The sequence below is a fragment of the Coregonus clupeaformis genome, chromosome 20 (assembly GCF_020615455.1).
Source record: "Coregonus clupeaformis isolate EN_2021a chromosome 20, ASM2061545v1, whole genome shotgun sequence".
Lineage (NCBI taxonomy): Eukaryota > Metazoa > Chordata > Actinopteri > Salmoniformes > Salmonidae > Coregonus > Coregonus clupeaformis.
Window position 1 is genome coordinate 23,680,440 of NC_059211.1, and position 66,440 is coordinate 23,746,879.

Here is a 66,440-nt window from a genome sequence, read left to right on the forward strand (position 1 = left end):
AGAGAGAGGCTGTATCTGCAGTCAAGGTAACCACATGGGCCTACCACACTGCATTGGGATGATGGAAAATGATTCAGCAGTATCAGTACACACAGTCACTATGGACTGGACAGAGTTCCTTGCTTCTCATTTACCTTTTCAGGTTCTGGATTACGTTTTCTGAAAGCCCTGATTACTGTAATATAAAAGCTTATTCAGATACTGAATGTGAAGTTGAGCTATCATTCATGTTCTAGTATGCATTAAATCGGATGGGCTGTGACCATCTCAAACTGTGGACTGGCAGAGCGGTCTATCTAAAGAGTAGGAAGTCTCCACGAGGTGTGTCCTTTACTAGGTTAACTATTAACACCCCTATCTATCCCTGTGCCTGCCAGTCTCATGTAGATGACAGTCCTTTGGACTTTTCTATCAAAATATTATAAGACAGTAGACTTGACTTAGGGAGCTCCTTTGCTCTCCACTGAGTGGTGTTACTCTGCCACTGTAGTCTCTCCCTATTGGAGTTTATCCTCAGGGTGATCCAGCTCCTGAGATTCCCCTGATCACCAGCAGAGGGTGATGAATAACTGGTAATAACACAAATCAGACTGCAACACTTGAACACACTGTATATTCATGTTACCTAGCTGTGGTAGATCTGGTAGATAAGAAGTGACTTAACTTTCTACCAAAACAAGAGCATTATGTAGCCTATCAAGAGCATTATGTAGCCTATCAAGAGCATTATGTAGCCTATCAAGAGCATTATGTAGCCTATCAAGAGCATTATGTAGCCTATCAAGAGCATTATGTTGCCTATCAAGAGCATAATGTAGCCGTTAGGACTAACATTTCTGCTTGTTTGTCCAGTTAATTCATAGTGTTCAGAACAGAAGTTTCAGCTGTGTTGAGTGTTAACTGGGAAACACATCTGGAGTACCCCCCACAGCCATGGCATTGTGTAGCCTAGCTCCTTCTGTCCCAGAAGCGACAGGCTGCATCCCCACGAGGTACAGTATCTGGCCCCCCGGAGACCTAACTCATCCAGACATCTGCATACACACACATTACGTAAGCATGGCCGAGGCGAGGGCCATGAGAAACTCCAGCAGAAATTCACCCCAGATCAGATCAGTCCCATTGTGTGTAGAACTTTATCCCAACCAGGTGTCACATGATACATCGGGGTATGTCTCTATGTTCTATCCAATTTTATAATGTTTTCCAAGTGGATGTGGGCATAGCCTACTGTACTGCATACTGTACTGATACCTATAATGTGTATCTCCAGGGAAGGAAAACTAGAGGGTAGTCAGCTTACCACAGAAAAAGAACAGGTACTAGGCCTATAACTTACTGTAATAGGCCATTGTCATCCCAAATATAATCCTGCGTGGTGCTATAGGATCAGGCTATGTAGTATAATAGTGCTGGGAGCACTGCAGGTTACACAGGGGGAAAAGGTTTATTTAAAGTGACATCACCACACTGCGGTGAACACTCGGTCCTGATCACAGGGTTCTGCCTGAATAGAAAACTGCTGACTGGAAAACAGAAGGCCTTTTGACGGTAATCGTTTCACACTTTTTATATAGGCCTGCACAGCAAAGTTTTAGAACAATCTAATATAATGGCAGAGAAAAAAATGAACAGTAGGGGAGGGGCCTGGGGGGGTCTACATTTTCCACATCTTCCCTTGTTTGATCCAACCAGTGGCGAGTGGTAGCGATTTAAAGTCAAGGTTAGCCATCACCACCAATTTCTCCACTGCCCCCCTCCCATACTCCTGACTCTGCTCTCTTCCCGCCCGATCCACGGCAGGGTCACCGACGCTGACACTTCTCAGGCCTCGGCAGTGATTGATCAGCAACGCTCCCTCCAAGGTGCTCCGTATGGACGGCCACTCGTTTATCTCAAATCACGCAGGAGATGAGGAATGAAGCCGTGGACCAAGAAAAACGCTAACAGAACTCACTCAGACAAAGGTAACGCTGACAGGTACGGTTTCTTTAAACATTCACATTAAAAGCATGTGATTGTAAATGTTCATGGAATGTGAATATGTGCTGATCTCCAATAAACCTACTGATGAATGATTTATATCGTAAGGTTTCCTGATAGACTACACTAAACAATTTATACTAGGCCTACTTGATATCTGAAAGCCTAATGCAGCAATATCCCCATCATGTGACCACCAGGTTCACATTATCTTTTCCCCCTCCACAATGCTCCTCACCACAGATGTAGGCACTAAAGTCTGCTATACCTCCTGAGATGTGGGTGAAGACGGTTGGTTTCTTCACCTCGTTGCAGACACTAGAGGACACGGAAGCTGGTCATGCCATGGACGTACCACTTACCATCAGTACCCTTACAGTTCAGAGGACCCCCAGAGTCCCCCTGAAAGAGAGGGAGAAAATGAGGGAGGAGGGGGAGAGAGAGAGACGGGGGAGAGAGAGAGAGAGAGAGAGAGAGAGAGAGAGAGAGAGAGAGAGAGAGAGAGATAACTTGTTTTATGAACATTAGTTATGACATACAGGTTATGGTGAATGTGATACTGTATATTCATAAGAATATGATCTCAAGATATTTTGTTGCCTCACTCACTCATCCTGACAATTCACCCCATCTAGCACAGATCATGGTGTTCTTCACCACCATGCCCCACCAGTCACTCTGGCTACACACACACTGTTCCCCACCAAGAGTAGCAGGCCTGCTGCAGCTTATCAGTCATGGGACCATGGGCTGGAACAGAACACGGAGGGTACAGTTACACACTATACACTGGTACATAAACACTACATAACAGGATTAGCTACTATACAGTATGTCTACATATCATATTCACTAACAGACTTATATTGTGTATGTCTACAGTCCATACATCTTAAAGCTAGAATCCTTAATTGAAATAATAACAAAGTGGACACCCTGCCTCTGTTTTTGTAAAAAGCTGAGGGATGTGCCTGGAGAAATGTAACCACTCTGAAATTCATAGACAGAGCTATGGATGCAAGGACCATCCATGATATCGAAATTAAAGTTTTTAGGATATACGGTGTTTGCATTTACATTGTTTACAAATATTACAAAACAAGCTTTATGAGCCATTGCTAACTAACGTCAGCGCAATGACTGGAAGTCTACAGGTACAGCTAGAATTCTTCAAACTGCACGCAGAGACATACAATTTGAATCCATTAATCTGACTCTGGGTAAGTAGAAAAAGGGCTTAGTTGCTAAAATCTTGCACCATCCCTTTAAAACTGTTGAGTGGCTTAACATCAACAGGGGCAATTAGTGAGCCTGAAATGAAACTTCACATGCCACAAGCCCACAGACTCCACATAGCCACACAAATAATATATGCCATTTAGCAGACACTTTTATCCAAAGTGACTTACAGTAGTGCATACATATTTTTCATATGGGTGGCCCCAGCAGGAATCAAACCCACAATCCTTGCATTGCAAATGCCATCACACTGGGTAATATTTGGTTAAGACATTGATCAATGAGAATGAGATTTCAACCTTTATTCACCCACTCAAAAAGAGAGACAGAAGTTTGTTGAATTCCCAATGTGGTATCACTATGCTTTCAAAAAGCACAACCAAATTCCAACAATGTCTGATTTTTGGTTTAGTTTGGTTTAGATTTTTGGTTTAGTGTTATCACTGCGCTTTCAACCATTTAAAAGCACAACCAAGTTCAAATGGGAATACAATGTCAGATATGTTGTATTTCTACAACAATTTAATGTGTTATCACTGTGCTTCATCTAATAGCACAACCAAATGACCTGGATTGCAGTTGAGATTAGATTAAAAGTACATAGTGTAATGACTGCTGTTCAAGATTCTGCACAGATTATTATAGCAATTATGAAGATCTCCACAGACCTGCGACCTTTTCATGCTATCTTGAACAGGCATGCTTTCTATGATTACATAAGAAGACATTTATAGTGACAGTAGGCTAACCTCAAAATGTTGCCATGGATGTGTTACTCATAATTAACGTTGAATAAATACTGTTACATTAGTTTAGGCTATTTACTGTATTACAAAAGTATTCTTGAATTGTGTTTGGTTGACAATTCAACCAAATATCAACATTGAACGGATATCTAATGCTTGGATAGTTTAATCTGAGTCACTGGCTTAATCCTATTCTTTAACTTTTATTTTTGGTTTAGTTGGAGACGTGAATCCAACATATCAATTATTAATTTGTAGACAAACACTAAGTCAGTGGCACAGATGGAACTATTCCAAGCAGAAGATACTTCTCCTTCAAATGTTGATATTTGGTTGCGTTGGCAACCAAACACAATTCAATATTCAGTTTGTCTACAAATTTATACATTTATATGTTAAATTCACAAAAATCTAAATTATTGAATAGGACTAAATCTAATCTAACTTTAAATGCACTTTAAAGTGCTCCTATTCTTTAACTTTGATTTTTGGTTGAGATGGCCTATATGTATTGTCTATTTTTAGTTGAACCCTGGGTTGAATTTGAAACAATAGCTGTTGATGACTTTGCAAATGCTATAGGCCTAAATAGTACCATTGATGATATATGACTTATAAAGTATGGTTACATTTGATTTGCTCTGTTAAACCACTTGGTAATGACTTCAATAGCAACAGTGAATCTATTTAGTTATTAAAGGGGAAACTTCAACATTTTTGAACTTCGTATTCATCATCTCCAGCAACACCCCAACATCAACATATGTGAAAATGGTGTGTTTCTATGTTTTGTAGTAAAAAATATAGAGGAAGAAAAGTGTTTCCAATGACATCATCGGTGTGCATCATGTGATTTTGACCAATTGTGAGTAGGCATTGCCTACTAATTGCCTACTAATTGGTTGATAATATCAGTGGAAACACTTATCTTTCTCTATCTTTTTTACTATTAAACATAGAAACGTGCCATTTTCACACATGTTGGGGTGGTGCTGGAGATTATGAATATGAAGTAGAAAAATTGTGAAGTTTCCCTTTAAGAGATCTCTCAATAAACATTCTCAAAATAGCACATTGGTAGTAGTCAGTGGCAAATATTAAAGCTGGGCTTGGTTAAAACCCTGGATGGGAGACCAAATGAATAGCTGTAGATAGATACACTTTCCAGTAGGAGACAGCCTTGTTTTTTTTCTGATAGTGGACATATAACTTTGAAGATCTGACGTTGTTTCACAGGTACAAATTCCACATATTTTATACAAGGTTTGTTGCTGTGTCTTTGGCATATTTTAGGTCTATCAGATGGATATTCACCAGCGGTGACCATGTCAATGTCCCAGTCAGGGTGAACCAGGATGCGCAGCACGTCTCTGATCTGCTCAATTCCCTCCTGTACGCTCTGGTCATGTTCTCCCATCACCACACGGTACACATCTCCAGGCATGCATGGGGAGGATATACCAAACATCACAGAGAAACATCAAGTTACCTTGAATGATACTGTATCTGCATACTCAGACTCACAGTACGCTATACTTTCCCAATATTCTGCTTCACATTCGTGACCTCAAGGACCTCTTCCTACTCACATTCTCTAGTAATACCTCACACTCTGGACCCCATACTGGCAGTGGTTCTCACCATATGCAGTGTCTAGCAGTCAGGACCCAGCAAGAGCCAATCAGAGTGCCCCCACAGGTGTGATGCCAACGGCTGCCATGCTTCATTGGCATTGAAATCTGAGGATGCAGATGCACAGACAATAAAAACAGTTCATGACCAACATGAGTGGCGCAGTGGTCTAAGGCACTGCATCTCAGTGCTTGAGGCGTCACTACAGACCCCCTGGTTCGATTCCAGGCTGTATCACAACTGGCCGTGATTGGGAGTCCCATAGGGTGGCGCACAATTGGCCCAGCGTCGTCCGGGTTTGGCCGGTGTAAGCCGTCATTGTAAATAAGAATTTGTTCTTAAATGACTTGCCTAGTTAAATAAAGGAATGGACTTATACAGGGAAGTAATCAGTTATTGCCAGCTATGTGTGCGGGCATCCTCTCCATTCACAATCCTGTTGGTGGTGGGCTCGTAGGTGGGAGTACCACACCCATATGCTGGAAAACATACTGTGCACGCTTAGTAGCATAATAGATTTGCACACAGATGTTTTTGTGACCGTGTGAGCTCATTTGTCCTCCAGTGACACAACCAGTCTTAAATTGCCATGCCAGAAGTCATGATGATATGTTTGTATTAGCATTGTGCTGTCCTTAGTGCTCCGAGGCAGGTGTCTCACCGTATGCTGCCAGCAGCAGTAGGAAGGAGAGTCTGTCCAGTATGGTGGCAGTCTGTCAGTAATGTGGAGCTCTGACCCCAGCACTGTGCTCTAATAGTCCTGTCTGTCTGTCTGTCTGTCTGTCTGTCTGTCATTGTCAGGCCCAGCCCCAAACACTGTGCTCTAATAGTCCTGTCTGTCTGTCTGTCTGTCTGTCTGTCTGTCTGTCTGTCTGTCTGTCTGTCTGTCTGTCTGTCTGTCTGTCTGTCTGTCTGTCTGTCTGTCTGTCTGTCTGTCTGTCTGTCTGTCTGTCTGTCTGTCTGTCTGTCTGCCTGTCTGTCTGCCTGTCTGTCTGCCTGCCTGCCTGCCTGCCTGCCTGCCTGCCTGCCTGCCTGCCTGCCTGCCTGCCTGCCTGCCTGCCTGCCTGCCTGCCTGCCTGCCTGCCTGCCTGCCTGCCTGCCTGCCTGCCTGCCTGCCTGCCTGCCTGCCTGCCTGCCTGCCTGCCTGCCTGCCTGCCTGCCTGCCTGCCTGCCTGCCTGCCTGCCTGCCTGCCTGCCTGCCTGCCTGCCTGCCTGCCTGCCTGCCTGCCTGCCTGCCTGCCTGCCTGCCTGCCTGCCTGCCTGCCTGCCTGCCTGCCTGCCCTGCCTGCCTGCCTGCCTGCCTGCCTGCCTGCCTGCCTGCCTGCCTGCCTGCCTGCCTGCCTGCCTGCCTGCCTGCCTGCCTGCCTGCCTGCCTGCCTGCCTGCCTGCCTGCCTGCCTGCCTGCCTGCCTGCCTGCCTGCCTGCCTGCCTGCCTGCCTGCCTGCCTGCCTGCCTGCCTGCCTGCCTGCCTGCCTGCCTGCCTGCCTGCCTGCCTGCCTGCCTGCCTGCCTGCCTGCCTGCCTGCCTGCCTGCCTGCCTGCCTGCCTGCCCTGCCTGCCTGCCTGCCTGCCTGCCTGCCTGCCTGCCTGCCTGCCTGCCTGCCTGCCTGCCTGCCTGCCTGCCTGCCTGCCTGCCTGCCTGCCTGCCTGCCTGCCTGCCTGCCTGCCTGCCTGCCTGCCTGCCTGCCTGCCTGCCTGCCTGCCTGCCTGCCTGCCTGCCCTGCCTGCCTGCCTGCCTGCCTGCCTGCCTGCCTGCCTGCCTGCCTGCCTGCCTGCCTGCCTGCCTGCCTGCCTGCCTGCCTGCCTGCCTGCCTGCCTGCCTGCCTGCCTGCCTGCCTGCCTGCCTGCCTGCCTGCCTGCCTGCCTGCCTGCCTGCCTGCCTGCCTGCCTGCCTGCCTGCCTGCCTGCCTGCCTGCCTGCCTGCCTGCCTGCCTGCCTGCCCTGCCTGCCTGCCTGCCTGCCTGCCTGCCTGCCTGCCTGCCTGCCTGCCTGCCTGCCTGCCTGCCTGCCTGCCTGCCTGCCTGCCTGCCTGCCTGCCTGCCTGCCTGCCTGCCTGCCTGCCTGCCTGCCTGCCTGCCTGCCTGCCTGCCTGCCTGCCTGCCTGCCCTGCCTGCCTGCCTGCCTGCCTGCCTGCCTCCTGCCTGCCTGCCTGCCTGCCTGCCTGCCTGCCTGCCTGCCTGCCTGCCTGCCTGCCTGCCTGCCTGCCTGCCTGCCTGCCTGCCTGCCTGCCTGCCTGCCTGCCTGCCTGCCTGCCTGCCTGCCTGCCTGCCTGCCTGCCTGCCTGCCTGCCTGCCTGCCTGCCTCGCCTGCCTGCCTGCCTGCCTGCCTGCCTGCCTGCCTGCCTGCCTGCCTGCCTGCCTGCCTGCCTGCCTGCCTGCCTGCCTGCCTGCCTGCCTGCCTGCCTGCCTGCCTGCCTGCCTGCCTGCCTGCCTGCCTGCCTGCCTGCCTGCCTGCCTGTCTGTCTGTCTGTCTGTCTGTCTGTCTGTCTGTCTGTCTGTCTGTCTGTCTGTCTGTCTGTCTGTCTGTCTGTCATTGTCAGGCCCAGCCCCAGACACTGTGCTCTAATAGTCCTGTCTGTCTGTCTGTCTGTGACTAGCCCAGGCCATCTGTTGAGCTCTTACCATATCCTGCTGCCGATATTAGCTGGGAAGAACCTCCTGTTCCCTTAATGCTCACCTTGCACTAACCTGTACTGTACTGGAGGTATTACGTCCCTCTGGAAATGTTGACAGGGAAAAGGGATGTGTGTGTGTGGGAGGGGGGTGGGGGGACAAACTCATATAAAGAAGTTTCCACCATTTACCAAAAACGTTGGTAACCTGCATACTGTGACCTGCATACTGTAACCTGCATACTGTAACCGGCATATACTGTATCTACTGAGTACTGTACAGTACTTGACCATATCCATACCAGCAGCCTGAACAGTACAAACTGTTCCCCACAAAAGAGAGAGGGAGCAGTTGAAAGCCCTTGTAAAAGAGAGACAGAGTGTGTGTGAGGGACAGAGAACAGGAGAGAGAAGTAGAGAGAGAGACGTAAAGAGAGAGGGGAGGGGAGGGAGAGGGAGAAAGAAAGAGTGATTGAGAGGGGGACTTAGTGTTGTCAGCTGTGTTAGTATGCAGTGGACTGAGAAATACATTTTCTTCCTGTGACCGCAGAACTGGATACACTTGGGCTGCGTTCAAGAGAAACAGTCCTGTAACAACTTTTTCTTTCTTTAATAAATAAAGTGGAGTACGTCTAAGTCGGGGCCGTGCTCCCGGTGAATCTGGAGCCAATTCTTTACGCCTCTCCCAGACAGTATATTTTCCTCCTTAGGGGAATTAGCAGCGTTCTCTAGAGGAAACAGCACACATCCGTAAATTTCCCCTTTAAAGAAGCACAGCGAATCCATATTTGCCTGAACAGCTAAAAGGCTCTGTTTGTTTTCTCTCTGTGTTATAATATTTCTCCACATTTTGTGTACTGATTTATGGAGCAGACTTGCAATATGTTTGCATAGCATGGCAATGATATAAGACATTTTTATTTATAATGTATTTGTTTCAGGTATAGCATGTGGGTAAAATGTAACAGACTTATGATTTATGATGTCTGTATTCTGCTTCTCTCTCTCTCTCTGTGTGTGTATATATGCACTTTAATGTACGGTATAGATGTACTGTAGTCTGTGTGTGTGACATGGCTGTCCATCCTTATATGCTCAAGGGTTCCATCTGACTTTCATCAGAAAAGTAGCAATTCCTGCCCGTCCAGTAAATATGTGTGCTGAAACAACTTGAGCGCATCCATAAACTTCAGTAATCATTTTTTATTTTCCATTAGGGTGACCTTCAGAAATACTTTGTAAATCAAGACTTCCAAGGAGAAAAACAGTCAGCCAGGCAGCCACAGTAGCTTGTCGGCTCTCTGTCCACTCGTAGTTTAAGACAAAGATAAATTATCTGCCTTCAACCTTCACAGTGTAAGGCCCACTGGCCAGGTATATCTGCTAAGGTTTTCAGATATGACAGGAATCTGCAGTAGGAGCCCAGGGACTGCAGGGGAAATAGTTTCAAATGGGCAGCTTTGATCCATAAAAAAATATTTAACTGGTCAGTTAAACTGGTGAATGACCTGTTTCCTGTCATTTAAATTAAGGATATCAGTTGTCTTGTTTCCTGTCATTTAAATTAAGGATGTCAGTTGTCCTGTTTCCTGTCATTTAAATGAAGTATATCAGTTGTCCTGTTTCCTGTCATTTAAATGAAGGATATCAGTTGACCTGTTTCCTGTCATTTAAATGAAGGATATCAGGGGTCCTGTTTCCTGTCATGTAAATTAAGGATATCAGGGGTCCTGTTTCCTGTCATGTAAATTAAAGATATCAACTGTCCTGTTTCCTGTCATGTAAATTAAGGATATCAGTTGTGCTGTTTCCTGTCATGTAAATGAAGGATATCAGCTGACCTGTTTCCTGTAATTTACATGAAGGATATCTGTCATTAATGTGAGGCTAGGAAATGGTATAGGGAATAAACCAGCTACTCATGAATTAGTTCGTAAAATAACAGACGTTCGCCCCAGAGAGGAAAGGGGTGATACATCACATTTTTATTTAAGAAGGATTGTGAATTATATTTGGCAACAAGCACAAATACTACCATGGTTATGTGTATAAGGTGAATTCATGTTTTTACAGGATTTGGGCCCATATCTTCTTATCATGAATAATAGACTATATTAGGCATGAATTTATGTTTTTTACTGAATCCTTGATATTAGCATGTCCTGTTTTAGGTATACTGTAGGCTAATGTACATGGAATTGATTTCAAGATGATGGATGACTCAATTAAGATTAACATCACTTTATTGGTCAATTGCACACAAGGTCCAGACAAAATTTTACTTCCGCTTTTAACCCAATCCCGCTGAAAGACACATACATACATATACAGGTATTGGAGAGGTGCGGGGAGCTGCTACACTGGGTGCCCAGGGAGCTATTGTTGTGGGGGGGTTAAGTGCCTTGCTCAAGGTCACAATAGCAGGCAATGGCATCTAGGATTTGTTACCAGCAACCCTCCAGTTGCCAGCTCACTTCCTGCCAGGTTTCTTCCCGTAGGACCCTGGATTCGAACTGGCAACCCTCTACTGGCTTGCCTTTCTAACCGCTAGGCTACCTGCCGCCCTATCAGGTAATGAAGTGGTAGAATTAAACTTTTCCACAAACATCTTCTCCTTACATCCATCCATCGCCACCCATCTTCAGGAATGCCCTAGCTTACTGCAGATATTTCAGATATAAACAAAACCAGCCCCATTTCCCATGCAGCTTTCCATCCTGTCTTTTGAATAGAAAAATATTGATTCATTTGTAGCTTTTTCACCTTCCCGTCTTCCTCCGTCTGTCTGTCTGTATCTGTGCATGTCTACAGTATCTCTGATGAGCACCACCAGGCTGTGGATCTGTGTGGATGGAAAAGCAGGGTAAGGCAGCACCGTCTTGACGGCTCCAGTCAGAGTGTGTTATGTCTGGTTGAGGCTCTGTGAATCACACCCCTCAGGTTTGCCAACAGTTTAGAATCCCATTTTTGACATGTTATCCCCCCTCTTCCCGCTCTCTTTCTCTCCGTCTCTCTCCCCTCTCCTGTTCCTGGCTAATGAGAGGAAAGTCTGATCCCTCAGGTTTGGTTCTGTGCAACCTGGGCCCACCCCAGTCCCTGCTTCTCTTTCCTTAAAGCCCACTACACTACAGTTGCCAAACATTAGACATATTATTTCTAATTACAAGCACAGATGTTGGCTTGAGTTTATCAATGTGTGGATCTGAAATACTTCAGGAAATCCCAACTCAAGTGTGCTCGACTGACCCTAGTAATGAGCTATTTAAAGTGTGTTAAAGAGGGAATGACCAAGAAATGCCACGCGTTGGAACTGTGCTTTGGGAGAAATGTTATACTGTCTGTTTGGCAATCTGCTTAGTTTGTCACAGTGAGTAAAATTATGTGATACAATATTTTCTAATCCTGCTGAGTACCCTAAACTGCCTGTAGAGCTATCAGCAGAGCTAAAACAAACACAGGATAATTGCGTTATAAGATAGCAATTGTCTCTCTCCCTCCTCCCTCCCTCCTTGTGTCTGCAAACATCACCCCTCCACCCTACCCGTTAATGTCCCCCCACTGGGCTGGTCTGCAATGGGTGTTTTCACTTATAATTGGCTCCATTTGGGCACCTTGAGGCTCTAGTGGCAACACTTTTCAGCTTGATTCATTGCTATTCCCCCTTCCCCCCTCTCTCCCCTTCTCTCTCCCTCTCTCCCTCACTTCCCTTTGTCGTCCCCCCGGTCCCCAGCACCTCAGGTCCCTGCTTTGTGGAGTCTTAACTAAAACCTTGCTGGACAAATTAAAAACGGTTTGTTCTGTGTCTCTGGCTTGCATCATGAGCCCATAAACACAAAGTGCTTTGGTCATTTAAGACAGAGGCCCTGTGATTATCTCTGCTCTTTTAACTCGCAAATCAAACCCGGGTTCAGCCCCGGGCCCTGACATGTCAGCTCTACCTACTGGGGGAAGAGAAAGAGAGAGGGAAGGAGTAATGGCCCTCATACACAAACCAATCATACACAATCTAAACAAGCAGACGCAAGTTCGAGACAAACTTGGCTTAGTGGGGATTTTGACAATAAGGGATTTTTGATTCTGCTAAAAGTTGAGTGAGAAGTGTAGTTAACAGCAGGGTTTGTATGTTTCATGAATGCAGTAGGTGACACAGATGTAGGATCTTAATCTGAGCCAGTTTGATACAGCAGGAAAATAATCCTGCAGCAACAGGAAATGTAGGGGTTAATACATTTTTCGTAAGGGAAAATCAAGTTTGAAATTTCAAAGTGGAAATGACAAATTTCAGAAGCCTTTTTAAACTTCAAATACACTACAAGGTTGACATTTCCTGCATTTCAGGAAAGTTCTCCTGCAACAAGGTGATCAAATTAAGATCCTGCATTTGTATGTAAAGACGCTGGGTCTTAGCTAAATATATGAGACTGAATCCGTAGGTTATTTTCAATGTGTTGCCACATTTAATAACATAAATGCCAAGTAACAAACGCATGTGACTGTATGCTACAACTAGACAGTATGAATTAACCTATTCATTTTTAGTCATCATAGTGAGTGCATACATTTTTCATACTGGCCCCCCATGGAAATCGAACCCACAACCCTGGCGTTGCAAGCTCCATGCTCTACCAACTGAGCTACATGGGGCTATATTCATCACAGATTACTTTGAGTTGAAGCTATAAAAACTCTGCACTGACTAAAAGGGAGATTTATTATGGCTATGAATTAACAATAGGAGAAAACCTTACATGGTCATGATGAAATGCCCTCTGTTTTTGACATTAACCTATTCTGCGGGCGCCCAGCCACCTGGTTATCGTGACATTAAATTGGTCTTAGCAGATTTGTGATTCAGGGTATCAGACTTCAATGGGAAATCAATGTAATAAGGTCTAAACGGTAGTAACTTTCTAATGGCTAATGATCGTCCAATCGACTGTCAGGTCACATTATGGAGCTCAATACTTAAGACTAACCTAGCTGAGATTAATGAAGGAGAGGGAAATGCTGCTGAGACTTCTTTGAAGGGAAACTATAATATAGAGGACAGAAGAGAGAGGGAGACAGAAGAGAGAGAGAGACAGAAGAGAGAGAGAGACAGAAGAGAGAGACGGGGTGGGGAGAGAGAGAAAGAGAGATTGAAACGGAGAGGGGAGAGGAAGGGAGAGAGAGAATGAGACGCCAAGTGCAGGAAAATTATAGGGGAAACCAGGCTGAGACAATGAAGAGAAATACATTAGATACATAACATGATACATGTGTTCTATGAATATTTTTGCTGCATTTAACATTTTTTCCCCCCACAAAAATGTCACACTCAGGGGAGAAATATGGGATATTTGGTAGTTAATGTTGGGGATGTTAAGCAGTGTGTCAGTGTGTGGCCTTGCTGGTCCTACATTGTGACACCAGGGCTGGAGAGGTGATGTGTGATCTACCATGATTGATATGATTCACAGACTCTGTGGTCCGGTGGCTGATGACCCGCTGTTAATATTTGACCCTCCTCACACAGATTACAGGACAGCAGAGTGGGATGTTTACCACGAGATACCCAACATGTAGAAGCTGCATACTTTATAGTCTCAGAGCAGCAAGGTTATCTGCTCCATCCATCCTTCCCTTTACTCTGAAACTCCAGCTCTCTCCAGCCTATGGAGGACAAAAGTCATTGACTGTGGATATAACAATAAAGCAGTTCAAAAGCATACCTCTCCTTCCTCTCTGTTTCTCTCCTTACCTTTATCACTCTTCTGCACTCTCTCTCTGTCTGTCTTTGACTGTATAGACATGTACTGGTCAAGAGGAAGAGCAAACGTTTACATAACCTCCGTGTATTCGGTTTTGTTTAGCCAAATCTAGTGTCTTGAAACCTCACTGCACAGTACAGCTCAGCACAGTCCCATTCAATGCTTCCGGCCAAAGCTAACTGTAAATATTTTGGGAATACTGTAAAAGCAACATGGAAGTCTGAGACATGTTTACAGAGTTCCTCCTCAAACAAAATGGTTGATTATCGTTCTTTGCTAAATGACAGCTGACTAAACAATATTAACACTCCAGCTGTAACTTTATTTGCTCCATCTGTTTGTGTGCGTGTGTGTGTGTGTGTGTGTGTGTGTACGAGCGTGCCTGTGTGTGTATATGCCGAACAGTGTACTTGTGGAAAGATTCTCTGTATATACAAGTACATAACGTGTCTTATCCTGTGCTTTAGTAGGTGAGAAGAGCCTTATTTCAGTTTCTCACAGTCTCTTATGCAGCAGTATGCAGCGGTTAGCGTGCCGTGTGAACCTCTGTGTTTGGGTGTTAGTGAACAGAACAGGTGCGTTTGAGTTGTAGAGAGAGAGAGAGTTTTTCAGCAGTATATTTGTGCTTCTCTGCATGTGTTAGGTTCATAATGGGGCCATTGAACTGGTCCAGCTCATCTCACACTCTCCCAGTGACACCTGCAACACCCCTGCAAATTGGCAGGCTGCGCTGCTTTAATATACTGTGCTGTGAAGAGTCTGTAAATCAGTCTCAACTGAGCTAATACCACAGCATTAAGACCAGGAAGGGAGAAGCCAGCCAGGTCAGGCTGAGGAAAACTGCTGCTCCAAGGGTGATTCATTTAAACGTTTTAGCACAGTGTCACCACGACGCTTCAGCAGCAACACTCACTGCAGAGAGAGCAGAGCATCCTGGTAAAACAGGTCCGTTTAGGTGGGAAAGTTGGAGTGCAAATAATTACTAATTACGACCCACTGTGGAATGACAGGGGAGAAAAGTGTGTTCAAGGAGAAATGAAAACAGTTTGTTAACCGCTAAGTAAAAGTCTGAAACGCTAGCTGACCTTGCAGACAGTAACATGGCCAGTGGTTCCAACGTGTCAACCTGAAACCTGAACCTTAAAAAAACATACGAATCACTGCTCCGATGTGTCCAAGACCGTTTTCACAGAGCAAGCTCTCACAGCATACATGGGAAAAGGCTGTTCTCCTGTCTCAGCAGGTAAATACACCTGTATATTTATAGTTTTATGTAAACGTTATGTAAATGTTGTCAGAAACGCGTTGACATAAAGTTGGAGCACGCTGAGTGGTGGTGCCTCCTGAAGTTTAGAGGGATACACAAAGAGCCAACTGTGCAGAATAGGGCCAGGTACACACATGCCCCTACACACACTAGGTTCAAAATCAATCACACATACAATTTCCTTTTAACATTACTGTATAAAGTGTACACACATAGTTCACGCACGCACTGTATTTGTACACTTTGTCTTGCTTCCTGTATGGCTCTTTCCTTTCTCTCCCACTACTCCACAAAAGGTCTGGACCTCTCCTGATACCATCTCATGTTTCCCCCGCGGATTTATTTATATTCTTTAGGAGCAATCCGCTCTGTGCGTCAGGGGTCAGGAGTGTGGAGTATGCCATTTCTCCAAAACACAGCAGTGTGTGTGTGTGTTAGGGCCCATGTGCTAGTGATTTCTCCCCTCACCTCTGTGGGCTGTGCCGGGTGGACATGATCAGATGTTTGGACTTCCCAGTGCCGGCACCGCTCGTGTCAGACAGGGACTCGGAGATGTGATTGGTTGTGATGCAAGAACTGTGTTGATGAAAAGAAGGCACGCTGGTCGCCGATTGGCTGTTGTCCCCTGATATAGTCTTTACACTAAACAGCCTGCCACATTCTCCTCGGACACAGGGAAGGTTATCCAGAGGACAGCCCCATAGGCCCCCAACCAGGGGAGTTGGCCTGGTGGAGTTGACATGTTTTATTATTGCCAGAAAAGACTATGTGCATTTATACACATAGCCTATCATTCTGATAGCTGATGCAATGTCAAGACTCGAAACTGAGCATCTCTTCCTGGGTAAACATAATGGACTCCATGGCTCATCGTTCCAATGGATTTTAAATCACCCATATTTTCCTCCTACTGTTGCATGTTTATTTTATAGGCTACAATTGAGGTAATCACACTATAAGTTGTGGTTGTCAGGCTTGTGACTGGTCAGAGCAGGTGTAGATTCCCAGCAGTGAGGACCCCTGGTTCAGGATGTGTCTGGCCCCTCTCTTCCAGACAGGGATGAAGGTTTCACATAGGACCTTCTGTCCACAGCCATCACTCTTTTAATCTCTATGGAACCAACCTCTCTGGGCAGACAGACATTCCACTGGGGTTTCGTCATGGTAGAGGAGTGAGGGAGGAGAGGGGTAGTTCCGTTAATCTCTTTAAATCCATGTGGATGTTCCTAGAGGTGTTTAATTAGAGATTGTTATGGTGTAGTTCTGTCCTGTTAGGGTGATGTTGTGTATTGTGATGGGAATGATCTGGCTGAAGTGAATCAATGTTCTCCTGGCGAGACGCAGATATTTCGTGTTGGGTTATGAGCTGCATCAATCACTACTCAATGAGCCGAGGAGAATAGGTGTGAACAGCACACTCCACTAGCATGGCTTACGTAGCACTATAACTATTCATCCTCATACCCTACACACCACTATCCACATGGTCAACACACCACAATCCTAAAGCTTACCATATGCTTACATTTTTACATTTACAGTCATTTTTCAGACACTCTTATCCAGAGCGACTTACAGGAGCAATTAGGGTTAAGTGCCTTGCTCAAGGGCACATCGACAGATTTTTCACCTAGTCGGCTCGGGGATTAGAACCAGCAACCTTTCGGTTACTGGCACAACGCTTTTAACCACTAAGCTACCTGCCACTTCCCAGTCTAAACAGTTTGCGCATATACAGTGCATTCGGAAATTATTCAGACCCCTTCCATTTCTCCACCTTTTTTACGTTACAGCCTTATTCTAAAATTGATTAAATAAAACATTTTCCTCATCAATCTACACACAATACCCCATAATGACAAAGCGAAAACAGTTTATTTATTTTTTGCAAATGTATATGTATATATATTGTGATGTCACGAGAGGCTACACAGCTTTCAGCGGGATTGCTCAAGTAGTGCAAGGAGACCAGGTTCAACCAAAACAAGGATTTTATTAAAGGTCTTGGGAAACTAACGAAAGTATAACACAATTCTGTTCTCTGGTGGCTCTTTAAGGGTTAACAGTTCAGGGATGTCTCTTCCACATCCAAAATCATAACTCTCCCTCGCTCAAATAACTTTTCCCCAGTCTTACTGTATTCCACGTTGCAGCTAGTGGCCAACCCAGCAAAACGTCCTTCCAAATGTCCCACACGTATTTCCACAGGTGCATATATCCCAAGGTGAGTATTTCCCAAAGGTAAGTATCTCCAAATCCTTATATTCCTCATGGAAGTGGACGTGCAGCACTCTTGTCCTCCAGAGAGCCCAGCTTGGAGACTGTCTCTTCCCTTCAACAAACCTTCAGCTCATCCGTTCCTGATTGGTTTCAGCTGCGTGGGAAGATTGGCCATAGAGGGTTGGAGTTCCCGACCATACCAGCAGATGGAGCCATAGCTGTCTGGGTTTGCAGCCATCTCAGGGGGATGTAACGTCCCTCCAGGACACAGCCTCTCGTGACATCACACATCCCCCTCCTCGGGACCGACGTCCTCGTCGGGGTAAAGGCAGCGAAGAAGGCATCACGCCGGGAGAGGGCGTCCGCATTGCCGTGGTGCTTGCCAGCCTGCTCTCTCTTCAACTCCTCCACCTCTAGGACCAGGGACTCAGCCTCCTGTTGTCTCTCCTTGAGTTTCTTACTGAACGCATCAGCCTTGGTTTTAGCAGAGTTTAGCTTCTGTTGAGCAGCTTTCAGTTCCTTCTCTCTCTCTGCCTCCGCATTCTTCATCTTGTTCTCCAACACCTTGTACTTCTCCTCTGCCTTCTTCTGGACCTCCTTACTACTGCGCAGGGTCTCCTCACACTCCTCGATGGTCCTGCGCAGCCTCTCCAGCTCCTCCTGTTGCTTATGGAAGGAGCTCTGTTGGAGTTTAGCCTGGAGGATATCTAACTCTTCTGTCTTCATGTCTAACTGTTGCTTTAACAAACGATACCTCTCAGCGGTCCCCTTCAGACCAGACAGTTCTTTGTCCAGATTCTGTAGCTCCGTCTCTGTGTCGGTCTGGGCACCTGCCATCCCTATCAGAGCCCGGGGCGGGAGTGAGTAACTCGGAGGATTGCACCGGAGCCTTCCCAGGATGAGTCTTGCCTCTCCGTTTCCGAGGTACTCGGGTTATCCTCTCCTGAGACACTCTCCAGAGTGGGTAAAAGGCTGGGCAGTCTCGTCCAATTAGGACAGGGACGGGGAGGGAATCAACCACCCCCGCCGTCGTGTGTATGGTTCCCCGTGTGCTGGTCATTGTAAGTTCAGTAATGGGGTATTCTCTGGTGTCCCCATGGACACAGGAAACTGGGAGGACTTTCCCCGGGGTCAGACACGTTGGGCCCACCAAATCCTTACGCACCAGGGTGGCCCGGCTACCAGAATCCAGTAAGGCCTCCACATCACGGTGATTCACAGTTACCGGGCAGGTGGGGGGTCGATCTGGGCCGCCATCTACGACTCCCAAGAGCGAGGCAAAACGGTGTGTGGGTGCTGAGCTGGAGGACTCCGCAGTGGGCATAGGTTCATCGGCTGGTTTCCCACACTGCCAGGAGATATGTCCCATCTCCCCACCCCGGTAACACTGTCGAAGTTTCCCCCTCCTGGTGTACTCTTCTTGGACCCGCCTGGTTTCTGGCTCCCCCTGGAGCCGGGATAAGTCCTGACGTGGCTGGGTTCGAGACCTTGGGGTCCTTTGGACGGGTTCTTCCCATTTGTGGTGGGGCCGCCCTCCTGGGGTCTTTTCGGGAAGCATTCAGCATCTCCGCTGTGGCCTGGTACTTTTCCACAGCTTCCACGGTCAGATCAGCCGTGGTCAAGGCCTGTTGACTGATGAACCGTTTTGCCTCATAAGGCAGGGCGCGTAGGGTAACGATCCACCACAACGGCCTCCACCACCGCCGCTGCTGTATTCCTCTGCGGATCCAGCCATTTCCTTGCGATTCGGACAAGTTCATGCATCTGCGCCCGAGGAGGTTGGTCTGGTTGGAAGGTCCAGCCGTGAAAGCGCTGGGCCATACCAAACTTTGTGAGTCCATATCTGCTGAGGATCTCAGACTTCAGGGCATCATAGTCAGTAACCTGGTCAGGGCCCAGGTCCCGGACAGCATTCAGCGATTCCCCGGTTAGAAAGGGGGCTAACAGACCAACCCACTGTTGCTTGGGCCAGGCTTCCCTAGTGGCCGTGGCCTCAAATGCATGCAGGTATGCCTCAATGTCATCGGTAGCTCCCATCTTAGATATAAAGTCACTTGCCTTTATTGGGCGGGTATTTTGGACAACCCTCTGTCTCTGCAACTGCAATTCCTCTGCCTTCAGAAGGTTGGCTTTCTTTTGCTCCTCCAAGAGAGCCACGTTTGCTTGCATCTGGGCGTGCTGGCCAGCAACAAGGGCTTTCAATATGTCCTCCATTTCAGTCGGGCGGGAGCCTACGGCCAACTTGGAAAACTGGGTGATCAAACCTTCGGTATCCTCCTCTGACATGCACTATTAACGCTTGAGCGTGCCCGTATTCTCCACCATCTGTGATGTCACGAGAGGCTACACAGCTTTCAGCGGGATTGCTCAAGTAGTGCAAGGAGACCAGGTTCAACCAAAACAAGGATTTTATTAAAGGTCTTGGGAAACTAACGAAAGTATAACACAATTCTGTTCTCTGGTGGCTCTTTAAGGGTTAACAGTTCAGGGATGTCTCTTCCACATCCAAAATCATAACTCTCCCTCGCTCAAATAACTTTTCCCCAGTCTTACTGTATTCCACGTTGCAGCTAGTGGCCAACCCAGCAAAACGTCCTTCCAAATGTCCCACACGTATTTCCACAGGTGCATATATCCCAAGGTGAGTATTTCCCAAAGGTAAGTATCTCCAAATCCTTATATTCCTCATGGAAGTGGACGTGCAGCACTCTTGTCCTCCAGAGAGCCCAGCTTGGAGACTGTCTCTTCCCTTCAACAAACCTTCAGCTCATCCGTTCCTGATTGGTTTCAGCTGCGTGGGAAGATTGGCCATAGAGGGTTGGAGTTCCCGACCATACCAGCAGATGGAGCCATAGCTGTCTGGGTTTGCAGCCATCTCAGGGGGATGTAACGTCCCTCCAGGACACAGCCTCTCGTGACATCACACAATATATATATATATATATATATATATAAACAACTGAAATACCTTATTTACATAAGTATTCAGACCCTTTGCTATGAGACTTGAAATTCAGCTCAGGTGCATCCTGTTTCCATTGATCATCATTGAGATGTTTCTACAACTTGATTGGAGTCCACCTATGGTAAATTCAATTGATTGGACATGATTTGGAAAGGCACACACCTGTCTATATAAGGTCCCACAGTTGACAATGCATGTTAGAGCAAAAACCAAGCCATGAGGTTGAAGGAATTGTCTGTAGAGCTCCGAGACAGGATTGCGTCGAGGCACAGATCTGGGGAAGGGTACCAAAAAATGTCTGCAGCAATGAAGGTCCCCAAGAACATTGGTCTCCATCATTCTTAAATGGAAGAAGTTTGGAACCGCCAAGACTCTTCCTAAAGCTGGCCACCAGGCCAAACTGAGCAATCGGTGGGAGAAGGGCCTTGGTCAGGGAGGTGACCAAGAACCTGATAGTTACTCTGAAAGACCTCCGGAGTTCCTCTGTGGAGATGGGAGAACCTTCCAGAAGAACAACCATCTATGCAGCACTCCACCAATCAGGCCTTTATGGTAGATTGGCCAGACGGAAGCCACTCCTCAGTAAAAGGCACATGACAGCCCGCTTGGAGTTTGCCAAAAGGCACCATAAGGACTCTCAGACCATGAGAAACAAGATTCTCTGGTCTGATGAAACCAAGATTGAACTCTTGGCCTGAATGCCAAGCATCACGTCTGGAGGAAAGCTGGCACCATCCCTACAGTAAACATTGTAGTGGCAGCATCATGCTGTGGGGATGTTTTTCAGCGGCATGGAGACTAGTCAGGATCGAGACTTAAACCTGATCGAACATCTCTGGAGAGACCTGAAAATAGCTGTGCAGCGATGCTCCCCATCCAACCTGACAGAGCTTGAGAGGATTTGCAGAGAAGAATGGGAGAAACTCCCCAAATACAGGTGTGCCAAGCTTGTAGCGTCATACCCAAGAAGAATCGAGGCTGTAATCATTGCCAAAGGTGCTTCAACAAAGTACTGAGTAAAGGGTCTGAATACTTATATAAATGTGATATTTCTTTTCTTTTTTTTTATATAAATTTGCAAACATTTCTAAACCTGTTTTTTCTTTGTCATTATGGAGTATTGTGTGTAGATTAATGAGGGAAAAAACCGATTTAATCCATTTTAGAATAATGCTGTAACGTAACAAAATGTGGATAAAGTCAAGGTGTCTGAATACTTTCCGAATGCACTGTATATTATGCAAATTTTTTGGTGTTCATTTTGGTCTTCGGCAAGGTTTTATTCGGCTGTTTGTGCACATTTTTTCTTGAGGCAAGTCGAAGTTTGGTAGCCGAAGTCTACGCCCCTTCGTCTGTGATTGGTCAACAGGGGTGTAATTATTAGTCCAAACGAGAGTTTCTATTGGAAAACTCAGGTAGGTCCATCCCCGTTTCATTCCGTTTAAGAAACGTGTTTGAATACGCCCCAGTACTACTCCTAGTAGGAGTGGGAATATGAATTGTTTGTTGTTAAAAACAAAATTCACTTGAGAAATAATGCACCAAACATCTTAGCTAGATGTAAAATTGTGCGACCAAGACCTCCTTTGCAAAAATAAAATTAATGACAGATTTCTTGATTTATCTTAGATTATTTCTGACTATTTTGAGGAAATGTTTTTGGCTACGTTGCTGTTACGGTGGCTCAAGAGGGACAAACAACAGTAATATTGTTGCTTTTTCCCCCAGTTTTTTCAAGCGAACGTCTTTAGGGAGTATGACGATCGCTTCGCCTAGCCGAGTTCTGCTAGGAGCAAACCGAACCTATGTATGCTGACGCCTTTACTCTCCATATACCACACATCACTATCCTCATGGTCAACACACTACCATCCTTACTCTCCAAACTCCTCACACAACACTAACCTAGCATACTAAGGTATAGTAACCATCCACGCACTCCATACAGTACATCATCATAGGCAATCTATACCCCTGCCTACTACAAGTCTGTGATAGAAGTCAGTGTTGGGTTACTGTATGGTCTAGAACTGGTCCATGTTGTCTATGCCGTTCCAGAAGGTGGCACTGTCTCAAAATGCATTAGTGTTGTTCCATTGTTCCTATAACACTGCTTCACCAACTGCTTTGTTGTAAAAATTGTTAGACCCAAAAAGTGTACCTTATACGGTTTGCAGACAGAACATAAAAGTTTTCAATTACAGTTTAGCCTGAGGTCAAAACAGTAAGCTGTTGAGACTGTATTTCTCTTTATGGGTCTCTGACTGGTCCACAGTATATGGATGAGTGGCTGTAAAACCATCTCTCAATAAGAGAAGTCCCAGAGCAACAGTCTCATTAAATCTCCTTCAGAAAGAAGTCACTTTGAGAGGGTATATATATTTTAAACCTAGCTTACTTGCTAGGGGTCCTAGCATTGAGTCCTGATTTGTCGGCCCGGACATTTCGACGATTAATCATTTAGATATTATTTATGAGACCGGAGCTCAAACAGAGTTTTTTTGTTTTTTGTTTTATGGTACCTGCAACCGGGGAAGGCCCAATGTGCAGCCGTCTGCCCTGACCTCATCAGAGCTAGTGACTCATGTGGCTGTGTTCCTCTGGGTTCATGTTTTTACTGTGTGCTGTTCTGGGTTGGACCAACAGTACCCTGACACTAGTGTTGTGAGCTTATACATGGATGTAAATAACTATTGAACATGTTTTGAATGTAAATGGGTTTGATTTTAACAGCTCTTTGTTAGAACTCTCTATTGTTATCAAGGTCCAAAGCATTGTTTAGAGTTATACAGTATTACATGGTCAGAAAGCAGAAGTAACAGTTTGTAAGACCAGTGAAATGTTCCTGTAACAACCTGCAGATGGCAGTAGTAGGTAACTCATCAGGAGGACACAGAGGTAACGTGCTGCACTTGTAGACTACACAGGATAGTTGGACTTTTCATATTTTTCTAAGGGTTGCGATAATTACAGATGTGCTGTTCTTACCAAGAGGTTACGACGAGTTCAAAAGTGTTAGTCTGACAAGGTGAGCCAAATTAGCAAAAAGGCGTGTTGTTCCACAGTATTTTGCTATAAGAGGTGCTATTAAATAGTGCATTACTTTTGACCAAGGCCCATAGGGCTCTGACAAAAGTAGTGCACTATATAGGGAATAGGGTGCCATTTGGGACTCAGCCCAAGGATGGAGGTCTTCTCCCAAAGGAGAATGTATAAGTGTAACATACCGTAGAGATAAGCATGGTAAAAATGGGAGACATCATCATCATCATCTTCAGACACTAGTAACTGCAGAACAGCAGATTCATAATATTCCAGAACCGTCTGAAGGACGTTATATTGTGGAGATGCATTTCTCTCTCAATAACTCCAGGAAACTAGACAGAATGAATGGAAACCTAGCCCAGTGAAAACTGTTAACCACACAGTATGTGTCTGTGGCTGTGACAGGGGATCAACCCTGACCCAAATACTGGACAAGCAGGATGATAGCAGCTGAGGAAAGGATAATTAGAGGCATTGAGAAAAATATCGTCTAACTGATCCGTACTCACCCAATCTGGTCTCTGTAATTTAGGCTGTAAACACATCACCTGTGTGTCACGATCGCCAATAAAGTAGGACCAAAGCGCAGCGTTGGGAGTGAACATGATGACTTTAATGTTGAAATAACGAAAAACACGATCCGTAACGTCCTCAGTACACCGACTGAACATAGAACAAAACCCACAACCCCCAACGGAAAACAAACAGATTAAATATGGCTCCCAATCAGAGATAACGAGCCGACAGCTGACACTCGTTACCTCCGATTGGGAGTCACTTGACCAAACACATAGAAATACACGCAAAAGAATGAACAACCCTGGCTCAATATTCAGAGTCCCGGAGCCAGGGCGTTACAGTACCCCCCCCCTAAAGGCGCGGACCGCGACCGCGCCTCAACAAGGGCTACACAAGGGAGGGCTGGGTGGGCACACCTCCTCGGCGGCGGCTCCGGCTCCGGCCCTGATCCCCACTCCAACCCCCCAAAGTACCCCCGGTCCTGTCTAGCCCCGCTGGCCGGAGCCGGACTGACGACACGCGCCCCTGGCTTGGTGCGTGGAACAGGAATGGGCCTTACCAGGCTGACGACTCGCCCCCCTGGCTTGGTGCGAGTGGCAGGAACAGGCCGGGCCGGGCTGGCGACGCGCACCGTATCCCTGGTGCGAGTGGCATGAACAGGCCGGGTCGGGCTGGCGACGCGCACCGTATCCCTGGTGCGAGTGGCCGGAACAGGCCGGGCCGGGCTGGCGACGTGCACCGTATCCCTGGTGCGAGTGGCCGGAACAGGCCGGGTCGGGCTGGCGACGCGCACCGTATCCCTGGTGCGAGTGCCCGGAACAGGCCGGGCAGGCTGTCGACGCACACCGTATCCTTGGTGCGTGGAGCAGGAACAGGCCGGGCAGGGCTGTCGACGCACACCGTATCCTTGGTGCGTGGAGCAGGAACAGGCCGGGCAGGGCTGTCGACGCACACCGTATCCTTGGTGCGTGGAGCAGGGACAGGCCGGGCTGGGCTGTCGACGCACACCGTATCCTTGGTGCGTGGAGCAGGGACAGGCCGGGCTGGGCTGGCAAAACGCACCACAGACTTGGTGCGGGGCGCAGGAACAGGCCGAGCTGGGCTGGCGACGCACCCCGTAGGCTTGGTGCGTTGAGCAGGGACAGACAGAACCGCACTGGGGACACACACCCCTGGCCCTACACGGGGATCAGGAACGGGCCGGACCGGACTGGAAACACCCCCCAGTACCTCTCGCCGTGCCTCCACACTTTCCATCCCCTTCGTAACCAGTGGCCCCCTTAAACTGGCGGCCATATCTGCCAACCTCTTGCACTCCTCCGGGCCGTACACCTTCTGCCCCGACGTCGTGAGCCCCCCCCTAAAAAATTTCTGGGGGTCTCTCCTCTCGGTGGACCAGGCCTCCATAGTCCTCTCCCAACCTTCGCTCTTCTGGCTCCACCACTCGTTATCCAACTGCTGCTTGGTCTCGTTGTGGTGGGTTTTTCTGTCACGACCGTCTATGAAATAGGACCAAAGCGCAGCGTTGGGAGTGAACATGATGACTTTAATGTTGAAATAACGACAAAACACGATCCGTAACGTCCTCAGTACACCGACTGAACATAGAACAAAAACCCACAACCCCCAACGGAAAACAAACAGATTAAATATGGCTCCCAATCAGAGATAACGAGCCGACAGCTGACACTCGTTACCTCCGATTGGGAGTCACTTGACCAAACACATAGAAATACACCCAAAAGAATGAACAACCCTGGCTCAATATTCAGAGTCCCGGAGCCAGGGCGTTACACTGTGTCTGTTTAAAGTAAGCAAATCCACAGGGGAGGGTTTTCATAAGCTTGTTTGTGATTACTCCTGTAAAAATAAGGAAACCACTATTCTCGGTTTTTAAACCATGTCAGGCTAAAGGAGTCATGTTCTTTCAATCTTCTTCAAACGCTCAGAAATCCAATTGATACTTTCCCCAAATAAGATAAAAGGGCTGAGCGTTATGGACTGATGTAATCTCCGATGGTAATGAAAGCGCATCAGTGGAGGGATCTGGTAAAAGTTTAACGTAAATAAAGTTTATTGATAATAGCTGCTGCATGCCAACAGATGTTGATGTAGGGATTTATCAAACACATCTAGCTCTTCTGATGGGAAACCAGCCTGTAAAATGTTTTTATAATATCGACATACGAAAGTATGGTCGTACCAGTTACATTCAGATTTCAACGATCGTTTGTTCAGGGTACTCCTCTTTCGTAAGCTGTCTCCCCTTTGCTATATCACTAAACATATCAGTAAATGTAACCATTTGTGTGCTATGTCCATCCAAGTAAACATACTCAACTCAAAGTATCAAACTACCCATTTTGATAACATGATAAATATGGAGTACAGAGGATACAGTATACACTCGTAGTCTAGTCTGTTGGAACAGAAAGAGCATACTCCCCTGTGTGTGTGTGTGTGTGTGTGTGTGTGTGTGTGTGTGTGTGTGTGTATCCATGCGTGCATGCGTCTGTGCATGTGTGTACCCATGTGTGTGTAATCCATACCTAAATGACACAGAGGATTGTTTCCAGGAGGTCGTAATGAAACACAGATCGTTTCATCGCAGCGCAAACTAATAAAGCGGGACAAACAACGGCTCACGAACCTAATCAAACCTGATGACAAGTGACAGGCGAGCATTAGCTGAAGTTCACAAAATTAACATTTTACTCCTAAGCAGGGCTAAAAGTCACATTTGAAAGGCCCGGGAGTCCTTCATGGAAGTGATTATCCGGCGTGGCCATCGCCCTGCAGAACCCTGACAGAGACACAAGGTCAGAGGTCAACCAGACCATTAGCAGCCTCATTACAGGGCTTCACTTCACATTTCCATACCACAGAAAGAACAGCACCGTTACCGCGGTAGCTAGAGCAGAAACAGGTACAGCCATATAGGAGGCTCTATAGCGATACAATAGAAGCACCACTGTCGCTTGATAGAACTGCACTGTGTGTGTGCTTGCCTGTGTGTGTGTGTGTGTGTGTGTGCATGTACATGTTTGCATCAAGTGCATGTGTGTATGTACGTGTGTGTGTTTCCTAAAGTGCATTAGCTGCTAAGAGGTCTTTCTCTCCACTTCATTAAAGACCAGCCCTAGCAGAGAGAGAGAGCTTTAGCTAACAGCTGAACATACTCTTCACTGAAAGTGATCATAATCTACATGATCTCTGAGAGGTTTGCTCTAGCGCTAAAGCACTTGGATTCTTTGATTACCCGAGTTAGGAGTCCTGTGCCACCGCTCTTAGAAGGATATGGAGGCATATGCAAGTGATGATGGACATTCATGAAGTAATCTTTGGACAAATCACAATATAATACTAGAGGTAAACAGTTACGGCTTAAGGTGCAGCTGTTGGCTAAAAATAGAGGTAGCCCTCTACGTGTCTGATCCCTGAGATCCAATGGGCTCAGCTGATAATTCATCCTGAATGAAAGGCAGCATGATCAGCATGATGAACACAGAGGTGTCTGTTGTCTCTGCTGCTGTTTGTGGAGAAAGATAAAACCCCCTGGTTAATATTCATGGCCTGACGGGGGACGGGGGACAGGGGTGGGGGGGACTGAGATGGTAGTAGCATGTCAGTGGTCCACTATTGTTAGGGTTTTATCACCACACTTTAAATCAAAAGCTTTACACACACACGCAAGCACACACACACACACACGATGCACATACAATGGACACACACACATGCACTCGCACATACACACACCCTGGTAGATGGTGGGGGATGTCTTGTGGCTCTAATGGCCCTTCCTTTTGGGGGCTCTTTTAATCGTTGGGTCATCGTCTCCATGGCCAGTGTGTCACAGTCAATAAAGGCACATTAGAGAAGACAGGAGGTGAGAGGTGAGGGGGCCAACACAGGGGGTTAGAACCTCAGTGTGGGGACAATGTAAACCACTCAGCCCACCCCTTCTAGAGAGGCATTCTTCTGCTATCTGGGCTCTGTGGAGGACTGGCTGTCACTGTGGGCCATTGTGTGTCAGGGGAATGACTCATTCTCTTACTCAACCAACAACTTAAAAGGATCCCAGGGAATCAGCAGACTAGGGACAAACTCCTGTCTGCTCCAGCGTGTATGTGTGTGTGTGAGAATATGTGTGTGTGTGTGTGTGTGTGAATGAATGCTCGCGTGCGTGTGTGTTGTGGCAAAAGTAGGCACATAGTAGATTAAGCAGCCTGGCCTCAGAGCCATATCCGCGACAGTCTTGGAATCCAAAGGTTGCGTGTTCGAGTCACGTCGGGGACAACTGTAGCATGTTTCCTAACCCTTATTATAAACTTAACCCAATTCACCTAACCTTCTACGTAAATTCACAGATCCTTTGTCATTATAATTCCGTTAACCACCAACTTCACTTCTCCCGTAATTCTCCTTTGTTGTTATAGGGCAACAAGCAACCTGATCTCAGAGAAAGACGAGCAATACAATACGTCCTCCAAGACATATGATAAAAGATATCATCCAATTCGTATGCTATGGTATGCCCATCATCCAATGGGTTTATCAATGACTCATGGGCGGCGCACAATTGGCCCAGCGTCGTCCAGGGTAGGGGAGGGAATGGCCGGCAGGGATGTAGCTCAGTTGAGAGAGCATGGCGTTTGCAACGCCAGGGTTGTGGGTTCGTTTCCCACGGGGGGCCAGTATAAAAAAAAAATTAAAAAAAATGTATTCACTAACTAACTGTAAGTCGCTCTGGATAAGAGCGTCTGCTAAATGACAAAAAAAATGTAAAAAAAAAATTATTCAATTCGTATGCTATGGTATGCCCGGGAAAGACTAATGATACTATACGTCTTCTAATTCGTATGATATTGTACAACCGCTATTCCATTCATAATGTAACGCAAGGCAACATATCATACTAAATGGCATATCACAGATTTACATACAGAATAATACGAATTGTCCTGAGAAGAAGTGTCAATCCAATGCTGAAATAGCGCATAACCTTAATTTCAATGCAAACACTGGGTAATACATCATCAGATATAATTTACAGTATCTCTACCCAAAGCATCTACCCTAGTGTCTGTAATGTAGGCCCCAAGGAAAGACCTGAAGACGTCACCTCACTGTTACCCTCTCCACCCCGCTGCAATGACCTCCAGTCACCTACCACCACATGGACTGTCCGTCTGGCTGTCATTCCGCCCATCCGTCAAGTCAAGTACATTGTATCTAACAATCTACTGCATAGCTAGCTACAAGGTAACATTTTGATCAAACCTACAGTGGGGAGAACAAGTATTTGATACACTGCCGATTTTGCAGCTTTTCCTACTTACAAAGCATGTAGAGGTCTGTAATTTTTATCATAGGTACACTTCAACTGTGAGAGACATAATCTAAAACAAAAATCCAGAAAATCACATTGTATGATTTTTAAGTAAGTAATTTGAATTTTAATGCATGACATAAGTATTTGATCACCTACGTACCAGTAAGAATTCCGGCTCTCACAGACCTGTTAGTTTTTCTTTAAGAAGCCCTCCTGTTCTCCACTCATTACCTGTATTAACTGCACCTGTTTGAACTCGTTACCTGTATAAAAGATACCTGTCCACACACTCAATCAAACAGACTCCAACCTCTCCACAATGGCCAAGACCAGAGAGCTGTGTAAGGACATCAGGGATAAAATTGTAGACCTGCACAAGGCTGGGATGGGCTACAGGACAATAGGCAAGCAGCTTGGTGAGAAGGCAACAACTGTTGGCGCAATTATTAGAAAATGGAAGAAGTTCAAGATGACGGTCAATCACCCTCGGTCTGGGGCTCCATGCAAGATCTCACCTCGTGGGGCATCAATGATCATGAGGAAGGTGAGGGATCAGCCCAGAACTACACGGCAGGACCTGGTCAATGACCTGAAGAGAGCTGGGACCACAGTCTCAAAGAAAACCATTAGTAACGCACTACGCCGTCATGGATTAAAATCCTGCAGCACACGCAAGGTCCCTCTGCTCAAGCCAGCGCATGTCCAGGCCCGTCTGAAGTTTGCCAATGACCACCTGGATGATCCAGAGGAGGAATGGGAGAAGGTCATGTGGTCTGATGAGACAAAAATAGAGCTTTTTGGTCTAAACTCCACTCGCCGTGTTTGGAGGAAGAAGAAGGATGAGTACAACCCCAAGAACACCATCCCAACCGTGAAGCATGGAGGTGGAAACATCATTCTTTGGGGATGCTTTTCTGCAAAGGGGACAGGACGACTGCACCGTATTGAGGGGAGGATGGATGGGGCCATGTATCGCGAGATCTTGACCAACAACCTCCTTCCCTCAGTAAGAGCATTGAAGATGGGTCGTGACTGGGTCTTCCAGCATGACAACGACCCGAAACACACAGCCAGGGCAACTAAGGAGTGGCTCCGTAAGAAGCATCTCAAGGTCCTGGAGTGGCCTAGCCAGTCTCCAGACCTGATCCCAATAGAAAATCTTTGGAGGGAGCTGAAAGTCCGTATTGCCCAGCGACAGCCCCGAAACCTGAAGGATCTGGAGAAGGTCTGTATGGAGGAGTGGGCCAAAATCCCTGCTGCAGTGTGTGCAAACCTGGTCAAGACCTACAGGAAACGTAAGATCTCTGTAATTGCAAACAAAGGTTTCTGTACCAAATATTAAGTTCTGCTTTTCTGATGTATCAAATACTTATGTCATGCAATAAAATGCAAATTAATTACTTAAAAATCATACAATGTGATTTTCTGGATTTTTGTTTTAGATTCCATCTCTCACAGTTGAAGTGTACCTATGATAAAAATTACAGACCTCTACATACTTTGTAAGTAGGAAAACCTGCAAAATCAGCAGTGTATCAAATACTTGTTCTCCCCACTGTAAATACTGATCCATGTAGTAGTCTGTGCTGAGATGCTCCTTCCTCTGTATGTGAAGACTGGTCCCTGTTGAACACATAACTCAGATGTGAGCTTGGACCTGATCTTCTTTTCAAATAAATCATGTTGGTTTTATGGGCCTCTGGCTGAGTACAGCTCCCCCATTCGCCAAGACGGACCAATCACATCTCTCCCTGGGGTTCAACCTGGATCTTGTCTTTCCCCAGGTCTACGCATTCTAATTTGGATGTAAAAACTCAAAACATTACAAAAAAGACACGTTTTCCACAAAAGTTTCTCCCTCTTAGGTTTACTTTCTAAATATAGTGTTCCCATTCCAGTATATAATGACTCCAGCTCCAGGTTTATCAACATGTCTGACTAGGTCTGACCGTGCAGCTAGAGAACCACCAAGTGTAGCCAGCAGGGGTTGGAACCTAAATTATTTTCCAATCGTTTCCTTCTGAACAGAACCATCATTTTTTTTGTTCCGTTCCACTGTTCTGACCGGCAAAATAATGTTCTGAACCAGTTCGAACCCCAAAAAAGTACAGTTTATGTCGTTCCTTTCTGTTCCTTTTTTAACCTGTGAAATCAACAGTTTTGTACATTTAGCTCATTCAATTACTTAATCAATCATTGCGGATAGAGCAGCTTGCTATGGAGCAGGCAAGCTGGTTGGGTCACACTTTATTTGAATAGTCCGGATTTTGTCATATTTTGTTGATAAGCAACTGCTTGCTAGGGTTAGATTAGGGTTAGGTTTAGAATAAGGGTTAGGGTAAGGGTTAAGGTTAGGGTTAGGGTTAGGGTAAGGGCTAAGTTTAGGGTTAGGATAAGGGTTAAGGGTTAGAGCTAGGATTAGGGTTAGTAGATAGTTGAAATGTTACTGATAGTCTGTAGAGCACCTACAGTGTTACGGCTAGTTGTTTACATGCGTGATGAAGAGTGTAGGGCGCGAGATGGTGGAGGCTTGGCTTGAAGTGCTGGGTATCTTGAATGATCTGAGTTAGGCCCACATAATTATATCTACGGAGGAGCAGCTTCTACGGAGGAACTTTGAATGTCCTTTGAACTTCCGAGAGTTGGCTTAAAGCTGGACCAGAGCTAGCTAACAGGCTAACATGCTTGTGTGTGCAGAGTGGCACCAGAATTAAAAACACGTCTTACCTTTTTGTAGTTAATAAATCCAACATGAAACGTGATAATAGTATCCTTAACTAGCATTGAAAAAGTTAATCCATTCTTCTCTAATAAAAAATCTCTCCCCATCTTCGTAATCACGCTTGTAAGTATGTACAGCGTATGGGGCAGGTAGCCCACACACTCACACGCACACACTCACACACTCACACACACACAAAGATTTTCAGCTGGCAGGCAAACACTGGAAGAAGTTTCTGAGTGACAGAGTGAGGGCTTTGCATAGGCGTTTGTTGCGTTTTTTTTTTGTGGGACTGTAAAAAAGGGAAAAAATGCCCAGAACATAAAATAACGTTATTAACCGGTTCTCATGCTTTTAAAATAACAGTATAGATCACTTCGCTCCTGGTTCTGGTTCTGTTCCTTGAAAAATTTCCTTTTCCGGTTTTCAATTATTTTCTGGCTTTTGGTTCTGTTCCCTGAACCGGTTCCAACCCCTGGTAGCCAGTATATCACCAGCTTGGGCCTCCCGGAGCAGCTCACACATCTTAACCTTGGGCCTCACCGTAAAGCTGGTCTCAGCAGACTGGGCCTCATGGTGCAGCTAGTCTCAGCAGACTGGGCCTCACGGTGCAGCTATTTAGTTATTGTGGCCAACTTGGCCAATTAGTGCCGAGAGTGAATACTGGGAGCCACAATCTCAGGTTAAGTCCTTACCCTCGCTTGGCCCCCGGTTTTAGAACCAAACTGCCAAACTAATTTATGATCTTGTTAAGAGCAACATTGCCCAGGAGCTCTAAGACCGAGTTCCTGGCCCCAACACCGGTGCAATATTTCACGATCAGGGTATTCCAGGTGGTGTTTTAAAACACCTCATATTACCGTCTGCTCTTTCTTTCTGTCTCTGCCTCTCTCTCTCTTTCTCACTCTGTGGTGGTCACAATGTGACTCATGTTGAATAGACAATATTTTCTTCCAAAACCCTAACTGGCGTGTAAGGTCCAAAAATGCTGAGTGAATGGCCATAAAGATGTAGGATGTAATGCTCCTTAAGTCAGAGAGTTGGCCCAAACTGTAGGAACTGAAGCTCTTAGAGGCACAGTGAAGGGACCTAACCACAGTGCATGGGGCCCCTATACGCACAGCAAGAGGCCTGAGGAGTGAAAAACCACAAAGACACAATGAAGGACGCTATAGGCCCTACCGCCTGTGAGAAAGACCACTCACCATCCTTACTTACCAAGGACTAGGATTTGTGCACTTCCATCTTAGTATATTAATTGAAATATCACATCAACACAGTTCTTTAGATGTCTATAAGTTATTATGTTTATACTTCTCTGCACTCTGAGTAAGATGCATGTGGAGAAGAAAGTGGACAATTTTTCTCCCAAATTGTGTTGGGAGGAAAAAAGTCACAAAGGGAAAACCCAAAACAGCGTTTCTCAGAGACGTGTTTTACTGGCCAGTCTTTCAGTGCAGCGTGTAATTCTGGTGTTGATTTTAGCTGCCTCTAGCCGAGCTGCAGTTAGCCCCAGTCAATGGTACTGTTATGTCCTCTACATCATTCTCTCTCAGGAGAGCTGTGACTACCTCGTAAAGCTGCTCATAAACTGCCTCAAAACAGAGCCAGTTATGCCATTCCCCAATACATACAGCAAACCAATGCACAGAACAATATAGCACCAGCAATGATATTTACCCAATTGCATTATATTTCGCTCTATTGTATAGACAGGATTAGATTTGTATCTTGAGCAGACAGATTTGAGATACGAGTGGATATACAGCACATTCGGAAAGTATTCAGACCCCTTAACTTTTTCCACATTTTGTTACGTTACAGCCTTATTCTAAAATTGATTAAATTGGTTTTTCACCCTCAAATCTACACACAATACCCAATAATGAAAAAGCAAAAATAGGAAATTACACATTTACATAAGTATTCAGCCTTTTAGGTGCCTTCTGGCAAACTCCAAGAGGGCTGTCATGTGCCTTTTACTGACGAGTGGCTTCCGTCTGGCCACACTACCATAAAGGCCTGATTGGTGGAGTGCTGCAGAGATGGTTGTCCTTCTGGAAGGTTCTCCCATCTCCACAGAGGAACTCTGGAGCTCTGTCAGAGTGACCATCTGGTTCTTGGTCACCTCCCTGACCAAGGCCCTTCTCCCTGGATTGCTCAGTTTGGCTGGGCGGTCAGCTCTAGGAAGAGTCTTGGTGGTTCCAAACTTCTTCTATTTAAGTATGATGGGGGCCACTGTATTCTTGGGGACCTTCAATGCTGCATACATTTTTTGGTACCCTTTCCCAGATCTGTGCCTCGACACAATCCTCCATCAGAGCTCTACGGACAATTCCTTCCACCTCATGGCTTGGTTTTTGCTCTGAGATGCACTGTCAACTGTGGGACATTATATAGACAGGTGTGTCCAAATCATGTCCAATCAGGTGGACTCCAATCAAGTTGTAGAAACATCTCAAGGATGATCAATGGAAACAGGATGCACCTGAGCTCAATTTTGAGTCTTATTGCAAAGGGTCTGAATACTTATGTAAATAAAGGTACTTCTGTTTTTTATTTTTAGTAAATGTGCATACATTTCTAAAAACCTGTTTTCGCTTTGTCATTATGGGGTATTGTGTGTAGGTTGATGAGGAAAAAAATAATTTAATCAATTTTAGAATAAGGCTGTAACGTAACAAAATGTGGAAAAAGTAAATGGTTCTGAATACTTTCCGAATGCACTGTATAGCCTACAGTATTGCAAAGCTAGCCCCTAAAGTAATCTTCTGATCAGTTCCCTGGAAAGTGGAAAGTTTAGAAGTTCTTAAGATATAGAGTAGAGCTTTGAAGTAAGTCCTTCTGGCAAGGATTTCTCTGTGAGCAGTGTAGTTCCATCCACACTCAGGAGAGGTGAGGTTCCTGAGGGTTGTGGGCCATAGACTGACTTGTGTGCATCGTAAAAAATGCTCGGTGTTGTTGCTGTCGGCATAAGATTGAATCTCCTCTGCTTTCTGACAGAGCCGAGCATCCTGAACTGGACAGTCCTTCGGATGTTGAGAAATGCAGTTGTCTTGGACTCTGAGCTGCTATCATTCAGGTAGGCTCTGTGCAGGCGGTGTTTCTTATCAAGTAATGCCAAATCTCTGCATCATTCTCGTTGAACCAGTCTTTGTGTTTGCATGTGGCAGCACCAACTGTTTCGAGTGCAGCAGATTTCTGAGAGCTGTCCAATCTGCCTCAGCATCTTCGGAGTCAAGGCTTAAGGACTCCAAACAGTGATGCAGGACTTCAAGAAAGTGCTGCTGGATGTTCTCCTCTTTCACCTGGTGTGCGACTACAGTATAAACTAGTGTTCCCAGCAAAGACTGGTTGGACACCCAGCTGGCCAGACACTAAAGACAAAATCCTTGCCAGATGGGCAGAACTCAGTCCTCAATTTTTTATTTTTTTATTTCACCTTTATTTAACCAGGTAAGCCAGTTGAGAACAAGTTCTCATTTACATCTGCGACCTGGCCAAGATAAAGCAAAGCAGTGCGATAAAAACAACAACACAGAGTTACATATGGTTACATATGGGGTAAACAAAACATAAAGTCAAAAATACAACAGAAAATATATATACAGTGTGTGTGAATGTAGTAAGTTATGGAGGTAAGGCAATACATAGGCCATAGTGCAAAATAGTTACAATTTCGAATTAACACTGGAATGATAGATGTGCAAATAGAGATACTGGGGTGCAAAATGAGCAAAATAAATAACAATATGGGGATGAGGTAGTTGGGTGCGCTAATTACAGAAGGGTTGTGAAGAAGAGATCAACAGGCTGCCGCAAGTTGAAATGAACCTGTCTCTTGCAGACCCACCCACCCTGGAGGAAACAAGAAAAGCCATCAGTCTCCTCTCATCGGGAAAATCTCCAGGAGCTGACACCATACCAGCTGAAATCTAGATGGGAGGGCCTTGTTTGGTTGAGAAGCTAACCGGCCTCTTCCTGCCATTGTGGAGACAAGAAGCTGTCCCTCAGGAGTTTAAGGATGCAATGAAAGGCAATCGCCAAGCCTGTGACAATCACATTTTTACATTTACATTTTAGTCATGTAGCAGACACTCTTATCCAGAGCGACTTTCAGTTAGTGCATTCATTTTAAGATAGCTTGGTGGGACAACCACATATCACAGGCATAGAAAGTACATTTTTCCTCAATAACGTAGCTGTCAGTAGAGTCAGAGCAGGAAGGGGGGTGGGGGTGGGGGCTTCAAGTGCAAGTGCTGGTTAAGTATTATTTATTTTTATTTTTATTTTATTATGGGGGGCGGGGGTCGAGGTGAGGAGGAGGATTATTTAAAATACTGTTTGAAGAGGTAGGGTTTCAGATGTTTTCGGAAGATGGGCAGGGACTCTGTTGTCCTAACTTCACAGATGTATATCCTTGCTGTTAATTGTTGGAAAAATCTTAGCTAGTATCTTCCAGAACTGTCTAACAGAACACAGAGACCAAGACCTGCTGCCCGAAAGCCAGTGTGGCTTCAGAAAAAAACGTGGAACCGCTGACATGGTGTTTGCAGCTCGCCAAATGCGAAGAGCAAAAATCGAACCTGTACCTCTCCTTTGTTCGACCTGATAATGGCTTTTGACACCATCAGCCGTGAGGGCCTCTGGAAGATCATGGCAAAGTTTAGATGCCCAGAAAAATTAATCACAATGGTGCGTTAGTTCCATGATGGCATGATGGCTAGTGTGGAAGATCACCAAGTGTCCTCTGAGCAGTTTCCAGCCACAAACAGATTGAAGCAAGGCTGTGTTCTAGCACCAACCCTGTTCAGCATGATATTCTCCACCATACTGTAAGATGCCTTCGCAAGAGACCACACTGGGATCCGCTTCATCTACCGCTTTGATGGGGGGCTGTTCAACCTGAGGAGGACGCATGCCAAAAAACAAAGGTGGAGGAGGTGACTGTCCGTGACCTCTTGTTTGCAGATGACTGCGCACAACTTTGCATCTGCCTGTGACAACTTCGGCCTCACATTCAGTACAAAAAAGACCAAAGTTATGTACCAACCTGCCACCGGTAATCCTTACGTGGACCCAACCATCTCTGTGAAAGGTCAGAAACTGTCAGCTGAGGACAAATTCTCCTACCTTGGTAGCACAAATTCTCGTGCTGTTCACATAGACCAGGGGTTCCCAAACTTCTTCACTCGAGGCCCCCCTTCCAGCATTGGGGAACATCCCGCTCCCCCCCTGAACGCACGCACCACATCTATTTATATGGGCACAAGCACTGTTCATGACACAAACTGTTCACACCCCTCTTATTGGTGGGTGTTTCTTGCAATTCTATACATTCTGCCATGTTTAATGTGTATTCATGTGATATTTGAGTGACTAAAAAATTACAACAATATCTTTGGGCTAAAAAACCTAAATAAAAAAACGTTAGCTGACATGGGGTAGTTGGTCTGGACATTTCTGACAAGTTATAAATAGCTCTCTAAGGTATGCAATGACTAACATGACTAGAGGGATTGATGAGGCACTACCCAATTTCGAAATGGCACCTTGTGCATTCTACTATTACAACTTTCAAGAGTAAGTTTAAAGCCAGACTGAGTTCCTAAAAAAAAAAGAAAACAATTGTTGTTTTTGTTGTGGTGGGGGTGACCCCCCCTAGGGGGCACGCCCCCAGTTTGGGAACCACTGACATAGACAATGAAACAAACATCAGGATCGCCAAGGCTAGTGCAGCCTTTGGCCGTCTGCGAGATTCGGTGTGGGAAAGAGCAGGCATCAAACTGGCAACAAAACTGAAGGTTTACCAGGCAGTCATATTACCGACACTTACTTATGGCTGCGAAACCTGGACAGTCTACCAACGCCATGCCAGGAAATTGTTTGAGGAAGCTCCTGAGGATCACATGGCAGGACAGAATTCCACTGATGAGCATTCACACACTGCTTAAGCACAGCTCAGCTGGTTGGGGCCATGTTAACAGGATGTGGCTTCACTTGTCATCCCGGGGCAGTCCTGTATTTCAGCACCTTTTCAGGTGTGCCAACTTTTCTTTACATTTATTTGTATTTTTATCAGCAAGACTCATCCGTTAATTCAGGCTAAAAGAGTGTATACCCAATGACAATTGCTGAATGTCTTTACACTTTTTGGTGTTTTTTTCCATTCAACAAATGGTGCGAGTGCACAGTGCACTGTTTGAATGCTGGAATTATTTTGGAGTGGACAAACATGCGTAGGTAGCCTACTTTTTGAAGTGATTTGTTTGACAATAAGATGAAAACATGACTGGTTGTGTTCATGCCAACTGAAAAGGTAATAAAACAAATGTACTGTTAAATGACATGTCTTTACTATTAGGCTCCTGCCACCAGTCAGTAATCTGGTTGGCATAGAATCTGTTTTAGCGTTTTCAAAACAGGTTTTGATTGTAACAATCTGAGTGGGTGTTGATCAGACGGCCTGAGATTTATAATGCAGATGGATTCCCATTTGAACTCTACAGCGACAAGGCTTTCTGGCTTCGATTCCCACCAGAATGCCATAGAAATCCAGCCTCTGAAAGCAAGGGACAAGCTCGGGGGAGAAACATACTTGTTTTCTGTAAAAATGTGTTCAATTAAGAAATGCTGGTGGAAAAAGATCCCAATCAAATGGACTACCAGCCCACTAGACAAAAGGGGTCAAAGGTTTTTGTTTTTGGGTGTGAATGGATGGTGGGTGACGGAGGGACGGAGACAGAGCAGCATTTAAGGGCCCACAAAGCTGGTGCATTTAAATAAACAGGGTTACGTCCTCCTCCTTTGGGCCCAATGAAGTCCATTAAAGAACATGGTAATGCCCAGCTCAATGGACGCAAGGACTCTCAAATTCCCTCCTTTTCACTTTGTGTGAAAGAATGTGACATAAAAAACACAACCTCACCCCATGAAAAACAGACATCAATTGAGCTTTAAATATTTTCTGCCCTTGTTACAGCTTTTAATCATCAAGGGGGTTGCCAAATGGACCGTTTTGCAGTTTGCAGCAGATGTCAATATCTATGTTTTTGTGGGGAGTTAATTAATGTTTTTTTGCCCTAAGGTGACAAAAAATGAGAAAGAAGAAAGAGATCAATATATAAAATGGGGAGGGGGATAAAGTAGGCCAAACAACATGAAAAAACAATCCTGTCTAGGCCCTGAGCATCCACCAAGGTCAGATGTCTACCATGCTTCTCGCTTTATATTGTATTCTGCAACATGCATAGGCATTGATCACTGTAAACCGTTCATCCTTTTGGCTTGCTGTAATCGGTCAAGCAGTTGGACTTCATCACATGGAATAGCATGGGAAAGTAATTCTTAGGTCTCATGTATTGTTTATGTAGTCTTGTCAAAGCTTTTATATGTTTCCTTTGTCTTGGTGGCAGAAGTGAAATGCTACGGTGGTTAGTGTTTGTGTTTAATTGGTAGCCCACTCTAGACCTGAGAGAATAAAGAAAAAAAGAGGTCCAGTGCCCATTATCTCTTTAAGTGGAGGATCCCAGTGGAACTCTAACTGGCACAAGTAGGACACAATGAGCAATAGAAAATGAGAAGTAATGCCTGAGTGAATATCATTGGCACTACTCTTCATTTATGGGTCTTTAGTGGCTCTGTATGAACTGACATCTCTCTGCTGTATGTTTTTGTAACACATCGTAATGTCTATGGAACGCTCGCACATGCGCACACGCACACACACACACACGCACACACAGGAAAGTAGCTCATGTTTTCAGTGGAATCCCAGAGAGTCCTGTTCTGGATAGCCCTCAGCAAGAGGCAGGTGTTACCAGCTAGTCCGGCCCCAGAACCCCACCACACAGATGCAACATAACCTCTCCACAAGCGTCGCCTTTCAAACTGCTTTTAAATTGACAAGAGCCGGGGGGCCACTAGACTGGTTCGTATGAATGCACCACTCTGGTTCTGGAGCTCTGGAGCTGCAGCGTCCAAGCCTGGCCGCTCTTCACGGAACCAGAGCCTCATGCTTGCTTGCCAGGGTAAAGAGTTTTCCCAACCCACGGACGGCTGCGAGGTGAGGTGAAGCCCGGAGCCCCTCGCTGCTCTAATCTCTTTCCAGCTGCGCTAGATGCTAGCGTCTAGCATTGGGGGACCCTTATGCTCAGACACCCACTCAATTACATTTTACATTTTAGTCAATTAGCAGACGCTCTTATCCAGAGCGACTTACAGTTAGCGAGTACATACATTTTTCATACAATTAGCAATTTACAGTCACACTCGCCTCAGCACCGCACAGTGAGGCTAATTTAGCCTGCTGCCGCACCTTTCCACTCTCTGTAAATACAAAGTTATGGACAAGCAAGGGAGTCAGAGGGAATCATATTTTACAACACGGTCTGCAAATTGACTGAAGGGTTGCATTTGGAGGAATGGCTTGGTGTACAGAGTTATGACTTCATATACAGTGTCAGAGGGAGTGTGTAGGGAGAGTGTAACTACTGCTAACTGAATATACACACACACTCATCCCTTTTGCTCTCTTGCTCTCTCTATCTCTCTCGCTCTCTCTCGCTCTGAGAAATGAGGTAGCTTTCTCTTCTTCATCCCTCTCCAGAACATACAGTCTATTATTTATCCAGAGGTGTTTCAATGCATTTCTATGTGGTTGTTTCTAGTAACACTTGCCAGTGAAGTCTATTACAGCTGCCTCAGATAATCAAATCAAGAAATTGATTTCAATCGCACAGTGAAAGTAAATGTTGGAGGTGATGATGAAACATCAACCCTACACTAATGTGCCTCATGTTTCTCACACCACATGGTCTCCAATGCCGGTGTGGAATGTATTTCTCAGAGTTCTGGAAGGTTAGAATCTTCCATCCCCTCTGTTGTCATCTGGAGCAGAGCTCTGGGGGCGTGACCCAGACTCAGAGGACATGACCAAGGCATTTGACATGCATCTATCTATCTCATCACCATCATACATTTCACTTTCTATCCAGGCTCAACCACCCCCATCACAACCACTATGTGTGACTGCAGTATGTTTCATGTGATGGGTTGTGGCCTAGAAATCAGGCCAGTTAAAATCCTCTGTTGAAATCTATAACTACGGACAGCCATGTGCACAACTCTTCCCCTTATAAGCGCCATTCAATGGCCTGTTCCCTATGAACATAGGCAGGTTTGTTCACTAAACAGGGAGGTCTGGCTGGCTGGCTCACAAAGGTAAACCAGGGCTTATTTGCTGCCCTGCCATAAATCTCCTGAACACTTGTCTAAATAGTGGCTGGTAAACTTTGCCTTGTGAGCCGAGGTCTGCAGGTATGCTGCTGCTGTGTGAGTTTTCTGACCATTAGAGCAGGTGTTCACAGGGTAATAAACACAAGTACAACTACTGCAGCGCATTGGCTTCATTTTGATTTATCAGAAACCAATGAACGGGCTTCAGGTGCACTGGCAGAGGTTGATGATTGGCTTGGACCTCCACCTGTTGTCAATGGCACTGTGGTGTGTTTATCTTTGTGCTCTTGGCCTACAAAAACCTAAGCAGGACCCACCCGCCCCTGTTCCCCTGGCCTGAAACACCTGAGCAGGACCCACCCGCCCCTGTTCCCCTGGCCTGAAACACCTGAGCAGGACCCACCCACCCCTGTTCCCCTGGCCTGAAACACCTGAGCAGTAACCACCCGCCCCTGTTCCCCTGGCCTGAAACACCTGAGCAGGACCCACCCACCCCTGTTCCCCTGGCCTGAAACACCTGAGCAGTAACCACCCACCCCTGTTCCCCTGGCCTGAAACACCTGAGCAGTAACCACCCGCCCCTGTTCCCCTGGCCTGAAACACCTGAGCAGTAACCACCCGCCCCTGTTCCCCTGGCCTGAAACACCTGAGCAGTAACCACCCGCCCCTGTTCCCCTGGCCTGAAACACCTGAGCAGTAACCACCCGCCCCTGTTCCCCTGGCCTGAAACACCTGAGCAGTAACCACACGCCCCTGTTCCCCTGGCCTGAAACACCTGAGCAGTAACCACCCGCCTCTGTTCCACTCGGGAGATAAGTCTGTGGTAACTGCGGGTCTGCCTCTTCAAAACAAGGTAATATGGAGAATGAACCGCAAAACTGTGGTATTTCTGTTTACACATACAGTAGGCCTATGTGTAACCTAATGTTGGGGCATCACTCACCTTTTGAATCAACAGATTCAAACTCTCTTCAACACCTCACACACACAGCAGCCTAATTAAACCACAACTTTGTCCTGCTCCTGTAATAAATTGTGTTTATCCCTGAAGGACAACGTCACATTAGTCTCCTCATCTTTTCTCCCCCTCTGCAGCGTTCAGCACTCACTTCCTCCTCCTCCTCCTCCTCCTCGTCTAAGCCTTAATAGATTGTGGTATAAATAGCAACACAAATAAAGTGTTGATTGTGATTAGCAGTGGCAATGACTGAGGTCCCATGAAACCAATGACCCATCAGCTGTATCTTATGTAAGTCCAGAGACAGAGACACATCCTCCTGTAGCAGGAACATGCTACAGGAGAGGGCAATCCCATGCCCAGGTCACGCCTCAGGCTCCTCTCCTCCCGCCTCACGGTATGGTAGTTAGCTACTGTACAATTAAGGCATGCAGCAGAGCTCAACATGCCACCTCTTTAAGGGTAGGTGGTGGTAGGGAGGCTCGTTATTGTCTTGGTGCGTTCCCAACATTCTCTGGACTACTTTTTTCCACACTCTATTCGTGACAGGTCTTGATTATTTATAGTTGTTGGTGGGTTACCATATTATTAACGCTTGCTGGTGGTTGGCCCGCCATCTCATGGCCCTAGGGATGCGTTCTCACATTCCTGTTGCTACTGAAAAATAAAAGAATGTTCCAGAAAGTGCCACTGGTGGGCTTTATATGCAGAACATCAGACTGGGACAGAAGGAATGACAGGCAGCAGGTAGACACAGGAGATGCTATCTAGAATGTGCAGAGTGAGCGATTTTCCTTCTATTTGATTTTGACAAAGATAAGCAATTAACCAGCATTGAGGAGGCTAAGACTTCCCATTACAGGCCTTTTGACAGCTGAACAAGTCACCGTACAAAATAAGAAATTAGAGCGGGATATAGGAGCCATGAAGAGGAGATAGTGATCCCAAAACAATATTGTAGCCATATTGTAGCTGTATGTCAATCGAGTATAGTTCACAATATAAAGCCTTACTTGCATTCTTGGCTGGCTCTATACTTTCCAGGTTAGACTGACATGTAAAAATGGGCACTACTTTACTAAGATGACCACTCTGAAGAAAATACCAAATGCCCAATAGCAACTCTGGGCACTACGTAAACTCCAGACCTTCAGTGAGAGTTACTGTCTTAATGCAGAATGTCAATACATGACACTCTCCATTAATCACAGTAACTATCTCTCTGTGGGCAAGATCCTGAAGGTCTGCTATCTCACTGGTCAATTCTGATCAACCGGGACCTTCAACTTCATACAGTTACAAACAACCCAAAACTGCCCACTGGGCACAAACTGGTTGAATCAACATTGTTTCAACGTGATTTGTCAATGTATTGTGTCATGGAATCTAAGTGGAAAATACATTGGATTTGAAAAAAAGTCATCAACTGTTGTTCTGAGGGTGACATTTCAACCACAGGATTATGTTATCATTGTAAACAATTTTCAACATAGACAAACCTTGTTTAAAATATGTTGAATTTGTACCTTTGAAATAATGTCAGATCTTCAACTTTATATCCAATATCAGAAAAAACACAATAGGCTGGGCAGCACCTCCTACTGAAGAGTTGATCTATAGCTATTCATTTGGTCTCCCATCCAGGGTTCTAACCAAACCGTGCTAACGTGAGAGTGATTATTGAGAGATCTCTTAATAACTAAATATATTCACTGTTGCTATCAAATTCAAAGTCATTCCAAAGGGTAGGTTTAACAAGGCAAATGAAATGTAACCATACTTTATAAGTCATTTATCATCAATTATACTATTTAGGCCTATATAGAATTTACAAAGTCATCAACAGCTTTTGTTTCAATTCAACCCAGGGTTCAACAAAAAATAGACAGCACATATAGGCCTAGGGATTCAAGCTTTGCTTGATTTCAAATGTAATCTTCAAGTTAATCATTAATGCTGTATGTTGGATTCATATCTCCATCTCAACCAACAATCTAAGTTAAAGAATAGGATTAAATAAAATCTATTTTGGTTGACATGGAGACATGAATCCAACATATCAATGGTTAATTTGTAAACAAACTGGATATTCAATTGTGTTTGGTTGCTAACCTCTACGGGATCGGTGTCCCGTATACGGGACAGTTGAGCTAACTTGCGCTAATGTGATTAGCATGACTGTTGTAAGTAACAGCAAACTTTCCAGGACATCGACATGTCTTATATGGGCAGAAAGCTTAAATTATTGTTAATCTAACTGCACTGTCCAGTTTACAGTAGCTTTTACAGTGAACAAATACCATGCTATTGTTTGAGGAGAGTGCACAACAACAAAACGTATCACGGCAACTGGTTTCATACATTCACCTCTGAAGGTAGACTTGATACAAAATAGTCCAGTATTGCAATGCTTCACTGGATCAATCTGAAACTTTGCACACACACTGCTAGTGGCCAAACTCTAAATTGCACCTAAACTGCAATATTATATTGTGGCCTTTCTCTTGCATTTCAAAGAAAATAAATAGAAAACACATGTTTTTTTGTTTGTATTATCTTTTACCAGATCTAAGGTGTTATATTCTCCTACATTAATTTCACATTTCCACAAACTTCAAAGTGTTTCCTTTCAAATGGTATCAAGAATATGCATATCCTTGCTTCAGGTCCTGAGCTACAGGCAGTTAGATTTGGGTATGTCATTTTAGGCGAGAATTGAAAAAAAGAGTCCGATCCTTAAGAGTTTAACGCAACCAAATTTCAACATTTGAAGATTTTGTGCTTGGATAGTTCCATCTGTGCCATTGATTTAATTCCAGTTTGTCTACAAATTAATAATTGATAAGTTGGATTTACGTCACCAGTTGCCGTGATACGTTTTGTTGTTGTGCACTCTCCTCAAACAATAGCATGGTATTTGTTCACTGTAAAAGCTACTGTAAACTGGACAGTGCAGTTAGATTAACAATAATTTAAGCTTTCTGCCCATATAAGACATGTCTATGTCCTGGAAAGTTTGCTGTTACTTACAACAGTCATGCTAATCACATTAGCGCACGTTAGCTCAACTGTCCCGTATACGGGACACCGATCCCGTAGAGGTTAGCAACCAAACACAATTGAATATCCAGTTTGTTTACAAATTAACCATTGATATGTTGAGATGGAGATGTGAATGCAACATATCAATTATTAATTTGTAGGCAAACTGGAATTAAAGCCAGACTAAGTCAGTGGCACAAAATATACATCTCCTTCAAATGTTGATTTTTGGTTGCATTGACAACCAAACACAACTCAATTACACTTTTCAACTACAGTGAATAGCCTATTAACTTGTCGACAAGTTAACAAATTATATGTTAGATTCACGTCTCCAACCAAACCAAAAAAGTTAAAGAATAGGATTAAGCCAGTGGCTCAGATGAAACTATCCAAGCATATTCAACTGCAATCCAGGTCATTTGGTTGTGCTATTAGATTAAGCACAGTGATAACACATTAAGTTGTTGTATAAATACAACATAGCTGACATTGTATTACCACTTTAACTTTGTTCTGCTTTTAAAATGGTTGAAAGGGCAGTGATAACACATTTAGATGACAACTAAACCAAAAATCTGACATTGTTTTTCCATTGGAATTTGATTGTTCCTTTAGATGGTTGAAAGCATAGTGATAACACATTGGGAATTCAACAAACTTCTGGCTGTCTTTTTGAGTGGGTGAATAAAGGTTGAAATCTCATTGATCAAAGTCTCAACCAAATATGACCAAAATGTCCTCGTTGAAATTACGTGATGTGCCTAGTGGCTGGCTACCTATAAATTGCAGAGGAACAGCCTGAAAGAATGACACCCATACGCACTAACTCACGAATACACACCCAAAGAATTTGAAGTGTAACAGAAACAATTTGTCACCTCAGCAGTAGGATGGTAAAGTGAAGTTTAAGAGTGTTTTAAAAGTGTGGCTGTGTCCTAAAAATAACCTTTAACGTTACACTGGATTTAAGCACTTCCCCTTTTGAACCGCTGTAAAATGGAGAGAGCTGTTACCATGGCAGCCAGTGTAACTCAAATGTATTTCGATGTGTATCCAGAGTTTCACAACTTTTTGCTGTGATGTGATGGAATCACAATTAGGGTTGCAAACCTACCGGTAATTTATTGATCAATCTTCAGTAATTTTGGTAATTCACAGAAAATCTATGGCAATTTATCGTAATTTTCTTCCAACTATCGACTGTGTTCACAACTGCCACCAGTTTGACGGCAAAACATTGACAACAAATACATATTGACATAGTAAAATAAATAAAAGTGTGTAAAAAATCAAATAAAGGATATTTTATGCTGAAATCCTCATATTAAACACCAATTTTATTCACTAAGTTGATGGTTTATATTTAGGAGAATGTTTTACAGCTTTGTCATTCTATTTTTTATTTTAAAATTATCTTATTTAATTATTTCATATATTTAACATGTGATAAAGCCACACAGAAGGCCAGAGAAGATTACAGATGCCTGTGATAATCTGAAGTACCCAGAAGGGCCACTAGATGACATAAAATCATTGAAAGATACCAAAATTCTGGTATTTTACTGATTACCTTAGAAAGTTTCCAGTAATAAAACCTCCCTTTGCAAATCTGATCACAATAGTCACAAAACAGTCACAAAACTAGCCAGCCCTGTTGCAAGGATTATTGAGCAACTTGTGCATTTATATTTTGCAGACTGTAGTTCATAGTCATTTTGTGCTGAACAGTGGATTTGGAGTTAGTCCCCTCATGGTATAACCCTTAGCCTTGGGTTTCAGTCTACCACCTTCATACCTCTCTCCAGGATGTTTTGGACCCTCGTCATGCTTTATAAAAAGCATTCAAAGCTCTTTCCAGACGTCGTTCCAAGCTTCAGCTCATCCATCACTGTGAGTGAGGTCTATTACAGTGCTCACTCCCCACTGTGGTCAAGAACCGTGATAACAAGGCAGCTCAGAACCAGATGTGCATAAAGGTGCATGTGTGTGTGCTGGATCTGGAAAAGGTGAGTAGAGTCCCTTGTGTGTGTCTTTAGATAGGTTTCCATCCAACTGGTGACATACTTTCATGCAAATATTCTAAAATCTGCATGAAGAAAACATGTGGTGTGTTTCCACCAAATAAAAAAATCACTGATAAAATCACTGATAAAAATCAGTGTACTTTTTTCGCTTACGTTTTCATGGACCGAATACAAATCTAATGTGTTTCCATTACATTTTCAACTCTACCGACAGTTTTGTCACAAACTGTTGAGTTAAATAGCAAATGTGCCTACTCTGGTCTTGGCACGTGCGCTCTAACAAACAGCTAGCAGATACAGTGCGGGTAGGCTAGTCTACATGATGAGATTATTATGGATATTTTTATTTGTCAAACGGCAGTCAAGCATCGATCATCATCTCACCAGAATAAGACCCTCAACATTTATTAGAAAGGAGCATCAAGCTCATGCTGTGCACTTTCACCACCCAGTGAAGTTCATCATAACTTCTTTCATCTGTAGCCAAATAAACTGCATGATTTCCCGAGTCGTAGTGGGAGGACCACACACCATGTCATTGCGTGACTCCAAGTTTACTTCGATATGATTGAAGGGCATCCAGACATAGTGTATATTTGGCAAAGGTCTTCTGACTGATTGTTGATGATAAAACACAGTCACAGCTGACTCTCTGGGACACAGTAAACTCCACCAGGCTGTACAACCCTATTGTCTGCCTGTGGGGTTTTCACTGTTACAATTGTACACACAGTCTAACAGGGTGGTTAGTGACTGGGGGGTGGGGATGGTGTGTGTGTGTGTGTGTGGGGGGGTGATAAAGCAGCCCTTTCTTCCACGGTTTCTCTGATTGTTTCTCTGATTGTCTCTCCCTCCCTCTGGACCTCCCTCTGCTCCCTGGGCCACCCTGGCCTCCTCCTGCTGCAGCCGGGGAGTAGAGACCATTGTTTTACGCCAGGTTATAGGAAGGTCAGATCCAAAATCAATGAGGAAACAGCTTTGCTGCACTCAACTCTATTTTTGCCAATGCAGGGTCCTCAGAGAGGAGCGGGAATATCAGCAGCAACCCAAAAGGATCACTAACATGACAGAGAGGAGGAGAGAGAGTGAGGGCAAGGGGGGAAGGAAAGGGAAGCCAGTGTGCACCACTGCCAGTCTGCAACATACAGATACAATGGAGGTATAGATTTTTATTGAACACATTATCTGTAGCCTACTAAGCCGAATTCTATCCATTTCATCCCTTCCAATTACATCCACTGAACACGAGAGCCACTGCATGCACAGTGTCATGTAGTTTATACAATTTTATTTGATGCAATTGAAAGCTAAATAATGAGTGCGAGGTAGGCTGTCAAATGGATATGTTTTTTTCTGCCCAGGGTGACTGCTTTAATTTGCAAAGTGGCAGTGAAGTAAAAAGTACCCAATTGTCATACTTGAGTAAAGGTAAAGATACCTTAATAGAAAATGACTAAAGTAAAAGTGAAAGTCACCCAGTAAAACACTACTTGAGTAAAAGTCTAAAAGTATTTGGTTTTAAATATACTTAAGTATCAAAAGTAAAAGTAAAGGTATAAATCCTTTCAGATTCCTTATATTAAGCAAACTAGACAGCACGATTTTCTTGTTTAAAAAATGTATGGATAGCCAGGAGCACACTCCAACACTCAGACATAATTTACAAACAAAGCATTTGTGTTTAATCTGTCCGCCAGATCAGACGCAGTAGGAATGAGCAGGGACTTTCTCTTTCAGTAGGTGAATTAGACAATTTTCCTGTCCTGCTAAGCATTCAAAATGTAACGAGTACTTTTGGGTGTCAGGGAAAATGTATGGAGTAGAAAGTACATTCTTTTCATTAGGAATGTAGTGGAGTAAAAGTAAAAGTTGTCAAACAGATAAATAGTAAATACAGATACCCCAAAAAAACTACCTAAGTAGTACTTTCAAGTATTTTCACTTAAGTACTTTACACCACTGCAAAGTGGACATAAATAGGCACCAAAAGTACTTAAGTTACAATATGTGCAAAGTAATAAACAGGACAAAAAGCAACTTAAGTCCGAGAACACTTACCTAAACCAGGCCTTAATAATGCCTGATAGCAATTAGCTTGAGCAGCAGCATAGTCCAACATTCACCTGTCTGGCCGCAAGAGGAAGGAAATTAGGGGTTTAAATAAGTTTTACCCACAATGCATTTCACCATGGAACATTCCATTATACATTTTAATGCTAAAAAAAATTTCACAGGTGATCATCATTCAAAATAACATACAACCATTGCTGCCATTACAAAACGTCTTTCAATAACAGTTTTAATAAACAACTTGTTGTTTTACTTTGTTATTTTTACCCATAATCAAAAGTAGGTTAATTATTTTCATTCCACAATATGATACAGAAAAAACGACATACAATAATATCAACCTATTCTAATCTGTAACCAAAGGCGAAGTAAAAGCATCTATTTTCTGTCCATATCCAATCTCTTTCCTCTGGGAGAGTAGAGGAGAGGACTACACACAATGCAATAAAGCCCAGAGAGTCACCGGTCCTTCTGGAAACCTCAGGGGGGTTCTTTAATGTTTCCTTCTCCTTCTTTCCTCCTCAGGCATAGAGCGGATATTACACATTCGGAGCATGGTGATGTGTTTATGAAATCTCACCCTGGCCATTAGCAACACGAGCCATTGGCTTTTTAAGGTTTATTGTTCTGTAAGATTGGGCTGGACAGTTTCTGTATAAATGGGTTGTCATGGGCAGGTCACAGTGTCTTAGTTACGCTGTTCTCCTAGCTGGATGCTGGCTCCAAAAACATCCCCCAGCTCTCATTGCTGACCCCTGTAGGTTAATCACATAACTCTCTAGTCTACTCACCCATTTCGGGGAGAAATTCACAGCTCTCTGTCTTCCACCTCTACCCCAAAGTGAGGAAATAGAAGTATTGTTTATCGCCTAATGGGAAAAAAGTTTTCACCTACACTCCCTGAGTTGTACTGCGCTCCTCTATGGCTCTCTGGGTGTGATTGAATCCAGATATTTTATTGGTCTATGACGATTATTGGGATTAACACAACTGAGAAGTTACAGGCCTGTTCTGTTGAGGATTAGGGTTAGGTATGGGCAAAGGTGTTCCTACAGGAGGTTCTGACCTGGCCTTCCAGGTGGAGAGATACAGCAAATATGCTCCACCTCAACCTTCATGATCTCTCTCAGTTTAATAGGCCTCAGCCTGTACAGGGCCACCCCATCGACCCTGCCAAAGGTCACCAAAAGCAACAGAAATAGTTTACTTTGAGGCAAAACTGGGCCATGGAGGGTTGTTGGTCCCCAGACACACTGACCTTCTGCTCAGTTTGAGAACTCACCAAGGGACTTTGTTGTTGTCTTGATGCGGAGGTGAATGGGAAACTACAGTATGTCCATTAGAAATGGTTAGAAAAAACACATTGGGGAAATGGAGGGTCACCACTAATGGTGACCTCTGTATCAGGGGAGAACAGATCAAATAAACAGAGGGTTTTAGAGAAAGCCTTCCTAAGGTGGGCAGAGATCAGTGTGACGGTGGAGAGAAAAGGACATGTCTCAGGCTAATCGAGTCAACCCTGAAAGCAAACCGGATGTAGACCACTCAACAAATCCTTAGCAATGATTACAGATTGAGTAGTGGAAAATTTAAACCACTTTTTCAAACATGTTGTTTTTTCTCAGTGTAGCGTTCAGTTAATTCCTTGAAGACAGGGCCAGTTCCAGGCATAAGTGACATAAGCGGTCGCTTAGGGCCCCCGGACACTAGGGGACCCCCGACCCAATGTTTTTTTGGAACTCAGTCGGGGTGTCAACTTAATATTGCGAGTAAGAATAGTAAAATACGCCAGGTTCAATTTCAAAATGTGGTTGTGCATCAGCAGTTTCTCTCTTGTTATGTCAGTCACTGACAGTCCCTCAATTAGCCATGTCAGCTAACCATTTTTAGATTGGCAGTTAGTCTAGCCAGCTATCTAAACGTGTAGTAATCATGGACGAATACCATCTGGGTGCCCAGGAGCCCTGACCTCCAAGGGGCCCCCATTGATTTTCTTAGTAATTCTATATCAGATATCATAGTAACATGGCATAAGTCATTACAAAATGAGTAGAATTGCATGAAATTTATTATTTAAAAAATGCAATGTTTTCTCTCCGTCCCAAGGCAAAATGTGTAGAATTGCAGAAAACGTTCTTTAAAAATGCTACATTTTCTCTGCGTCCCATGGAAAAATGTGTAGAATTGCAGGAAATTAACTTTAAAACTTAAAGAGGCACTATACAGAAATTGCTCTGCCATTTTCTGGTTGCTAAAATTCTAATAGTTTGACAAAACAAGTAAGTATAGTGTAGAGAATCATTTTACCATCTAAACCGAAAGTAAAAGATACAAAAACAAAACTTAAAAACGGGAAGCATAGAAATAGTGCACATAGAACAGATCTACCGCTTCTTAGACTTGCTTTCAATGAGAATGACAGATCTATAACTCGAAATTTGTGGGGTTGCCCAAAAAGTTACAGATTGCAGCATTAGAGGGGTCCACTAAAATGTTTTGCAGCGAGGTGGGGGGCCGCCCAACCAACCAAATCTCGCTTTGTGTTTCTTATTTACAGATAGCCAGGGGCACACTCCAACACTCCAACACTCAGACATAATTTACAAACGAAACATTTGTGTTTAGTGAGCCCGCCAGATCAGAGGCAGTAGGGATGACCAGGGATGTTCTTTTGATAAGTGCGTGAATTGGAACATTTTCCTGTCATGCTAAGCATTCAGGTATCAGGGAAAATATATGGAGTAAAAAGTACATTATTTTCTTTAGGAATGTAATGAAGTAAAAAAATATAAATAGTAAAGTAAAGTACAGATACCCCAAAAAACGACTTAAATAGTACTTTAAAGTATTTTTACTTAAGTACTTTAAACCACTGGTTTTGACACAGTCCAGATCGCTGCTGATCCCTCTGTATTGAATAAGCACATGGCTTTGGGGACAGGAAGATTGATGCCGCTCCCATTGAACTCTGGGATATCCCTGTCCTTGGCTGGTGTTGATTTTGGGGGTTTGTGGGTAATGGGGGGGGACGACACCACTTCCCTTGCTTGTTAAACAAGGCCATTAAAAGGCATTATGAGCTGGCCTCTGGAACGGCTTTTACGTGTCATTGCTTGCATCTGTTGGAGGGTGTTTCTGGTCTCTCTGTCTGTGTTCTTGTTTCTTTACATTATGCCAGAATAATTCAGTGGAAATATTGAGAGTGACATGGAGAGATGCAGTGGAAAGCAGCAGAAACAGAGAAATGGCTGACTGCCATGCTCCAAGACGATCTGTTTCTGATTGAAGCATCATCATCACCACCATCACCGATCAATGAGCTTAATCTAAAGCAGATGATTTAGGGACTATGTGACGGCAGAGAGATTCTATTCCCACTTGAATTAGAAAGATGATAAACCATTTCCACTGGAAATGATGGCAAGGAGAGACAGAACAGACAGAACAAAGGTTGGCAGTTACATATAGTGACAGACAGCTGATACAAAACTACAAAACTTCTTCATTTCTTCTCAGAATGAACTTCAAAGCCTTTACTCTTAAGACACTGCAGCACATCCCATGATCTGGATGAACCACATAGTTAAGACCCTCCTGTCAAACCGGCCTCATCATGTGCCTAACTATTTAAACTGGGAGAGTAGGTGAATGGCCAAATTGACGTGGTGACAGCACGGTCAAGGTAAAGTCTGAGGCTGGTTGCTACCCCATTAAACCTCAGAGGGAAGAGAATGATATCTGTCATATGTTTAAGACCCCTGACTGTGGTTGTGCACACTCCAGTGCTCTGGAGGAATCTGCCAGGCCAACTGTTGTGCTGTTTGGGAAGTTCTGCGGACAGAGAAATATAAGGGCAACGTTGGATGGGGGGGAAGAGATGACTGGCTCCATTCCCAGAAATAATGCACTTATGGAAATAACTGGAATGTTCGTGTAAGACAGGAATGAAAAACCGAACAGGGAAATAGAGGAGTGATCGACAGTACGCATGTAAAGTAAGAGAAGCATGACAGTAGACAATCTCTCCCTCTCCCTCTCCCTCTCCCTCTCCCTCTCTCTCTCCCTCTCCCTCTCCCTCTCCCTCTCCCTCTCCCTCTCCTCTCCCTCTCTCTCTCCCTCTCTCTCTCTCTCTCTCTCTCCCTCTCCCTCTCCCTCTCCCTCTCCCTCTCCCTCTCCCTCTCCCTCTCTCTCTCTCTCTCTCTCTCTCTCTCTCTCTCTCTCTCTCTCTCTCTCTCTCTCTCTCTCTCTCTCTCTCTCTCTCTCTCTCTCTCTCTCTCTCTCTCTCTCTCTCTCTCTCTCTCTCTCTCTCTCTCTCTCTCTCTCTCTCTCTCTCTCTCTCCCGCTGTCCTGTATCATCCCAGTTTCAGGGACTGGCCCTCTTACTGGGTCAGCTGGAAGTGGAACATTAGCACAAATCCCCCAGGCTGGGATTTATCCGACATCTCTTCCAATTAGCTTCCTGAGCTTCTGGAGATAATTGCAGCGTACAGTGGAGAGACAGGAGCTTCGACAGCCTCGCTGCCACATTCCCACTTAATTTCCACAGACAGTCATGCACTCTCACACAAAAAGAGACCAGAGAGAGGGAAAGGGAGAAAGAGAGTGGAAGAAAGAGCAAGGAAGAGAGAGAGAGGGGGAGAGAGAGTGAGGGAGAGAGGGTGTGTGTGTGTGTGAGAGAGAGAGAGACAGAGAGAGAGAGAGAGAGGAGAGAGAGAGAGAGAGAGAGAATTTTGGGATCAACATCCTTACATCTCTACTGGTTAATCCTGCTCGGAGGCGGCCTCGTCCCTAGAGCCTGGTTTCGTTAAGTACTTACATACGCCACCAGAAGTCTCGTTGGAGTTAGGAGTTGGTAGAAGTTTTGCATGTGTTGTCATTTATAGCGCTATCATCGTTAATAACAGGGAGGGATTAGTGCAGTTGCCTTTTGATCCTATAATCCTCGCTTTTCGAAATCCCCAAACTTTATCGGCTTGCCTTTCTAACCGGACCCACTGATCTTCTGGGAAAAAAATAAATTGACCTCAAATATGAGGCGATGACTGTGCTGTGAAATATCAGACAGGTGACAGGGGTAATTCATGGGGGAGAACAGTTGGTCTAATGTGGTACAGGGAGATGAGTGTCTCAGGCTCTTATGAGGCTGTAGTCAGGGGAGATTAAAGGACTCCATTTTGTGCTGCTGTATATCACTGGGCTGTTAATCAGTACAGCCCATCCGTAACACTGGAATTGCATCTGAAGATCCTCAAGCATCTAGGAACTTCATCTAGCTACCTATACCGTACATCTCCATCATAGATTTGTCTTAAATTGATTCACATTAAATATGAATGAATGCAACACATCCTGTAACCTGCAACTCTCAACATTCCTAATATGCTTGCAACTTAACTGAGCACAAGCAATGTTTAGGGCAGACCTGCAGTTTGGAGACACACGTGTTACCAACACCTACAATATGGTTGATCATCTTCACCATAACGTTAGTGAATCCCCAAAATCACTATCCATAAAAAATATTTGATGAATGGCTTTTAAAGGAGGGAACTACTCAACATTTCTTTAAGCTGGAATCGGCACGAGAGTGTTCTGCATGGCTTGGCCAGCTCTATTCATTAATCTGACACAGTCGACCTCCCCCATCGCCTCCTCACGGTTGATGCTCTACTTTCATTTACGACCGGCCTTCCTTTTCACTACCTCACTTAAAGCAGGACCAGGGAGCGGGTTGGTCTCAGCCATGCAGAAACTGAGCGAGAGAAGCGAGTCGTGATCACGCACTGGAACTAATGAATGAGCCAGGGTTCCGTTTATGTTAAGCGATGTTTGAGAGAAGAGAACGGCAGGAACTTAATTACATGGAGCTGGAGATGAGAATAGCAGCTAACGGTTTCAGTGCAAAGGGGGCTAGGCTGTTTGAAGGGGCTTGTGGTTTAGTAGAGGCTCGGGCTAGCTCACGCTCATAGTCCTGCCTGCCAATCTGTCACTGTGTGGACCCTGTGTCACATTGTTTCTATGATTTGGGAGCATTGTATTTCTTATGGGTGATGTGTCCAAGTGGCTGTAGCATGTTAGAGATTCCTCTTCTTTATTCTCCTGTCTGTGAGGAGAGGGCTGGGCTACTACAGGGTTGTGCTGAATAACCCAGCATCATGGCTCAGACCCTTCTTAAGTCCGGAGAATTGGGGCCCATAGCTACTTTGGTGTTCACCTGAATGGAATGGAACCAAGACAAATTGGTATCACATGCCACGCTGTGCCACATGTTGACCAATCAATCAGTCGTGATGTGTGATGTTATTGCTAGATAAATGTGATCGTTGAGTATCCAGAGCGTGTGTGTGTATTTGGTGTTCCCTGTGAGAGTGTTGGATCCCGTTGGGTTATTTGGAAAGGCTCCTAACCTTGGGAGAGGGTGCTGGAGGGGGGTTGGTGAGGGTGTCAGGAAGTGAGCCTGAGGTTAGCTCGGGGAGCCCGCAAGAACATTTTGCTGCCATAAAACAAAGCTGGGTTTCCAAATACCTCACTGATAGATTTATGCACTTCAGACTGGAGAAAAGAGAGCACTGTTTATTTACGATGTTTAGATGTGATCCTTTTTTAAGGCTGACTGCAATTTAGAGATGAAAAAAAGAAGAATAGGTTAACTACAGGAAGCCACAGTGTAGGAGTAAAGAGAGAAAGGGAGAGAACGAGAGAATGAGAGAACGAGAGAGAGAGAGAGCCTTTCCATGCATCTTGGGGTCAGTGCGTTGGGGTTTTTAAAGCTGAGGCGGAAGTTATTAACTCAGGGTCATGGAGCGAACTATGAGCCTGAGCTATGGTCGTCCCTAACCCTTGACTCTCTCCCTCCCACACATGTGCTGTGAGGCCCTGGTCCTCCACCCAGACCTCAGGGGACCCGCCGGGTGTAAAGGACACTGGGAATTTAACAGGGCTCTCCACACCTCTCTGAAACAAGACACATGGGTCCGTGGCCTGCATGTGCCCAGCATCTGAGAACAATGTTATGGACACCTATAGAGTTCTCAATAGTAAAAAAGAGCATCTACAGCAGTAGAATCTCCAGCCTGGCCTCAGAGCCATACTAAACATCTGGAATTGACGTATTTCTTAGCGCCTCCAAAACATATGGTCTAGTTACTTTAGACAGAAACAAAAGTAGGGCAGTTGGTCAGGGAAGATGGGTGGGGGGCTTAATCCGAGAGAGTCTAGCAAGCCAAAGGTTGCGTGTTCGAGTCACGTCAGGGACAACTGTAGCATATTACCTAACCCTTATTCTAAATGTAATCCGGAACCGTCTAACAATCCAAAGGTTGCGCATTCAAGTCACGTCGGGGACAACTGTAGCATTTTAGCTAACCCTTATTCTAAGCTTAACCCAATTCACCTAACCTGCTGCGTAAATTCACCTAACCTTTGCCTAACCTTTTAGTTCTCCTAACCTTTTATGTAAATGATCCTAACCTTTGTCGTTAGTTCCCCTAAATGCCAATGTAAATGCTCCCCATACTTCTCCTTTGTTGTTATGGCACAACAAGCAACCTGATCTCAGAGACAGACTTACAATAATACGCTCTTGGAAAAAAAGGTGCTATCTAGAACCTAAAATGGTTCTTCGGCTGTCTCCATAGGAGAACCTTTTGAAGAATCCAGGTAGAATCCTTTTGGTTCCAGGTAGAACCCTTTTGGGTTTCATGTAGGACCCTTTCCACAGAGGGTTCTCCCTGAAACCAAAAAGGGTTCTCCTATGGGGACAGCCGAAGAACCCTTTTGTAACAATTTTTTCTAAGAGTGTATATGTCCTCCAAGATGTATGATAAGTTATGTAATCTAATTCATATGCTATTTAATGACTGGGTAAGAAGTATGATACTATGCATCCTATAATTTGTATGATATTGTACGACCGCTATTCCATTCATAATGTAACCTAGCGTAATGTAATATACAGTATCCTACTAAATGGAGTGTCACAGATTTACGTACAGCATAATACGAATTGCCACATTGGAATCTCAGAAGTTTTTGTTTATTCGGTCTGTATCAAGCAGATGTGTCTAGTGTAAGTCAGAAGTCTTCAGAAGTTTTATTAGCGTGATATACTGTAGAAAGAAAATATGTTTTTGAACATGCAGTATATCTATCATAATCATGTAATTAAAGTACATGACATCAATTGCCTGATGTATTTTATGTTTAGTAATAAAACCCAAGTCTCTAAATATAACAAATATGGATTCAGTTTACAGAGTGGAATGTAGAAAACTCCAGGCGGTCACAAAGTCTTGTTACGCCAACACATTTAAACAGTTTGTTATTTATTATGTTGGATTCCAGGGTTTCAGCGCTCACCAGGCCCTCACCTGCTCTGCTGTCTGGAGCAGCAGCAAGCCTCAGACCAGATTGGCTAACCTCAATACGCCTCTGGGACAGACGCAAAGGAAAGAATGGTCACACTGCTGACGACAGCTTGGTTTTGTGTGTGTAGAGGGAGAGGGGGCTGGGTGGGTATGAGTGGGGAAAGAAAGAGCTGATTTAGTAAGAAAAGATCACTGTGCATATGCTTGGGCTGGGCAGGGTGGTCAGCCAACCCTCCTCCTCAGACCCTGCCAAAGCCACAGCTCTTATAGGGGAAACCTTGACCATGTGTGACGCAGCTCAACCCAAACATCCACAGTGACACCAATGAGCCATCAAAACACAACCTAACCTCCCTAGTAAACTGTGACTTTTCCATTCTCAAAATACACATCTTAATGTAGCTCAGTTGGTAGAGCATGGCTGTTGCAGCGCCAGGGTTGTGGGTTTGATTCCCACTGGGGACCAGTATGAAAAAAGTATTAAAATGTATGCACTCACTACTGTAAGTTGCTCTGGATAAAAGCTAAAAAAGTCTGCTAAATTACTTAAATGTAATCTTGATGCCTAACTTACATTCAGAGAAATCCCCTAAACTGCATTATGACACTCACCCACTTATCTCTGTCACTGTGGAACCACATAGAAATCCCCTAATGGGAAAAGCCATGTCTATAAGGAGAACATTACTGTACACTCAGTGGCATACTGTATTCTCTGAAGGAGATCACCCTTATCTCCGGTGCAACTATATTTTCTCTGGACAGGAGTTCTTTCTGGTCTAGTTGGTTGTAGACAGGAGCTCTCTCTCTGGTCTAGCTGATCACCATTGTGACTCGTGTCCAGAGTATCCAACGTCTCATTCCTCCCCAGAGAAAAGCATGAAAGAGAGGCGTACAGTATTTTTATAACCCAGTGATCACTGACTAACCTAATTACACACTAATCAATCAAGCGTGCTGAATCTGTGCCAGGCCGGGTGTGGCCTCACTCCCTCTGCTCCGTCTATCCCAGTGCATCTGTTTAAGGGCTCTACCATTGCCCACTTATTTTAAATTCACACGCCGCACACTTCTTTTTATACTGTCTGTTTGGTTCCCACCCCAGGGTCACCTTCCAGAGAATGGACTGAGCCGAGTGCAGGGCGCACTGCAACCTCTTGGCCTGTATCAGTGCAGGCCCTGGCTTGATGATTGGTGAATGGGCAGGAAGTAGAATAGGGTTTTGGTCAGCTATCTGATGACCTGGCTGCCTGAGAGGAACAATGAAGGATGACCTGAATACTACAGTGTAACAAGAATGTTTCAGCTCCTGTGAATACTCTGTACAGGAAAAGGTACATATGGACAGTATTAGTGTAATATACTGCTGGTAGATGTCTGGAATGTTATTTTATGCATTACAGTTAGTGATAAAAGGGATAGCATGCATTGGCTATAGATGGGAGGGATGCCTTCACAAATCAAACAAAGTTTTAGTTCAGTCATTGGTCCTGAACTACAAAGCCCCAAAGCCAAAGGGTTCTCCCCCAAGGTGTTACAGTATTGATATGTTTCTTTCCTGTAAACCAGTTTTTCATCACTCCACAAGGTGATTAATGGGAAGAGGGGTGGTGTGTGGGGGCAGAGAGACAAGGCAGTAAATATATGGCATCAGTAATTTACGGTTAGTGAGAAATATCTCAATTCAGCCCGATGGTACTCATAAAGAAAGACAGACTAGCCTACAGAGGAGAGAATAAACATTGTCGTCTCTCCCTCCCTCATTTTCTGAATCAGTCACACCCATTGATCGTTGCTGCATTCTACAAATCTCCATGGTGTCTTTCTCTTTCACACGTAAGAAAATGAGAAAGAAAACCTATTTTATTATGTAGCTCTTTTATTCCCCCTTTCTTTCTTTCAACTAAACTTCAGCCACTCTCTCTGTGGTTCTCTCATGACATTTCTGTAATTAAAGCCAAATGGCATCCCTCGATTAGGCTTCCAGCTGCATGCATTTAATTCCAAACAATCAAAGTGTCCTGTTTAACTACTCGCTGTCACGGCTACCAAAGCTATTTGTCACAACAGAGACAAAAGGAACATTTATGAGCAATAAAGAATATCACTTATACAGTTTTACCTAGTTAAGACTCCTTCAAAGAGAAAACAAAATAAAACGTATACTATTTCACAAACAATGGTAATTGTAGAGAAACTATTTTCAGACCGGCAGACACAGAAACCACCTTATGCAGTGTAGACTTCAGTGTGTTCGGTGTTAAAGTCAAAGGCATGCCTATTGGGAACCGCATAGAAATGAACCATGTCAACTTCATACACATTAAAGCTTAACGTTTCTGAGGTTGACACTTGTGGAGAAAATACAACCGCGGTGTTACCTGATATGTGGTACCTCTGTGTCATAGGTTCCTCCAGATGGCTGTTTTCCCCCAACATAGTGACCTTTAGATAGCAGGGTGACTGTGGGATCCCATGAACTCTCCACAACTATGAACACAGCACAGGGATGTTTTTGTTTTTGGACTCATTTCCCCGTGTTTTGACTCGGTTACACACGTGGGCCAACACTGAGCCTAAATCACACACACACATGAACTCGTCCAGTGACCCTTTGGTGTTCCCATCAATTCTACAATTTCCTTTTCTCCATAGGCTTACCGGTATTTCTTTCCATAGTGAAACATGTACCAACCACATCAAGCCCTGTGATTGGGAATGGAGTTGGCAGCTTCCTCGGCTCCCCTGGGAGATCTCACTGTAAATCCCACAAAGATGGCTGCCCCTCAGTTAGTCTGGACGCTGCTGTCAGAGATAATGAGCTGTATGTTGATCATGGTGGAGGATGGTACAGACTGGCCCTAAACTTATTCTATAGCATCTACTAGGCATTTCCCGTGATGCTGGGTTGGGTTGGGTTCCATATCGTGCTGGGTTCTAGGGTTCCATGTCATGTTGGGTTCTAGGGTTCCTGTGCAGGATCTCAGACAAGAAGGAGAGGGATGCATCTCTTTGTCTTATTGTTCATGGGTAATCTATCATTCCTCCTGGTCTTGGTTATATCAAGCATGTCGATGAACACAGAGAATACTAAATGAACATCATAGAGTCGTCGTCCCCCCCCTCTCTGCTCCTGTTCACGACACACTTTCAATGATAGCTGTAATGTCATCAAGTCTATTGTCAATAAGCACTGGCACATACTATCATCAGACTCCTCTTTAAATTCTGCCTTCCAGAATCCACCTTTATTTACCTATAAACATATTGGTCAAATCAGATGTGGTCAGAGAGAGAAAATAGGTATTCATAAAGGATGTTTCCCCTGTAGATCATGTACCTCATGTAGCACCATAAGGAAATGTACTATCTTTGTATGCCCTCAGACTTCTAGGACCTATGAGATAAAGTCATGTATAACTTGCACTACTAAAAGAGTTATTTATATTTTACAGTGTTCTTGCAGAACATAAATCCACTATCAGACGTCAAGATATCACCTCACCAGTTGCGAGACTTAATGAATTAATGAATTGCGTTCTGTCGGGATCAAAAAAGTTCATCCACCACACAGAGGAGGTGATATATACAAGAACACTGTCCATATCAGATTTTGCATATAATCTATGAGTTAGCCCCACATATTTATGAACGGCAGAGCCTGATGTCCTTTGTGGTAAGCTATCTCATTAATTTATATAATATTTCCATGTGAGCGGACACCTAAGGCAATTTTTACATTTACATTTTAGTCATTTAGCAGACGCTCTTATCCAGAGCGACTTACATCAGCAATTAGGGTTAAGTGCCTTGCTTAAGGGCACATCGACAGATTTTTCACCTAGTCGGCTCGGGGATTAGAACCAGCGACCTTTCGGTTACTGGCACAACGCTCTTACCCACTAAGCTACCTGCCGCCCTATGTTGCCTGATGCCCTCAATTGCCCTTCGTGCCCGCTACCATACCCTATAATTCTGTATTTTTTTGTGAGTGTAACTTGTATGCAGGTAGACCAGAGAAGCCACATCACTGAATGGTCAGATGAGTGACCACCCTGATTAGAAGCACCTGCTGCTCATCGGTTGCTCACCTGCGTTCCCTACAAATGCTGTTTTGAATGAAAAAGATTGGTACTATATCAGTTATCCTGTTAGAGCGTTTGTGGCGAATCCACTGCGCTGTTTCATGGTTATGTCGCAGCAGTGTGTAGGAGGGAGTTTCCAAGATGTGGGAAGTGTGCAGGAGGGCATGGGATAGAGGATTGTGTAGTTTCGGTGGATAAAGTTGTGTGTGTCAACTGTAGGGGTGCACATGTTGCTGGGGATCGGAAGTGTCCGTTGCGAGAGAGACAGGTTGAGGTTGCCAGAGTAGTGCAGAAGGTGTCGTATGCTGAGACAGTGAAGAAAGTAGAGGAGGATGGGTCAAGGGTGAGGGATTCTGAGTGTAGTAGATCTGTGCCAGCACAGAGGGATAGGCCAATGTGTGATATATGCTTCAGTAAGGCTGGCTTCTTAGCGTTCATAGCAATGGTTATCAGCACGACAGGCCCTTAAATGTACACGGAGAGCTAACATTAATGATATGCATGGCTCAAAGTGGAAGAGAGATTGACTTCATCACTACTTGTTTTTGTAAGAAGTGTTGACAAGCTGAATGTACCGAGCTGTCTGTTTAAACTACTAGCACACAGCTCGGACACCCATGCATACCCCACAAGACATTCCACAAGAGGTCTCTTCACAATCCTGAAGTCCAGAACAGACTATGGGAGGCGCACAGTACTACATAGAGCCATGACTACATGGAACTCTATTCCACATCAGGTAACTGATGCAAGCAGTAGAATCAGATAAAAGAAAACAGGTAAAAATACAACTTATGGAATAGCGGGGACTGTGAAGAGACACACACAAAGGTACAGACACACGCATACGCACACAAGCACTAGCACACGCACTCTACACATGCACATTATAATATTGTTGTATGGTGGTATTATACATTTTGTATTGTAGATATGTAGTGGTGGAATAATGTTATATGATGTACTGTTTTATATTTTGTTTTATATGTAATGTAAGTGCCTTAATGTGTTTGGACCCCTGGCTTGGCAGCAGCTAATGGGGATCCCTAATAAATACAAATACAAACTGTACCGCAGAAATGGATGTTGTGGCGGCAGCTGCAGAGAAGTACTTGGGGGTACGAGATTTGACTTCAGAAGAGTGGTGGTGTCCCGTCCTCTCAGGCCGTTGGTCTGGGGTAGGATCAGATAGGGTTAAAGTAGTGGAATAAGGTGATGGGTTTTAATGAGTATAGGGTTAGTTGGAAGGGTAATTAAAATATATGTGTATTTCTATTTTTTTTTCTTTTTCTTTTTTAAGTTCCCCTTTCCCATTTTGTATCACAAAGTGTAATGGGTCTATACTATAGTTTAGTTGGGGGCAGTAATGCAACATATTGGATGCCATCCGCTGTTAAACCTCACGAAGAAGAAGAAGAAAGATTTGTACCTACACACTGAAAAAGGCTACAAAGCCTAAATGTCTGTGAACACTATCCCTGATGCAGTGAAAAAATACAACTATTCTAAAAATGAAGTAAGCTTTAAGCGACATCTTTTTGAGTGCGGACCCATCACACCTTTTTATTTATCTGAATTCACAGATTTTACGCAACAACCAAACTTCTGCGAGAGTGCGATGGTTCCCTTTTAATTATCTGTTCACAACACAAATGTTCTCACTCACATAGATCTGATTACCATAATAACAAGGATGTCATGTCTCTAAAGGATGAAAGACGTTTATTTTCAGAATCACAAAATGGCCAAAGAACGTGTGTACAGCATGATGACGTAAATCTAGCCTTTTCTTAATTATGCAGAACTAATAGTTGGCCTGAGATTATCACATGCTAGCCAAAGAGATTTATGGATTATAGGAAAGCCTATCATATCTGTTTGTTCTGGAGGGGACGCGAAGGAGTTAAATCATTTGCTGGGCAAAATTACCCCATTTGAAACAGTCTTCCATTCTTTATGTTGGCCTTTTAACTGTTGAAAATAGGCTATGAAATTGATATAATTTTTTGACTCTGTTGTGTTTTTTGGAATTCTTTCCATCAGTTAGTCAGGACATGGGATGGTTGTGGGGGCGTTGGATGTAGGAGGGGAATTCTCTCCCAGTCTGACGCCAGCACAACCCCGTATCCCGGAGACGGGTGGCCAAAACACTTCAGCTTGGATTTAGCGCCATCGTTAAACTATTGTCAAGTAATTATGAGGCACTAAATGAAGAGTGGGATTGCCCTGTTGCCAGTGGAGCAGAAAGTCACTCCACATGAAGGTGATTTTCTCTTTTCCTCTGTGCCATGACTACAGGGCTGAGTAAGGGGTCTCCAAGTGGACCTCACACACACATGCACACACACACACTCACACAATAGGGGTAATGGTCTGCAAGAGGACTACACACATTCACACTCATACACTCACACATACACGCATGTGCGCACACACACACACACACACACACGCACACACACACACACACACACTCACACACACACACACCCACACACACACACACTCCACCCCCTTTCTCTCCTTCCTCTCCCTATCTCTAAGCAGCACCAAACATCTACCCCATCACTTCCTCTGCATCTCTGAAGCATGATGATTTAGTTTCACATTGAGTGCTCTTGGTTCATCCTTCACTTTGAATGAGGCTGTTATTATGCACATCCATCCACTGTTGTCCAAACAGGCAAATCAATGTTTTCGCCCTCCTTCATGTCAACCATGAGATCACTCTTATGAGATGACTCAATGTTGATAGTGTTGTTATGGTTGTTGATAGGATATAATTAGGGCATAATATCCACCTATTTCCTATAGATATAAAAAATATTCCCTGATTTGATTTCAACATTTTGATTTCAGGTGAAAATGAGTTGGACATAAAACTTCAAGACAGAACAACCTCAGCCCACCTAGTGGTCCATGAGGTAAGAGGGACCCCTTAACTTCAGGATTAAAACCTCATAGTCCCTCAACCTCAGCCTTCCCTCTTATCTGATCTCCCTCACGCCCTTGGTGTCAGAGACAGGGGGATATGACTTTTACTTCATCACTTAGAAATGTCTCCTTTCCCCCTAAAGAGACCAGCTCTGCCACAGTCCTGTGGAGTCAGTCAGGTCCAGGTCCAGACTATCAGACAGATGTGTTTCATTTGGCTTTATCTGCTGATACATCCTGTCTGCGTCGCATGCGAGGACAGCGTTGTACTCCCACCGGCACTTAGCTAGGGCAGAGCCAGGGCTAGAGTCACTGACTGAAACTTGAACCTCTCCCCCCTCCTCCCCTCCCCTCTCCTCTCCCCCTCCTCACACCGCAGTCAAATGGCATTATTTCACTTTTCTCATACTCAGAAAGAACATGTTTAACCTCTAAATACACTCCAAAGGGTTACTTTTTAAAGCTTTCTCAAAATGGAAAAACAAGGGAGATGTCACTGTAAATGTTTCATCGGAAATTGACCGTCGTCACGGATATTCGAATTGGTACGGTACTGTAGCCTTGTGGGAAACAGCAGTCAATACAGTGGTTGAACTCCTCCAGAGAGAGAGAGGGGGTTATGTATGACTCCTCCAGAGAGAGAGAGAGGGTTATGTATGACTCCAGTCCACATCAGTCATTGTTTGGGTTGCTTCACATTGTTCTATCCCCATATATTGTTCATAAACCCTGAATGACACTCTTCTTCTTCTTCCTCAAAAAGGTAGAGGGCTGAAAGGGAAAAATGGGTTGCAGTGAAAGGGGGGCACCTCGCATATGGTGACCTGTGTGTGTGTGTTGTTGTGATGGGGGTTGTCCCAGTGGTCTCTGATGGTTCTATGGGGCAGTGACCCACCAAACACACACACACACACACACAAGTGCCTCTGCTGCTGATCATTAATGAATATGGCTGTAATTGAATTCATTGAAGACAAACAAGTGTTAATTGGGAGGATAACTGTCACGCTCTGGCTCCGGGACTGTGTAGTTTGAGCCAGGGTGTATTCATTTGGTTGTGTTGGGTATAGGGTGTGTTCATTTGGTTGTGTTTGGTTTTGGTTGTAGTGTCTTGTCTCGTCATGTGACTCCCAATCGGAGGTAACGAGTGTCAGCTGTCGGCTCGTTATCTCTGATTGGGAGCCATATTTAAACTGTCAGTGTTCACCTTAGGGTTGTGGGTTTTTGTTCCATGTTTCAGTCTGTGTACTGAGGACTTCACTATCCGTCATTGTTTATTGTTTTCTCGTTCGTGCACTTTAACTTTAATAAAGTCATGTTCGCTACAAACGCTGCGCTTTGGTCCACTCCTTCCGTAGACGGCCGTGACAGAAAAACCCACCACAAAAGGACCAAGCAGCGTATACAGGAACACCCGCAGGAGAGAACGCTGGTGGATGTCCTCCTCGGCTGGGGACATATTACGCAGGAGGAGGCCGTCCGGTACCGGAGGGCGATGAAGGGGGGAGACCCAGGATGGAGAGGAGCAACGGCGTCAGCAGGGCCATAGTCGGATGGAAGAGAGGCAACCCCAAAGAAATTTTTGGGGGCACATGGCTTGGCGGCTGGGCAGCAGGCGGCTGCTACAGGACGTTTTGGAGAGGTGGTCACCGGGTGTTGGGAGGCAGAAGGCAGGTTGGCGAGGCCTG

At 44.7% G+C, this 66,440-nt stretch overlaps 1 protein-coding gene across 1 annotated transcript; it reads right to left on the reverse strand.

The window, feature by feature from the left end:
* Positions 1–2,168: 2,168 nt before the first annotated feature.
* LOC123481472 (chymotrypsin-like elastase family member 2B) lies at positions 2,169–36,691 on the reverse strand. The gene is made up of 7 exons (XM_045205758.1): positions 36,626–36,691; positions 6,262–6,313; positions 5,995–6,079; positions 5,610–5,711; positions 5,283–5,410; positions 2,688–2,733; positions 2,169–2,301 (listed from the first exon to the last, which is right to left on the reverse strand). Exons 1-7 carry the CDS (start codon positions 36,689–36,691, stop codon positions 2,169–2,171), a joined length of 612 nt encoding a protein of 203 aa, XP_045061693.1.
* Positions 36,692–66,440: the final 29,749 nt, after the last annotated feature.

Excerpts from the sequence above, each read along its gene's own strand:
- LOC123481472 (XM_045205758.1), bottom strand. The coding sequence starts at position 36,691 with ATGATCTTCCAGAGGCCCTCACGGCTGATGGTGTCAAAAGCCATTATC. Across the intron at positions 6,314-36,625 it reads TCAGGTCGAACAAAGGAGAG|ACTGCCACCATACTGGACAG; the intron begins GTACAGGTTCGA and ends CATTACTGACAG. Across the intron at positions 2,302-2,687 it reads CAGCAGGCCTGCTACTCTTG|TGTCTGCAACGAGGTGAAGA; the intron begins GTGGGGAACAGT and ends CGTGTCCTCTAG.